We start from the raw sequence: 72,089 nt of genomic DNA, 5'->3' as shown, positions 1-72,089 counted from the left end.
GCTTTAGGCCCAAGAATAACAGCTTGAGGCCAGATAATAAACTCGTTCTTTGCATTACTCAAGAAGATTGCCCAATAAAAGTAAATTCTTTTCTACGTAAACTCAACGAAGCTTCACTAATACATCTGTCTTCTTTCTTCTGTATCAGAATGCCTCTAAAATTTCGCGCGCCATCTTATCCCGGCTCTTCCCTAAAATATTAAGCCTGTTAAACATTGGCTCACACTTGCTCTTCTGACAGTGCAGGGGTAAATTTGACCCCTTCCCATTTTCTATGGACTTCTCGTGTTCCCTCATTCTATCATTGATACATCTTCCAGATCGCCCTATATATACTTTACCGCACGTCAGTGGAATCTCATAAACCACTCCTACCCGACATTCAATAAAACTCTTTACATGCTTCTTATCGCATTGTGCTTCCTTTCTTCTCCCTATTAATGCACAGAACCCACCCACTTTTTTGGGGGCAGTAAACACAACTGGCACCTCAAACCTACCTGCTACCTTTTTCAGGCAGTGCGCAACTTCATGTATATAACCCAAGTAGCACACATTACATGGCCCATCGGGGGCCCGTATGGGCAAGTTGGGCTTGGGCAACCACAATAACACCCACGAGGGCCCGCTTTAGGGATCAAGCGGGCAAGCCCAAATTGGGCTTGCCCCTGCTTTTTCCATTTGGGCATTATATAGGCGTGGAAAGGGCTAACTGAGTACATATTCCCTCATCTGGCCCTCAAGGGTCCCGCTTGGGAAATTTTAGGTCCGATGCAAACGAAATTTGGGCTTTGTGCAGGAAACGCATGGGCAGATCTAATTGGGGTTGCCCACTCAAATGCCGAATAGGTCCCGCATAGGCCGCGGCGGGGCTAAATACGAGTATGCCCGCACATTGCCTACATGGGACCCTTGAGGGGTACTTGAGGGAAGGTCAGACGAAAATCTGGAATTCATGCAGAAAATTCCTGGGCTGCCCCAAATAGGGTTGCCCACCAAAAACCTAGATAATTTCAGCGTGGGCGGTAGCGGGGCAGGCAATTGCTCCTTCCCACTTCTGCCCGCATCGGTCTCTTGCGGGGCAATTTAGGGCAGATGCGATGCAAATGTGGGCCTAAAGCAATCAGAAGTTTGGCTAGTCCGATTGGGGCTGCCCACGCAAAAACCGAATAGGTCCCGCATGGTTTGCGGCCGCGCTAAAAAGCGACCACACCGCCGCGCTGCCCACACGGGTATTTCTTGGGGTACTTGCGGGAAAATGCAACATATATTCGTAGTCCATGCGGTAAAATCAAGATCAGCCCAATTGGGGCGGCCCATGAAATGCCGCAGTGGGCCCCAAATTGGCCGTAGGCGGGCTTACCGCTCTGAAACGTCTCCACCCTATCTTTAAGGCACCATTTTATTTATGTAAATCATGTTATACCGGCTACTAATTGCCTCGGCTAGAGTTTTCACATAACTGTCCTAAGCACATCTCTGCTATGAATAAAGACTATTTATTTTTACTCTAACAACTACGTTAAATATACAGTGTCGACAGAAAATATGCAACAGTAACTCTTCCGCTTTACGAGTATGCACTGAACGACCTCCAAATGTTTCCTGCGGCATTACTATTCTATACGCACCACCGAAATAAATATTCAGACGAAAATGTTGGGGTTGACGTGGGCCAGCCCACATTGTTGTAGTATTGGGAATAAATTTCTCTCATGTTACTGAGTGTCGCATACACGCAAAACAATAGAGCTTAATATTTCGCAATTGATGATTATTGGAATTTGTGCAGCCCTGAAAATGCCAGATTTAACCCATCAGGGCAGCACGTGGGTCAGCCCGAAACGGACTGGCTTTTGCAAATCCCGCGCCTGTATAATTCAGGTATTGGAGGGATTAATCAACTTAAAAATAAAACCTTGATCAATGGGATGGCATTGCCTGCACAAATGTGGGACCCATTAATGATTCTGGTGTGCTGCCCACATTCGTCTACCTGGGCTGAATGCGGGCAGCCCTATTTGGGCTGCCCACACGGATACAGATTGGGACCGATAGCGACAGAATTGGGCAGCCCACGTGGGGCCCCTCTGGGTACGTGTTGCAAATCCCGCATGGGGCCCGTATGGGCTGCCCTCACGGGCCCAACGCGGGCCCCCACGTCATAGCCCACTTTGTGCTACTTGGGTAAGGGATCACTTGTGGGCGTTTATTTCTCAATTTATCTGCCGCTCTTTTTTTCTTTTCATTTTCTGAAGCAGAGACTCTGCTAGCCCACCAATAATCATAACCGGGAACCCAGCCACCTCAAGCCTTTGTAATTGGTTATTGAAGCTTTCCTCTGCCATATGTACACATGATTTTAAAGAGGCCGACTCCAAACAAAGGGAAGTTATCCCTCTTTTAACATCCAAACAAAGGGAAGTTATCCCTCTTTTAACAGTGTTTGAATAGGCTGAACCATATCGAAGTAGCTGTTTTTTAGCCCTGTGAAAATACTTCTAACACACTTCCTTATCACAAATTTTCATATTTAAATCAAGAATCTGCAATTTTTTGTCCACAGGTAGCTCATGAGTAAAAGTAAGTCCTTTTCCTTGTCTCTTAAAAATAGAAAGAACGCTTTCCACACTTTGAATCACTGCAGAACCCTTATCCAAAATGACTAAGAAATCATCACCATATCTAAATATTTTAAAGTCTGAACCATTAAAGGATGTACAAATTGCTCTGTTAACAGAAGATAAAAAGTTGTTACATAAAACTGGGGCAACGCATGACCCTATACAAATGGCCCTTCTCTGCGCATACATATCTGTCCCAAACGACACAACAGTGGACTTAAGGCAAAACTCGATTAGGGCTAGAAAATTGTCAACATTGACACCAGCAGAGTTCTGAAAGTCAATAGTGTCATTACGTTCAATGCATTCCCGCACCGATTATGCAGCACCAACTAGCCCCTCAAGCCGTTATTTTGACATTCTCTCTATGGGATTGAAAAATGGGCTATATGGTGGCAGCTTTCTCACAGAGTGGCATTCTGAGGCCAGCACTTCACTTTCGGCGCGGCTATGTGATGGCGCGTTGTCAAAAAGGAAAACTGCTTGCAAATCAGGGTCTTGTTCCAATATTTTCTGTGAGGCTTCAGTAAGGAATGAATGAAATACGGGCCAGTGAACCTTTTTAACTACCCTGTAGTGAAGCAGTCCATCTAGGGTGATGCAAGCTAAGATGTTCACATTGCGCCTTTCGTGCTAGGCAAGAGTCGCAACAGCTGGCACACCGCGCTTAGATCTGGCGAACCTTCGCGAACACCACACATTTTAGTTTGTTTCGTCCATGTAGTAGCGGGCTACAGTCGTTCCGTGGTCCTCCAGCCATTGGACGTATCCTCGGCGGTCGCGCTTCACATCACAACGGTTCCTTTCCATCAGCCTTGGTGTGGCAAAATTCAGAGTGTAGCCATGTCCGTCGAGAAGGCGGTCGATATTGGATGGACTGATTTAAGTTCTATGAGGCAACTCCGGATCTCAACCAGAGTTGACGACGGATTACTTCAACAATATCGCACAATGCGCCGTTGATGTTTGCGCCAAACTTCTGGACAGAGCCACCGCGCGTCTTGCATCTTCCCTATCAGTGGCTGCAATATACCGAACAGTCTATGTTTATGCCAAGTGCAGCAGCAAGCTGATTCAGGTCTCCATCGCGCATAGCCACGTCGATGATTAGTTCGCGGTTGGCCGGGGATACACGCCGGAAAGTTTTTTTGCTCTCACCAGGTAAGTTTCTTGGTCGTCCTCGTTCCTTGGAGTTCTCCATTTTTGTCAGCTGTTCAATATGTTCCATTATTCACTCTCAAAAAAGCATAAACGCCGATAAAATTCACAAAAGAACACGGAAGGACCGAACAGACGTTATGCGCCGCGCGCAATACTTTCGGACGTCTGCTCTCTCGGCTGGGAAACGCTTGTGCTGCCGTCTGAATCTACTGCAAAAAAAAGACTCTTCGAAATATATTGTTACGAGTGGAAATCAGGCACCGGTGGGCAAAACCACTTTGAATATGCTAGGCACTGCTTAGCCGCACAACGCAACACTGAGCGTCGTCTTCGTCCACACAGCCAGACACTTCTTTCTTCACTTGCTGAATGCCAGCATAGTGCACCACATAACATTACTCCCGCCGCAGAAGCACAGTCCCGGTGCGTTCTAAGTAAACGGAGCATGGCGTGAATAATACAGCTTGAGTCGTGTCACATGTACAGTGTCGGAAGCTTGTGATGTAGAAGACTTCGGGTTCAAAGGTTCGATTTCGTATGTATCAAAGGAGAGTAATGGGTGTCGGCCAAAGACCAGATAAAAGGGAGAGTAGCCAGCGGTATCATGACGAGACGAGTTATAGGCAAATGTTACAAAGGGTATATAGATTATACATTGATAACATATCTGTGAGCGTATGGTTGAGGCGTTCTGCCAGGCCGTTGGTCTGAGGGTGATAGGCGGTGGTAAATTTGTGGCGGACGGTGCACACACGAAGTAGCTCGTCAACCATTCTGGAGAGGAAGCAGCGACCACGATCCGTAAGTAGTTCACAAGAGGCACCGTGTTGTAGTATCACGTCGTGAAGGCGGAAATCAGCGACGTCTGTAGCGCAGCTGGTTGGGACCGCGCGGGTAATGGCGTAACGCGTAGACTAGTTGGTAGCTACGGCGATCCGTTGATTACCCGACGCAGAGACCGCGAAGGGTCCAAGCCAATCAAGCCAAACACGGAAAAACGGGTCAGTCGGCGTGGATATTGGCTGTAGGTGTCCTGACGGCAATGCAGATGGTTTTTTCCGACGCCGGCACAGCTCAGATGCGACCACACAATGCTAAACGGAGCGATAGAGGCCCGGCCAGTAAAAACGTCGGCGCACGCTGTCATACGTTCGGGACACGCCAAGATGTCCAGCTGTAGGAGCATCATGAAATTGTTCCAGGATGGTGGACCGCAGATGTTTTAGAATGACGAGCAAGAGCTCAGCCCCATCAGGCCGCATATTGCGGCGGTATAATGTGTTCCCTTGGAGTACGAACACGGCGAGGGCAGGATGAGACTGGCCGGTAGTCAGACGGTCGATGATAGACCGGAGCGCGGAGCCCAAGCACTGCTCGCCGGCTATGTGGGGAAAGGCCGATAAAGACAGGACGCATGCGTCAATGTCACACGCCGTAGAGCTGGGAGGGTCGACAGGGTGGCGGGACAAGCAGTCTGCATCTTGGTGAACCCGACCAGACTTACAGACCACGGAAAAGATGTATTCTTGCAATCTTGACGCCCAGCGTCAAAAACGTTCAGTGAAGATAGCCAGCACAAGGCATGGGGGTCTGTGATAACAGTAAAGGGTCGTCCAAACAAATAAGGGCGGAATTTTGCAATAGCCCAAACAAGAGCTAGGCACTCCCTTTCTGTGATAGACTAATTTTGTTTCGCCCTAGATAGTAGGCGGCTGGCATACGCAATCACTCTGGTGCGGCCGTGGTGTCGCTGAGCGAGGATAGCTCCAATGCCGTGACCTCTGGCGTCAGTGCGGAGTTCGGTAAGGGCCGAAGGGTTGAAATGGGCCAAGACGGGTGGATTAGTAAGAGCAGCGATAAGTTCGGAGAAAGCTGCAGTTTGGTCAGGGCCCCAAGCGAAAGGTGCATCTTTTTTCAGTACGGCGGTTAGAGGGTGAGCAAGGGCTGCGAAGTTCTGGGCGAAACGACAGAAATAAGAACACAAGCCACGAAAACTTCGAATATCACTAGATAAACATGGTGTGGGAAAAGTACGAACGGCACGAATCTCATCAGGGTCAGGCTGGACACCAGCAGCATTCACTAAGTGGCCCTGAACTTTAATCATTTCCCGATGGCCGAAACTGCATTTCTTAGAGTTGAGTTGAAGGCCGCCGCGGTGGAATAGCTCGAGAATGGTAGAAAGGCGAGAGAGGTGGCTGTCAAAAGTGGACGAGTAAACAATGACATCGTCTAAGTAGCAAAGACCAGTGGTCCACTTGAAGCCGCGCAGCAACGAGTTCATCATCGGTTCGAAACTTGCAAGGGCGTTACATAGGCCAAAAGGCACGACTTTAAATTGGTAGGGGCCGTCAGAAGTGATAAATGCAGTTTTTTTTTTGCGGTCTCGTTCATTGACGGAGATTTTCCAGTAGCCGGAGCGAAGGCCGATGGAGGAAAAGTAGCTGGCTCCATATAAGCAATCAAGTGCATCGTCGATGCGCGGAAGAGGATAGACGTCTTTTCTGGAAAACTTGTTAAGGTGACGATAGTCGACGCAGAATCTCCAGCTCCCATCTTTTTTCTGGACTAGCACTACAGGCGACGCCCAGAGAATGTTTGAAGGCTCAATGATGTCGTCGGCCAGCATCTTGTCAACTTCACGTTGAATCACCTGGCGCTCGGAAAGAGAGACATGGTACGGTCGCTTGTGAACAGGAGCAGCATCGCCGGTGTCGATGCGGTGGGCTACAACAGACGTTTGGCTAAGAGGTCGGGCCCCAAAATAAAAAATGTCGCTATATGAAAGCAACAGCTTGTAGAGAGTGTCAACAGAATCAGGTTGCAGGTCGGCCGCAATCATGCTGCAAACAGGATCACGGTGTAAAGGAGACGACGTTGGAGCGGCAGGGGCTGTGCAAGGTGCAGAGGGAGAGTGGGTAGCTAGGGCTGAAACTTCACAGTCGGTTAGCGGGGAGAGTTCAGCTAATGATATTTATTCGGGGAGGACATGGGTTGACAAACTGAAGTTTAGGACTGGGAGAGTGGTGAGATTCTAAAATATGTGTGCGGTGAGGTGTGGGAGCATTACGTGACGCTTCAGGACGACGTCTGTATTTGGGCACGCCAGGTAGTCTCCGTCGGGAACGGGCGGGAAAGGGCACATAGGAGTATAAACAACAGCTTCCCGAGGGAGGCGGGAATATTTTGCTGAGCGGAGGCGAAGTGGCGTGGAGAGGTCTTCAGAGCAGAGAGGAAGGTCCAGGCGTAGAATACCGGCTGAGCAGTCAATAAGGGCTCCGTGATTGGTCAAGAAGGCAAGGCCAAGGGTCAGGTCATGGGGGCATTCCTGGAGCACGGTGAATAAGACTGGTGTGTGACGATTAGCAAAACCACACGGGCGGTACACATACTAAGCACGACAGCAGGGCTGCAATTGGCGACACAAACGGCGGGCGAAACTGCTGGCGTCAGGACTTTCTTCAGGCGACGACGAAACGAGGAACTTAGGACAGAGAGTTAGTCACCACTGTCAATAAGGGCAGAGACAGGAACGCCATAAAGAAGGACTTCGATGAGGTTAGATTGTGGAGCAAAGATCAACCGAGGTTTTTCAGTCCGGGTAGCGAATTAAGCATTACCTCCGGGAGCTGCATCGTCTAGTTTTCCCAGAAGCGACTTGCATAGGACGGTGAAGAATTACAACTAGGAAGAGGAGAGCGGGAACGTCGCGTTTGCGGGGAAGGCGACCGGCTGAAAGCACAGGTGGAACAGGATCTGCACGGACGGGTCTGGTTGGGGAGAGGAACGGCGCGGTGCAGACTCCACTGCGATTGACGTAGTAGAATGGGGGTAACGGCATGTACCGGAGGTTGCGGTAATGACGGGCGATATGACCAACACGGGAACAGTTGAAGCAAATGGGGCGATCGTCAGTGGTATAGCGGTATCGAGGCATAAAGCTCGGGTTAGAGGCAGCAGCGATCACAGGAGGGGCTGAGTTGGAATCGATGGTGTTCGGGACGTGGCCAGTAGAGACGCCCATGTTAGCGACCTCCTGGCGAAACAGCCTGGATGAAGGATACCGTAGGCAGGGTGTTGTCTGTCAGCAGAGATGAGGAAACAGCGGGAACCATGGCCTCGAGTTCGCGGCCGACGATACGGGTTAAGTTATTCTGGTTGGAAGGCTGACGGAGAGTAGGCCGGTCAGTACAGGACGAGCTAGCAGCCGCGTTCGGCAGGCGGTCAAACCGGTGGCATATGCGTTTTTGTTTCGCCTGCTGAAAGCGGCGGCACACTTGAAGAGCAGAGTGAACAGTTGAACAGTCCTTGCATAAGAGTACAGGTAAAAAGCGTTGTCGGCTATACCCTTTAGTTGCGGCCTACTTTATCTTCCTCACTCATGGCCGAGTCGACGTTTCGGCACAGGGATAGGACGTCTTGTATGTAAGAAATATATGACACGGACGATGTTTGGGCGCGAGATGCCAGACCTTTTCTGGCAGCGAGGCGGCGTCCAATGGGTTTGCCGAAGAGGTCGTGAAGCTTCTGTTTGCATACGTCAAAAGATGTCAGTTCGTCTTCGTGCGCTTGAAACCAAACGCGCGCGGAGCCGGTCAAATAAAATATATTTGCCAGCATGAGCGTTGCGTCCCAGCAGTTGTTTGCTTACTCGTTCGTAGAGGGCCAACCAGTCATCCACATCAACGTCGTCGGTCCCGTAGAAGGTGCCCGGGTCCCTGGGTAGTGCCATCAAGACAGTTGAGGAGGGCGGCCTAAGAGGGGGTGGGGTCTGTGGACATGGTGATGGTACCGACGTGGCGTCCACTGCGGAAATCTAGTATGTTGTACGGGGATCGATGATTACACATCCACCAAAAATGTTACGAGTGGAAATCACGCACCGATGGGGAACACCACACTGAAGTCGCTGGGCACCGCTTAGCCGTACAACATAACACTGAGCGTACGTTGTCTTCGTCCACACACCCAGACACTTCTTTCTTCACTTGCTGAATGCCAGCATGGTACACCACATAACAATATAACAAGTAATAACATTTATTTTTCGGCATCCAGATGATCTCTAGCTACGGTCATTTTACTTTTGCTTTCTCATTCACGCTGTGACTTGGCGTCAACCACTCTGCTCTCGAGTACGTCGTCTGTAAGCGAGAAAGCAAGAGAATTTAGCGGACCCCCTTAGCACACGGCAATATTGTTGTGTATAGGCAGTATATTTTCACGTAGGGGTGAAGAGTTGAGGACACAAATGAAGGGTCGATGATTGCACTGAAGAAACTATTGGGCTGACGCGCCAGCAAAAGAACTAAGCAACTCGGCGGCGGCGATAGCAACATACGTGCTCGTCGGTAGTTGGACAAAGAATGCTCGTCACACTCGTCAACGCTCAATTTAAAGGCTGCACAGAACAATCTAGATAACGTCGGAAACAGCTACCAGCACGGACTGAAACATTGTGGAAAGGCACCCGAGTGGCCGGAACCTTCGAGACAGATCTCGGTGCATCTTGCGCTACAACAAAACTGATAAAAGTGTGACTCGCGACATCGAGCATTAACAAACAAAGATTACGGAACTGATACGCAGTCCAGAATCTGAGTGATAAGCCTGTATGCCGGCGGCTGTTAAAAAACAACAAATACTGTTTTGAAGGTTTCGCGGCATTACTCCCCCTGAAAAAAACACCGCCTCGATGTTCCAAAACAAAGGAACTTAAAAAACACTCCAAAGTTTAAACACCACATATTCTTTAACGCGCGTAATATGGCTTCAGTCGTACATGTACAAGTTCTGGGCGTTCGCGCCGCCGTTGTGATGCTGACGTTCTGTCGGGAATGACTTCATAGTCTAGTGGTCCGACGCGGCGAATGATTTTGTATGGCCCAAAGTATCGACGCAACAACTTTTCACTTAATCCGCGACGGCGAATTGGTGTCCAAACCCACACTGTCTCCTTTATTGTACTCTGCGTGGCGTCGTCTTAAATTATATCGTCGGCTGTCGGTGCGCTGTTGGTCTTTAATACGCAGCCGTGCGAGTCGTCGGGCTTCCTCTGCACGCTGCAGGCAGGCGGCGACGTCAAGGCTGTCCTCGCTGGTTACGTGCGGCAGCATTGCGTCGAGCGTCGTCGTGGGCTCCCTACCTTACACAAGCTTAAACGGGGTCGCTCTGGTCGTCTCCTGGACTGCCGTGTTATACGCGAAGATCACGTACGAGAAGATGGCGTCCCAGGTCTTGTGTTCAGCGTCGACGTACATGGCGATCACGTCCGCGATAGTTTTATTCAGCCGCTCCTTAAGGCCTGGTCTGGGGATTGTACGCAGTTGTTCGTCGATGGCTTGTATGACTGTATTGCAGGATGGTTTGCGTCAACTATGCCGTAAACGCCGTTCCTCTGTCCGTGATGAGCACTTCTGGGGCGCCATGTCGCAAGAGAACTTGTTCGACAAAAGATTTGACGACTTGTGCCGCGGTACCATTTGGTAGTGCTCTTGCTTCGGCGTAACGGGTAAGGTAGTCAGTGGCCACGATGACCACTTGTTACCCATAGACGAAGATGGAAAGGGGCCGAGGAGATCCATCCCAATTTGTTGAAAGGGCAGGATTGGGGGCGGAATCGGGTTTAGTAGTCCTGCTGGTCTGATCGGCGGTGTCTTGCGTCGTTGGCACTCACGGCACGTCTTCACGTAGTGGGCAACTTCGGCAGGCAGTCGCGGCCAGTAATACGTCTCATGGATTCGACGCAACGTGCGCTGTGGGCTCATCGTGCAACGCCTGCAGAATTTCCTGCCGGAGGTTTTTAGGCACTACAAGAAGCTGCGCGGTTTTGTTACAACTGAACACACCAGGAGGGGAAGTGGTCTTTCCTTCTAAGTAATCGGCTAGCGCTTTCAGCTCAGGGTCTGATCGCTGTTGTTCTGCGAAACTGCTGGCGCTTACCGGTCCCAAAAAGGTGTCGTCGTCATCGTCCTTCGTGGGAGCATCGACGGGAGCGCGCCATAAGCAGTCTGCGTCTGATGCTTCCGGCCGGACTTATAGACTACAGTCATGTCAAATTCTTGAAGTCGTAGGCTCCATCTGGCAAGGCGGCCGGAAGGATCTTCAAATTAGCCAGCCAGCAGAGCGCGTGATGTTCGCTTACCACCTTGAATGGTCGGCCGTATAGGTATGAACGAAACTTAGAAGTGGTCCAGATGATAGCAAGGCACTCCTTCTCGGTCGTCGAGTAATTGACTTCGGCTTTTGTGAGAGACCTGCTAGCGTAGGCGATTCCTTTCTACTTTCCGGCACGCTTCTGGACTAGAACGGCTCCTAGGCCCACACTGCTCGCGTCGGTGTAAATTTCGGTCTTGGCGTTTTCATCAAAGTGTCCAAGTACAGGAGGACATTGCAGGCGGCGCTTAAGTTCGTCGAAGGCTTCTACTTGCGGCGCTTCCCATTTAAAAGGTACGTCAGCTTTTGTAAGCTGCGTCAACGGTTCGGCGATCCGCGAAAAGTTTCTGACAAATCTTCGATAATAAGCGCACAGCCCAAGGAATCGGCGGACAGCTTTCTTGTCGGCAGGCGGTGGGAATTTTGCGATTGCAGCTATTTTCTCCGGCACTGGGCGAATACCGTCCTTGCTAACGATGTGACCTAGGAACCGGAGTTATTCGTAGGCGAAGTGACACTTCTCTGCTTTTAACGTTAGTCCTGATGACTTGATGGCTTCCAGCACTGTCTGTAGTCGTTTCAGGTGGTCTTCAAGGTTTGACGAGAAGACAACAACGTCGTCCAAATATACCAAAGAAATTTGCCACTTCAAGCCTGCCAGGACTGTGTCCATTACTCGTTGAAACGTGGCTGATGCGGAGCAGAGGCCAAATGGCATCACCTTGAACTCATAAAGGCCGTCCGGTGTGATGAATGTGGTTTTCTCGCGATCTCTTTCGTCGACCTCTATTTGCCATTATCCGCTCTTCAGGTCCATCGATGAGAAGTACCTTGCATTGCAGAGCCGGTCGAGAGTGCCGCCGATTCGGGGAAGCGGGTAGCCATCCTTCTTCGTTATGCTATTCAAGCGGCGGTAATCAACGGAGAAGCGAAGTGTGCTGTCTTTCTTCTTGACAGAACGACTGGCGCCGCCCAGGGGCTTTTCGATGGCTGGATTACGTCATCACGCAGCATTTCCTCAACTTGATCGCGAATGGCCTGCCGTTCTCGCGGCGATACACGATAAGGGCTTTGGCGCGGAGGCCGGTCGTGTTCGTCCGTTATAATGCGGTGCTTGGCTAGTGGTGTTTGTCATACCTTCGATGATGATGAGAAGCACTCCCTGTAGTTTCGAAGAAGCCTGCGAATCTGGTTTTTCCTGCTGTGGGTCAATACTGGGTTGATGTCAAATGTGGGCTGACGGAATTGGTCCGGTGCGTCTTCCAGTGGTTGGTCGTGTTTTTGAGGTCCGCTAATTCGTCGAGAAAAGCGATGGTCGTGCCCTTGTAGAGATGCCGGTATTCTTCAGTGAAGTTTGTTACCAGGACCTGAGCTTGTCCTCTCCAGAATTTTGCGATGCCGATACCTCGTTCCAAGAGCAATTGGATATTTCCTTCGACGATGCCTTAAGCGGTTTCGATGTTTGCGTTACCTACGCAGACTGCGATGCTTGATCGGGGCGGGACGGTCAATTCTACATCAAGGACGTTTAGAGGGATGTGTTTCATCGACGTCGTCGTAGCAGGAATGGCTTTGTCTGCAGAGAGCTTTATGAGCTTGGATCGCAGGTCGATGATAGCCCTATGTTCATTTAGGAAGTCCATGCCTAAAATCACGTCGCGGGAGCACTGCTGCAAGACCGCAAAGCTGGTGGGGTAAGTACGCCCATTTACGGTTATTCTTCCAGTGCATCGTCCCGATGGAGTAATCAGGTTGCCAACTGCGGTGCGACTCAGCGGGCCATCCCAAGCGGTGGTAACTTTTCTGAACTGAGAGACTAACGGTCCACTTATGACTGAATAGTCAGCTCCGGTGTCTACTAGGGCAGTGACTCTGCGACCATCGATATCAACTTGAAGGTCACTTGTTCGCGTCCTCGCATTGCACGTGGGCCTTGGTGTCCGATCTCGGCTCCGTCATTTCTTCAGGTCATGGCCGGGGCATACCGTTGTTACTTCGCTGGGCGACGGTGTCGGCTTGCACTCTCGTCGTGTTGTCGTCGATGTCGTCGGGTGGAGCGGCGATGAAATGGTTGCGTCGTCATTGGTGGTCGTCGGCGGCGGAGAATCTTCGTCTTTTCGCCGTTGAGCAACCTCACCTCCAAAGGTTGCTGCCTTTAGTTTCCCCTACGGGGGCTAGGAGACCGTCCTTGCACGTAACCGCGGCCCGGCGACAAAAATCGGGCATTGTACGGTGATGGGGAGCGTGACAGACGCCTTGGCGACGAGTGCTCTCCGCAGCGTGGTCGCTCGCCAGGATGGGGTCGTGGGGCGTCGACAGGGAAACCAAGGAGGCCAATCCGTCTGTACGGGCAGTGACGGAGGATGTGTCCTGCCTCATCACAATGGAAGCAGAGCGGTCGGTTGTTTGCTGTCTTCCAGGTGTGGCACTTTCTGGGGCTTGGGGGTCGTTGGTAGGCTAGGCGGGCGGGGACCAAGGGGCGGCTTTTGGAAGCAGGATGGTAGCGACGAGGGCTTGAGAGGTCGCTTCGGCTTGGGAGGTCGCGTCGGGGAGCAGGACGACATAATGCAGCTGCATAGTCCATCCCTGCTGATTCATGCTCTCGAGCCGTCGGAGTTATCGCTTTAGGAACGCCCAGCGCCTGCTGAACGTCTTCGCGGACGACGTCCGCGAGCGTCGCCACGTTGGATTGTTGCGATGATGGTAGCATTCGGCGGAGCTCCTCTCGCACGATCTCCCGGATGAGGTCCCGAAGGTTCTCTCAGCTTGCAGATGCGTTGGGGTAGTGGGTTGAGCAGTCCGGCTGAAGTGGTCGCTCGTAATGGCGCATCCGGGTGGCGAACGTCTTATCGATAGTAGACGCCTCCGTTTCAAATTCCGCCATGTTTTTGGTGGATTTCGGACAAGACTTGCAGAAAGCGATTCTTTGACGCCTCGCATTAAAAATTTGACTCTCTCACCTTCGGTCATGTTAGGGTCGGCGCGGCGAAAGAGGCTCTTCATCTCCTCAACGTATGCCAAGACAGGTTCGTCAGTAAGTTGAAGTCTTGACTGAAGGAGGGCCTGGGCTCTTTCCTTTCGTACGATGCTTGAAAAAGCAGTCAAAAACGCTTCCTTGAAAACCTCCCAATTCTTCATAGCTGCCTCATGATTTTCGAACCAAACTCGGGCATGTCCTTGAAGAGCAAAGTAGACCTGCCTGAGTTTCGCAGCGTCGTTCCAGCCGTTGAATTCTGTCACACGGTCGAAAAGGTCCATCCAGTCTCCAGCATCTTCTTCCGGTCGACCAACCGTGCTGTAGTAGGCTGGGCCATTGTCAGCGTCGATGCCTTCCGACATCGAATGGGGTCAAGCAGCAGACAGTGTTCGGGTTGTAGGCCTTGAAGTCAGCGGCTGGCTCGGTGACCTGTAGGCTGGTCTTCCAGGGCGACAGGAGCCCGGCTTGGGTCTTCGCTTGAAAGATCAAAGGCAGCACCTCCATCAGATGTCACGTAGGGGTGACAAGTGGACGACACAAATGAAGGGTCGATGATTGCACCGAAGAATTGGGCTGACTTCCGCCCGCAAAAGAACTAAGCAACTCGGCGGCGGCGATAGCAACAGACGTGCTCGTCGGTCGTCGGACAAACAATGGTCGTCACACTCGTCAATGCTCAATTTAAAGGCTGCACAGAAGAATCTAGATAACGTCGCAAACAGCTACCAGCACGGGCTGGAACATTGTGGAAAGACAACCGAGTTGCCGGAACCTTCGAGACAGATCTCGGCGCATGTAGCGCTACAACAAAACTGATAAAGGTGTGACTCGCGACTTCGAGCATTAACAAACAAAGATTACGGAACTGATACGCAGTCCAGAATCAGAGTGATAAGACTGTATGCCGGCGGCTGTTAAAAAACAACAAATACTGTTTTGAAGGTTTCGCGGCAATATCATACACTTCTCTTCTTTTTAACTCAGTCACTTCAGAAAGTTCTGGCATTTGTCTAAGAAATAATATATGAATATATTATGTCTTCAGCATGATGGCAAGCAGACTACAGTATCGGGTCGTCTGCACACCGTGGTCGTCTGCTAACTTCATATTCTTGCCCAGCAGCGGCTGGCTGATAGGTTGGCTCATGCTGGTGCCTAATGCTTTTTTTTTTTTTTAGGCTGAATATTGTTTTCTAGCATGCTGCAGCAGTAGCCACATGTAAAACACAACTTTAGAAGCCTGTATGCGTCGTCCGCAGGAGTAGAATATGGGCGTTCGAGTTAGCGGATGGGGGCGCGTGGTTTGGAACAATTTCCACCTTCAGACGCCCGTTTGTGCACACGCAAAAGCTTTGCTGCCGCTTACTGTCCTACTATCTCGTTGGACAGTACTTGACAAAAACAGCGCGTAGCAAAGAGACAAGACACGCTGAACGTGCCGCCTGCCGGAGCAGCCTGGGCGCCCCACTAGGTTCTTCGAGCGTATTCCGTGCCAGAAAACGCGTTACAGGACGACGTGCCGATGAAAAGCTCTTCACGTTATGGTCCGCATATTAGTAGCTTTGGGTGCGACTTTAAACCCAAATATTTTACCTCGGTCAACGTTTAATTCTTATCCACCCTAGGGTGAGCTTTAAAGAAAAATTCTAGGGGACATAGGACCCCTAAAGTGCGATGAGGCCAAAGCCATTAAGCGCGGTGGATGGAAGCCCTCCACTACGGCGCCGTTATTTTTCGGTCTTCTTTCCCTCCTACCTTCCTCCCTTCCCTTACGGCGTATAATTGCAACATATACTGCGCATTTTCTATCCTGTAAATTAATTTCAAACGCCGCTGATGCCTGCTGTACTAATAACTCCTAGACATCTGGGTCTGCTTCTGTTTGTTGTGTGGTGTGCCACTCGAGCAAGCGGCAAATGAAAGTCGCCGCACCGCCTTCAGTAAAATTTTTACTAGAATTGTCTAAAAACCTCCGGAGTTGCCCTTTAACCTCACCCACAAGCAAGTATATTGTTGCAGCCACGGCACTCCTTGCCTCGCTCATTCGTAAGGGATCAAAACGGCACTAGGTTCACCACCCAATACATCGACAAACAAGATTATGAGACTAGGGGTTTCCAATACCCTCGAAGAGCTCATTGAAGCTGCAAGGACTTCACAATACCAGGGACTGTTGCGCAGTCGTACTGGTTGGAGCATTTTGGAAAAACTGAAGTATGAGCCGCAAACATGCTCCAGACGTACAGAAAAAGTACTTAGACAGGTTAGGGACAAATTAAAAATACCTCCGCTCCCCAAAAACATGCACCCCGTTTACCATGAGAGCCGGAGGAGTGATAGAGCAACAGCCCTGCAAGCCCGTTTTGAGGGAAGACAGGACGGCTTATATACAGATGCCGCACAATGCGCGAACGGTAGGGGACGTGTTTCAGTAGCAACTAGAGAAGACGGGGGCTCGGTAGTTTCTTGCAGCACCCGAAATTCGACCACAACGGAGGCGGAAGAGGTGGCCATCGCGCTAGCTCTAACACAACAACAGGTCAAAATTACAGTTACAGACTCGAAATGAGCGATTAGAAACTTTGACGCGGGCCGCATTTCGGCCATAGCAGCAAGAGTGTTGGCCAGTGGTCCACCACCGGCAGAGCAGGTCGCGCTCATTTGGACACCGGCGCACCAGGGGTTGAGGGGGAACGAGAAACCGCACGTACTGGCCCGAGGATTAGCTACATTCCGGGATCCCAGTGACGACTTATGCGCGAGCCCTTGCGCGATGAGGAGCCCCTAAAGTTCGACGATGACCTTAACACCTACCAAGATATCCTAAAACATTACAAATTAGGCAGATCAGTACTACCAAAAGCGTGTAAGCAACTCACCAAAAGCGAGGAGGTTATGTGGCGTAAGCTACAGGCTGGAGTATTCCCTAACCCCCAGATTTACAGCAAGTGGCACCCGGAAATTTTTAGCCCCAGGTGCAAACGTTGAGATGGCATAGCGGACATGATCCATATGATGTGGACGTGTCCTGGATTTGGAGAACCTGACAGAACAGATGAGTCCTGGGAGGCACTACTCGTCAAGCAGGACGAAAAAGGGCAACGAGAAGTCATCCGTCTTGCTCTGGCCGCTTTTAAGATCCAAGGGATCCAAGGGTCGACGGCTGAGGGGGAGGACATGGTTGGGACAGAGCTTCGCCTCGGATCCTCACCAACCTTTCGACGGGTGCAATAAATGTTATTTCTCTCTCTCTCCTTCCCTCGCTACTAGTTATACATAGAATAACCAGGTAGCACCGCGCAATAAACAATAGTTGAACCATATGCCGTGGCCAGAGTGAATCACTGCATAACAATAAGCATAACCACAAGCACCACAACCAGCTACACCACCAGCTGAACCTAGGCGTAGCCATAACTATTGCTTTCGCAATTACCAGGCTTAGCCAAGCTAAGCCACTGCCAATATTTTTATGTCTCCGTGCTTTGAAATTTCGACGATGTGTGCCACGCAGACGAGCGCGGAGATGGCGAAAAGGTCTGTGACGCAAACTGCGTCCAGCGGAATTTCGACCGCCAAGAGCTGGGTTCCGCCCAGGCTGCTCCGGTGAAAGCTGCGCCGCTGCGCGCCGTCGGCGCTCGCCGTTGCTAAGCGCGTTGCTATGAGTGACATCAGAACGCGCCGCATGACTCCAACTGCGGGCGCGGTGAGTGGCAAGGCTCGCCAGACGAGTCCTTAAGAGCGCAAGTTCGGTTTTGTCGTAGCAGCGGCTAGCAGCAGCGGCGTCGCAACCGTTTTTTTACTGGCTTTTGAAGAAGGAGATGTATGTTCAGGGTCGGGTGGAGACTGAAGTGACTGAAGTAGGCAAAACGGAAATTATATGTTCTGGCTTGTACCGGGCGCCAACAAACCTTACGTGAAGCGGCTGCGCGGCAGTAACATTGCCGAGCCATCAAAAACCATGTAGTCATCGTTCAAGAAGCGTTGTTTGCAGTTCGAGAGGTTACTTCACGGAATGGCCCTGTATTTAGGGAAGATGCCGCCGTCGCTTTCGAAGTTTGTTCAACCTTCAGTATTGTGTGCCCTATTTTGATACGCGTCAGTATTACTTCATTTTGACTTGTGGTTAGTGCGCTGTATGCGTGAGAAAGTTTTCCTGGATTGATTGATCGGATCCGTTTTGTCAAAAGGTGAGCAGCTGGACGTCTGCGCGTCTTTTGCTTATACACTGGCCATTCGCATTCATGGTGTCCGCGTTAAACTCGTCCATCGTAAGGTGAGTTGCATTTTTTTCCCTAAGAACATCACAGTTTTCCTGCATTCCGCGGGCATTAGTTTGAGTTTGATGCACTTGGAGTCACACGTCTTGTAATAATTTTACGTCGAGCGGACCGATAGTTTGTGTGCAAAACGGTCTGGATTAGAAATGCCAGGGCGACATACAGCACTTTTAAACGCTTGGGTGTGTTGTCGTGACTCGGTCTCACTGAACCAAAATAGGCGTTCTTCTGCACGGTCATTTGTTACGCTGTGTCATGATCCCATATTGGCGCAGTGCACTTGGCCAAGCATGGGCTCCGTGTATATTTTTTATATGAGGGGTTGCGTTGTCTGTGTCGGTATTATGTACTTACTGTGTGAAACCTTTCTATTTGACTTGAACAGTGCATTTCTCTTTACACATTTTTGATGCGTGAGGACGCATTTGCGTTTCTTCCAGTAGACCGTAGTCTTTAGGTGTGATGCGGAAGTTAGTTTTTATAGTTTATTTTTTTAATGTGAAGGCGTCAGTTTATTTCTAGAAGTTGCGACTTGCTGAATAACATCGGCTTTTTGACGTCGGTGGTAAGGGTCTGTGCCTTCAGTTGCGTTCGCCCTGGTCACGTGCAGCGGGGGCAAGAACGCAGGCAGCGTAGCGCTGCAGAGAATGAAATCATATCAATAAGTTAACGGTGAACTTTACCGGATGCGAAAGTCACCGGTACAGGAAACTTTAACCTCGTCCGTTTTCGCTCCCGAGCCGGAACCCGCAAGCGCGCGTTCTTCGTGGGCTCATGCTAGTTTCCCGGCGCAGTGGACTTCGTTCTCGCTACCACTGGAACAAACCTGGTACTCCTTGCACTGCGATAGTATTTGTCTTCAAAGAAAATAAAAAAATCACAACAGTTGTGGCCGGGTTTTGAGACTTGCACATTTACGCTTACATAAAAACTCCAAAGAATACCTATCTGCTGTAATTGTGGGCTTTAATGACCAATGTGAATAGCACAATGACCTCTTCGTTATTCCCTGTGGGAAAAAAGAGACAGGGACTGCATGGCTGCACGTATATATGCGTTAACACCACCAAGAGTCTGGCAGGAGAAATTTATTATGCGGATTATCGCATATGCGGGATTCTCAAAATATTCACAAATGTTGTGTTACTACTTATTGTCCCGATATCAGTGTAGACCATATCGGCTGCTTACGGGAAAAAGTGACAATTTTGGCCGACAGATAATTTTTTTAATTGGTGCCTTAGGTCACCGAAACAACAATCAGCGCATGATTAAAACTGAACGTTTCGGAATTTGAGCTACAATCAAGTTGTTTTGTCCTTGCTTTGTATCATTCTTTTTTTAGACGCGTGCTCTTATAATTCATACTCTTCTTTCAGTCACACGAAAGCTGTGAATGGTTTGTGAATGTTCGATGCATAATATGTCCGTGGTGATAGTGGCTGTACCCTTTGCAACGGGTAGATAGTGCCTCGCGACGCGGCGGAGCCAAAACGTTCTATGGCGAAGAAAACAAAAACACAAATAACCAGAACCTGAACGTTCACAGCTACCGGTTCACTCGTCAATCGCGGTCATTGAAGCTTTCCTCACGTCCAGGCGCCGAATCGTACAATCTGGTCTGATCTGATCGCATTATCTGAAAGTGCGTTCGCAATTAAAGTACTTTTATTCACTGTGATTAGTTATTGCCTTTTTGCTTTTTTTAATACTGTTGCTTCGTGCTGAATACACGTTTGGGTGCATACACTAAGATTATAGTCGAGCATTTTGTCTATATAATTTTGTTTGGAGCGTTTTCTGCCTCGGTGTTGTTTAGCATCACTCTCAGTGTTTACAGTTCCTCGAATAATGAAGAGCTACTGGTAAACATTCCAGATAAGTAAAAAGCGCCCGTATGCGCGCTGCTTATGCGAACATGGTATAAAATAACACACTAGAGAACACTGTGCGTCTGATTTATGGCGGTAGTTCTTTTTCGATACGAATGCACGTCACGTACTTGAGCATGTACAGGGTCAATAAAAATAAATGCGAACAGCGCAGCGCATGAATACGGCGCTGTGTGCGCATTGAACCATCCACGATTGTGTTTGTGGTGATTCTATCGTCCTTTATCACTACTCGGCTTACAAGCGCTATGAGAAAACATTGGCAATGGCTTAGCTCACCTATGCCAGGTTATACATAGCGATAGGTACGTTTCCTTGACAGCTTGTTGCGGTAATGTATGTTTAGCAATCAGTGAGATCTTCTTCTGTTGGTTCTCGTTGACTGAACTCTTCCACAAGCACCATCTCGGCGGCTATGCTCTATTACGCTCGGCAGTCTGGCATTTTGGCAAGCCGTTCTGTGTTCTAGCGTCTCCGCTGCTCTCTTCGCCTTCTTACTCTCATTCTCTCTGCTGCTGCTATGCACCGCTTTATATGCTCTTCCGGCGACTGCGTTTTGACGGAGGCAAAACGGAGAGACGTCCGTGTACTGTGTGATGTCATTGCACGTTCAGGATCCTCAAGTGGTCGCACTTACTCCGTAGCACTCCACTGCTGCTCCTCTACCTCTTTCCATTTTATCTCCCACCTTCCTCCTTTCCATCACAGCGCGTTTCAGGTGTTCACAAGGTGTGTGAAATATACTGGGCCTTTCCTTTCCTGTAAACCAATATAAGATTATTATTACACCAGATTACTTTCATTATCATTGCATTGTGCGCACTGTGAACAACTCAACCTAACTGATCAGCGTCAGCTCCTTGGAATGTGACATAAAGAAAAGAACGCAACAATTCGACACAATAAATGAAGACAAAAATGCCCTCTCCAACTTGCAGGTGTTGCAAAAAAACGTTTCATGAAAATTTAAACAAAAAAAAATTACTATGCTGTGGGGGGCGGCGGCTCTGATTGGCTGCGCAGGATGACTAATACCAACCCCATGATCTGCACGAGCAACTCATGGATGTGGGAACAATCCCGTAAAAGCTCAGTAGCTGCGTTTCGATGGAGGCGAATGAAGTGGCGTCCGTGTGCTGTGCGATGTCAGGGCACGTTAAAGATCCCCAGGTGGTCGAAATTACTCCGTAGCCCTCCACTACGGCTCCCCTTTCTCTCTTTCCACTTTCACTCCCACCTTCCTCCCTTCCCTTACGGCGCGGTTCAGGTGTCCACAGAGCAAGTGTGACAGATACTGCGCCTTTCCCTTCCTGTGAACCAACCAACCAACCAACCAACCAGCCGCCATCTCTCCCGTTGCAGCCGACATGTGCTCAACAGCTGATAGGAGACGGTCCTGTGGTTGAGCTGCTGCGGCGCGCTCCTGAAAATAAAAGCTTGAATGAAAAAAAAAAAAAAAACATACCTGCAAATGGATTAGAGGTATAATTTTATCTCCACGTTAGGTGTGCGGCACTGAAATATAAAATGTCATGTCTCAGAATAGATGGTAATTAATTGATGGAAACATGTAGAACAGTTAATCCAGCTACATGGCGTTGCGTTGCACATCTTCAATTGTGCCAATGTGATGGATGCTGTGTACACATACCAGCCCTCAACGAAGCTGTTGAAGGCATTGAGCAGGTGGGCGTAGAAGTCGGCGTCCTGGTCATTTCGACACCGCGTTTCCTGCAGCAGCTTACGTATCTCTCCAGCCCGCCGCCTGCGCCTGTGTGGTGGTGGCAGCTTGCATCGCTTGGAGGTAAAGCCCCTCAATAAACTCAATAAAAAGCCCCTCAGTTTATTGAAGGGCTTTACTTGGAGGGCTGAGAGTTACTGCCGGGCCTGGCAGGCGCAGAGGGGCTATAAGAGAGGAAACAGCACATTTCAAACAAGGCAGCGCGCTGTTGAATAAGGAAAGTGTTTGGTGATTTGTCTACAACTACTGACGTGAGTGCAAGGAAACAGTAACACATACATGCAGTGGCAGAAGAAACCCTATACTCGTGAAGTACTTAAAGTAAGAAAAAAAAAGTTTAATACATGACGTTTCTGGGCCCCGTGCTGGTCTCTTGTTCATAATGAAGGATGTGCGTAATGGGCCGCCTCTGGTAATCGTGCTTGACAGTGTGGTGAGTGTGCATAGATATCGGGGACAATTCCCTTCGTCCGGTTTATATGACATTCGTCCTGGTCTGTGTGTAAAAGTATTCTAGCCGTAATCGTGAAGATAAAGTTTTCTTCGTGTCCAAGATCTTGGCGTGGTCCCAATCGAATGGTGTGGTTGGTCGTTTGAGCATGCTCAGCGAGGGAGTTGGAGGACGCGCGACCTTTTTTGACGTCGTTTTTAAAATCTTGTAAAATCGTTGGACTCGCCAATGTACGAAGCGTTGCAGTCATTTCAAGGTGTCTTAGAAATGACTCCGGGGTTGTGCTGGTGCTCCATGCGATCTATCACGTTACAAAGCTTTTGTTTTTAGCTTGCCTGACGGCACGTGCGCGATGCGCACACCGTGTTTCACAAATATACATGCAAGAGGTTCACTTGTACCCCGGGAGTAAGGTACGCTAGAACGCTTTTGTTCAGCGACGAACCGGAGTTCTGGAGATTGCAGGGTGCGGCGTTCTTCGTTTCGAAGGAGTTGTCGTGGGTAACCGATACTTTTGAGGTCTACGTGAAACGTCCGGGCTGGGAAGAGCGCAAAGTGGGATTGGAAAATAGACGAACTGCTCTGCTGAAGAGGACGGAAGCGATGGACTGTTTGTGGCCATTAGGTTGGGCAGATTCAAAATCCAGACATTTGCAGGTGTGTGTAGGTTTCTGGAAAACGGTAGCGTCAAGTCCTTCCGGAGTTCGTAGAACGTCAAGGAAAGCGATCCTATCAGCAACTTCTTCTTCCATAGTAAATTGAATAATGGTTTGGAAAGAGTTGAGGTGGGGAGGGGGGGGGGGGGGTACAGAAATGGTTTGGCGTCCTCGCGGGCAATTATACAAAAACAGTCATCCACGTGCCGCAAAATGAGTTTTGGACGAGTACGGAATGACTGCACGGCTAAACTTTCTATGGTCTCAAGCGCGAGGTTAACATGGCTTACCGATATTGAGGCAACCACAGCGAGGTCAAACACTTGCTTGTAAAACTGGTTGTTAAAGACGAAGTATATGTTTTTAAGACAGAAGCTGCATAGAAGATTGGGTTGACCCGGTTGACCCCTGCCTGGAGCGCCAGCATTGGCTCGTTCGCCGTGCTGTAACTGCAGCGTCGGTCAAGGGGACGGTCCCCCACTGACTGAATAAAATAGTTTTTGACCTCCTCCTCCAAGACAGGCTCTGTTGATAATGTTTCTGTCAAGTAGGAGGTCACACTTCGAATCGGTGTTTTTTGGGGTGCTAACCTAACCCCCGTGTCTATCGGATCCATAAAAACACGCTTACCTGTAACACGATGTTCACGTCCACAGGTTCACTACAGACGGTTTGTTAACGCTTTCGCGCTTCCATGCTTTCGAACTTTCTAGAAAGTGCTAGAAGGCTTTGTAGTTGCAAGAGCGGGGCGCGTTTCGCTGGGAGTTGCTGAGGCAATAAAAGCGGTTAGCCGCGTGGCGCTTCCGTCGAATACTGGAGGAGAAACGTTGGCCGTCTGCTTCACTGCGCGGTGTAGGAGAGAGGCGCATCGCAGCGAGTTCGAACGCTGCCGCTGGAAAATAGTGACTAACCCCCGTGTCTATCGGATCCACCTTGCAAAAACATCTCTCTGGCCATAGCAAATGGGTCTCAGTCAATTTCGCCCACCCCTCCAACACTTGAGATAATTGTCAGCAAATTCCTGTGCAATAGACTCATCTTGCTGCATTCCCATTTGCCGACGCAACTTGCTGAGCTAAGCCGCTGTTATGTCCAACATTGTGGCCTGCTCTGTTTTGTCATTCAGTCCTGGAACTAGTGAGCCCATGGACTGGCGGGCAATCCAGATGAGAGTCAGTGAAAGGCATTATTTCATTGTAGTCATTATGCACATTTCCCAAACCTCCCCAATGGCAAAGTTCCCACTGCATTCACAAAAAAACTTGTACAATTGCAGACATATATGACAGTTTTGTAGGCACTGTAAAACGATTATGACTGCATGACTGCTTCTGTAAACACTTTTACATTAAAGCGGCTTGCAAAACGGACTGTGTGCAGTATATTGCCAAGCCAAGTCGCAAGCTGCATCACCTGTCTCATGCTGCAACTGCAGCTCCTCAGCCTCCACCGGGTAACCCTCGCTGCTGCTGTCTGTGTGAAATGATTCCACAAGACATAGCTAGTCAGTGGACAGTTCCAGAAGAGCATGCATTCAGTCAATGTAATGTCCACAGTTATTCGGTACAGAGGTACGAAGAACAGCACTGAGAAGGAAAAAGAAGGTACAGAAAGTCAGGCTGGATTTTCCCTACACTTGTCCAAAATAGCAAAAGCACAATTTACGTCAACAATATAAACAAGTTGTAAGGCTTACACAACAAAGGGTAAATGGCCCACTGACGATCAGATGAGGGCGCCTCGGTCTGCATGCCGTTGGTGCCAGGAGCGCTGCCTATATTGAGACCCGCACAGCAGGGCTCGTCTGCATCTGCGAGAGGGCATAGCGCAGCACATTCATACATGAGTGTCTCGAATTGGATCACACAGGTAACTTGCAATGACACATGGACCTGAGATTCAGTCAGAAACCTTCATTATCAGCGAGAAGCAAACTTGTAACGTCACCGTGCCTTACTGACGACATTGCACACACCTGCTGCTGCTGCGGACGGAAGAGGGGCGGAACCACGATTTTTTCCGCTCGCCCTTCCCATCAAGCTCAGCATCGGGCCTCCCTAGCCGGACAGTTGGCCGCATCCGGAGCCTTGCGAGAGAATGCGGATATTCATGTTCAAGGAACGTTCGACGGGTCGAAGTTCGCACGCCCACCCTTGCTCCGCCCGAAGTTTCGCAGCTTCCCCGTGTTGCGGCATGCCATGTCTGGAGCCAGAGGGAAGCTGACTAGGGCGAGCCTTTCGGCATTCAGTACGGACGCCAGCTCTCCCCAGAGTTGGCGCCTGCGACCTGCTGTGTCCTCTGGAGACGGGGGAAGCCGTGTTTGAAAAAGATCTGTGCTGCTCTAAAAAATAATGCATAATCAGTAGTGGGCCGGTGGACATTCTGTCCGGCCCCCTTTGCTGACTCCTTGATGTTCCAAGCCATTTCGAATCATTAACGGCTTACCACGACAGTTGTCTAAAGACAGTTTGGTAGGTAAATAATTCTGCCCGAAGGAAATTGCAAGGGATATACAACGTGACTTCCCTGTAACCTGGGCTCCAATGCGGTCTTGCGCGCAAACTTATTTAAGAAGGAGCAAGAGCGACCGAGACTACTGTAGCAGCTCGCTTAATATTTCTGCTCGCCCTTGCTCGTGTTAGTTCTTGACTTACTCATATCTGTGCCGTAGACATAAACAAGCCATTATGCGGCCGCTCAACTTTCCTTACTCCCGACACTTAGTACTTCGTCATCGTCCAGTATTTTGTGCAGAAAACACTGTACAACCACAATTCACATACCTGTCACATGCCGCTCTTAAGACAGTTTTACAATCGACAGACAACAACCACCGACTGACAACACCGACTTAGCTCAAATGTTCTTCGCAGATTTTCGTGCCCAGTGCTTGGATCGCTTAGAGGGCTGAGTTGCTGCCGGGCCTCACTGGCTTAGAGAGGAAACAGCACTTTTCAGACAATGCGCAGCACGCTGTTGAATAAGGAAAGTGTCTGGTGATTTTTCTTCAACTACTGACGTGAGCACAAGGAAACAGTAACACATACATGCAGTGGCAGAAGAAACCGCACACTTGTGAAGTACGTAAAGAAAGTAAAAAAAGATGTTTAACACATAACGTTTCGGGACCCTTATGGGCCTCTTTTTCACAATGAAGGATTTGCGGAATCAGCCGCCTCTTGTAAACGTGCTTGACAGTGTGGTGAGTGCATAGATACCGGGGACAATTCTCTTCGTCCGGTTATTGACATTCGTCGTGGTTTGCATGGAAAAGGATTCTAGAAGTAATCGTGAAGATAAAGTTTTCTTCGTGTCCAACATTATGGCGAGGTCCCAATCAATTTTGTGGTTGGTCATCTGAGCATGCTCAGCAAGGGTGTTGGAGGACTGCAAGGAACGCTACCGAACCCCCTACCGAACCCCCTACATAACCACGAAACGACGGTGGGAGGCGAAACTACGAGCCAAGAAAGAAGAATCAAAGAAGGCATCAGTCAGTTTGGCGAGCCGACAAAGCAGATCGAGAACCCGGGGACGCAGCAGCATCCCTTCCGACTGGAGCTCTCTCCCGAGACTGCGAAGGAGTGGATCGCTATCAAGATCCACTTTCGGGGACCGGAGGAACCAATCCAGGGCCGGTCGAGTTCCAGGAACCGATCCGGAGGTCGCAGAAGATCTAGGAGCCAATCCAGGGGCCGGAAAACATTCGAAACTCCAATGAAAAAAGAGGTGAGCTGGGCAGATAGAGTCTCTCAAAAGAATAAGCAGCATACCGAAGAGCTTAGACAACTTAGGCAGTTGATAGACAGACTATACTTAGAGAAAATGAAACTCTTAAAAAGAAGGAGAACGCAGTTGGAACGGGGGTTCGCTCGAACGCTACAGCAAAGCAGGATAGAAGAGAGGATGCCCCACCTCCAGCGAAGAGGAAGGCGGAGGAATCGAAGGATCAAAACACAACATTAGAAGAGGTCAGTAAAATTATCGACCGAAAGCTAGTACAGAAACTCGATGTCTTATTTAAAGAGATAGCTGCAGAAGTACTATCTACAGAACCTAATCAAGAAGTGGAACGTTTACCAGCTTCTTGTTGTGTCCATTCCTTTAGTGTGCTACCCAAGCAACTAAGAAATAGCTGCTTGAAAGCAATGTTATTCTGGATAAACGAATATGTACGTGGCTGTGCGGTTTCGATGCGCAAAGGGGCGTTGGTTGTCACATGTATGAAATTCACGCAAATAACTCCTAATTCTTTCGCAAGTACCTAGTCTGCAGACAGCACAGGGAAGGCCAACTCCAAGCGATGGTGTTTTACCATCAGCTGTCTGCATCTGGTTTTGCTTATAGTCATTGATAGCAGCCATATATGGGCAGTAGCGTCCGGCTCAGCTGAGCAACCTTAAATCAGTTGTCCCGTCGGATTAGGAAAAGTCCCCGTTTGGTCCTCATATGACTGCATTGCGCCTATTCGCAAGACTACCTTGGTAACTTTGCGGACGAAGAAAGACCGGTGCGGTGACGAGGGCGCTAATCCTGCTAAGAATTAGGCCGCGGCAATTGCTTTAAAATGCTCCTGATTTCGTGCGCGGGAACCACGAGCTGCTATGGATTCAGAAGTAGCGGCATACTGAGCTTCGTTGCCAGCACTAGCCATGGGGAACGTTTTCTGTAACACGCGACACAACTATTCTGGTCTCTATGCAAGAGTGAACGTAGCACTGTAATGCCGCACACAATATGGTTAGCAGCATGCGTGCCGTAAACAACTCAGCTTTCCTCTTTTTACGTGGTCATCAGGCCTGCATGCAGACAAAATACATTCAAAAGCATTTCATTTCCTGTCTCCTATCCATTAACGGCTAGGTGTTCGATCGCCTAGGAGGTAGTCCGGCTGAAAAACTTTAGCCGCTTCCACATCTTGTCCGTTGCAGCTCACATGTCAAACTCCATTCTCGTTCACATTTCACTTATACAATAGAGGCTTTACAAAAGTTAGCGCCATCTAGTGAAAGAAACTAAAACTGTGCGCGGCGGCCATATTTTGCTCAGTCCGCCCGCGCCTCCCATCGAGTACGCTGTCAACGTGCGCCTTTGTAGAACCCGTGCATGCACCGAAAGGTGCATTGGAATGCTCACAAGCGATTGTTTTATTTTTTAACATCACAGCAGTCACTGGTAGCTACAGGCTCTATTCGGAATGATGCCAGCATGTTGTTGCGGGCCCTTCTGCAGGCAGCGCACCGTCGTAGACGCGCACGGAATCAAGGTACACGCGTGTATGCGACCGTTCGTTTGCAGTCCTAATCGGCTTTACAAGGGTCATGTAAAGCATTACTACACGTCCCTCAGACTGGGAGTTAGCTCACAGAATGTGCTATCACCTAAAACAGCAAGCTTGTTTTGCGCGCTATGGAGCCTTGTGAACTTGAAGGATAAGCTTATGCTGCGATGGAAGACACGGGAGAAGGAGCAATCCATGTATAACGAACGCTATTGTGCAAATACGTTCTTTGAAACATTTTCTACGTAGGTTGCATTTACCATTGTGTATTGGATTTAAGACACGGGCATGATTACCGAAACTGCTTTTCACAGTCGTACGAATTGGCAGTGCTTGGTGCAGAGAGTAATACGGTTGTCTAGTGTGCCCGAGGTGCGTGTTTCACGCTGCAAAAGCAAGCGGCTACCAAACCCGCGGCGTCTAGAAAAGCAGGAAATGATGACATCCCACTAGTGTGCTGTAATATGCTCACGTGAAGCCCGTTTCGACTGGTCCACGTCCAGAGCGCGCAGCTGAGGTTTCATACCTGCCAGCGCGGCCGATAAAATAACGAAGCGTGCGCTTCACTTTTTTGTATTTTTTCGAGTCACCCGATGGTTCGCTAATTCACAGCTACCTGAAATTCACTGTAATTTTTAAATATGTCGATTTCTTGTTTATTCCTTCTGTCAGAAAGCAAACATTTGAAGCCGTAATCTCATATGAAAGCGCTGACATTGGAAGCTTCGAGGAACTCGGAGGAGGAGGAACTCGGCTGAAAGGAAAAGAAATTTGAAAAGTCAACTCACATTTGTGCCTTCTGCAACTGGCTGTGTTCATAAAATCAGATTTATATTATATGATATCGTTATAGAAAAATTAGGGGGTCACTTAAGCTCCGCCGTTAAAGGTATAACGCGATAGTGTCTCTCATACACACACACGCACAATGTTTTCTTTGTTCACGTGTTATATTTTAGCTCTCTTATTTATTTATTTATTTTATTTACCAAATACTGCAGGTCCTAACTGGGCCCTAGCAGGAGGGGCGAAAAGAATACAATGGAGTGAAATATGAATTCATCAAAAGTAACATACTACACACAAGTTTAGTATACTATATGTTGTTATGTATGCTGTTTCTATGTTATGTATGTTATGTTATATTTCTATCATTTCTTTCTTTATTTTTATTTTATTTGACGTTTTATATTTTTATACACCAATACGCATGTGTCAGCAACAATCGGCTTTCCATTCTGAGCAATTTGACACTTTGAACACATTGTTCAATTAATAAATTATACATTCTAAATTTTTTTCCTTAGCATCACCAAGCACTGATTTTTCATTCTGTCACCTTTAAAGCCTTACTTTCCAATTTTTCCTTTTTTAGTTTCTTTATTTCATCAATTAATCAATTTACAAAGATTTTAACTCGTCATCGCCTATCGCACACCAATCAATATTCAATCACTGGAAGCACAAATTACCATGGCACTTTTTTTTTTACGCAGACCCCGATTATTTCCGAGACTAATGCCAACTACTGCGTCGACGGCACGGGAAGGAAAGTGCTAAGCGTCAGTCCAACTTACGTCAAATTACGCACGATCCTTCTATCATAAAATAAAATGCCTCCTCGCTCATTTCACCCACCAAGTATCTTCCAGTGGGATGAGCGACGGTGATTGCGCAAACCAAGCAAACATACTCGCGATGATCTCTCATAGGCGTTTAAGTAAACAGCAAAGGCGCACCGATAAAAAAAATCTACATTACAGAACTCTGGATACTGTACCTGGATAGGGATGACGCTGCGGATTGCCGAGGAGCTCATACACGACTCATAGAGCAATTTGTAACTGCGCTCGGCAGCGCGGCCGGTGGGCCCCGCCACGTCTCAGCAATCCAAATACGCTTCTATGCGTCGTTAACAGAAACCGCCAGGGACCGAAGAGACGTCCACACTAGGTTAAATTAACGTGAAAAGCGCGAACAGAACGGCAAGCGCTGACGGACGGACACGAAGCAAACGAATGAAGCGAACAAAATATGGCGGCCAGAGCGGGATCAGCGTGCCGCCCATGGTTGCCAGACGTACTTTTGTAAACCCTCTATTCCGCCTCCAGAGCATCACAACACTTGGACCATTAGCGGTAATCATTATCTGTCTATCGGTAATGTATGTTCCCTTCCAATTCTACATTATATACCGCCTGCACGCTTGCTTACATAAATACATGCACAAATCCTTATTTTTAGATGTGTTCGATAATGACACATGCTCATCTGAGGTGCTGAGGGTGTAGAAATGCACTGCTGAAAACGGCGTCGAAGAGCTCGCACACGGGAACGCTCAAGGCGCAAATCAGCGGTCCATCAAAAAGACCCCTCAGGAAATGTAGGTTTCAGAAAACGCAATTGTTATAGAGATTCATAAAGAACAGATTAAATTTTGACAGAACGCTATCAAGGGGAGGCGTTGAATAAATGTAATTGTTATGAAATGCTGAAAACACATCAGAGAAGCTAATTGGCATATTAGGCGACATGAACTGGCTCTAGTAAGCCTCTTCAACTGAGACGAAGGTTGAGAAAAAGAATAAGAACTAAATCTGCGCAGAGAGAAAGATGCATCTGGCATGACATCCTAAAATAATCCCTGGTAATCAGGTGTGATGAAACCAATGTGAAGTCAATCCAACTTGACGCTTACGGAGTTTCATATGTCAGAAAGGAATTTGGATGATTAATAACGACCAGGTTAATGGATGCGGCAAATGCTTGAACCTGAGTTCCTCTCTGGTCCTCAGCACTTCCAGCACATAGGTTTTTTTACTGTTAGTCACCAGAAATGAAAATATGTAGGTGATGTTTGAACACATGATGCCAGCAAAGGAAGAAAACTTTCGATAACTGCTCCCTGTGGAATATATAAAACGAAATACCCGCAGCGGAGATTTTCAGCGCAGTAAATTTTATGAAAAGAAGGGGGGATTCCAACATTCTTTTGGGGGGGAATTAATGTATGGATCGCAGACAGCAGTTACCGATGCCAGTGTCTTGGATACATTAAACCATCGAGGCAGTTGCACAACGGGTGTGGTCAAAGTTTACATGTAAAAACTTAACAATTATGTTGAAACGAGAGCTTGCCGTGTGACTAAAACCCATCGTTCTTGCTCGAATTCGAGCCTCTCAATCCTGCGAGATATTGTAAGAAGAGGCTTCCCCAGCAGGGTGGGCACACGGGCAGCCTGCCGTCTAGCATCGGGCGCATTTTTCGTTGTGGTCCTTGATCTGTATGCGACACTGTGCTAGAGGGTGCGCACCGGCGCAACGGGTAAAACACGCCTTATCCGGCGATATGTTTTGTGTGCTCGCTCGAAGGGCATGGCCATACTGTGCTCAAAAGGTAGACAACGGCACATGAAGATCCTCTTAGATTTCAACGTCCAACCGATCATGACAATACGTGCGGCGTAAAGTCGGCAGAATGCTGGTGGGTCAGCCTCAATTACGTGCACCGGCTGTCCAGAGCGCTGAGTGAAAGAAAATCTGACCTTGCAAGTTCGAGAGTCCAGGCCCAACCCATTGATATATGGCTGATCCTCAGTGAGGACATGAGAGTCAACACCAGACAGTCGAACGTGTGGAGTACGCCTCGAGGGAACGCTGACCTTAATTGAGGCGTTAGTGGCTTCAATGCTGCTCGCAAACGATCAAGATCACCTGGGTCGTTGGAAGTAACTACCAAGGCAAGACGCGTGGACCGGAAGTTGTGAGTGCCAATGCCCACAAATTCGGGGTCAATGCTTTAATGACAGTTGCGACCTCCTGACCCACGTGATTCGCAGTGGCAGGAGACGTTAGGAACATCTGGTGATGCTTTTGGCTCCAATGTTCGCGAGTGCGTGGAAAGTCCTGAATATTCACCATCTAGGGATCTGGAAATTGCAGCACGAGGTCTAACGGAACCTGGACTCTCTCGCAAAGTAGAAAGCTCCGCACAAGAAGATATTCAGTCATGTAAGGAACGTATACGCTCCCTGTCAAAGAACAGCACAACAAAAAAAAGCATTGCCTGTGCATTGAGAGACTAGGACGGCGTGGACTCCTAGGCCAATGCGTTGATGGTAGATACCAGTCTCTGGTGTGCCCTCAAAACGGCAGCGTCTAAACCCAGCCGAATTTAATCAAAATCCGCGGACGGCTCAATTGTCGCATGACGTGGAGAGAGGCCCCCGGTATGGCAGTCAGTCCAGTGAAATTCGTACCATATGCGACTGCGAACCGGAATCAGCATTCACTGCTGGGACATGATCCTCCAATAAAGGAGTAACGTCCGAGAGATCAGCCTTACTCTCCGATGAGACAGCTGAAGGGCGTGCGCTAGAGTTAGCAAGGAGGTGAGAGTTGCCAGCAAAAGCAGCCGTGTCAGCCATGGACGATCGAGCAAGTCAGGCCTGGCCAGGCTGCCAGCTGAGCAATGAAAGCTGGAAAACGCTGCCACAGAGCAAAAGGATGCCAGTAGAAGTAGCCCGGGGGGGGGGGTGAAAAATGACAGGGTCCTCTGAGTAAACATACTTCAAGCTGCTTCCTTCTTCGTTTATCTTCTTCCTCTCTCCTTCACCTTCTTCAGTCGGGTATCCATCGCTAGGAGCCCAATGACGCGGTCCACATAGAACGCCCGGAACGGAAGGAGGCTGCCAGAGACTGCCACGCTGCGGGCGAGTGTCGCCAGCACCTTGGAAGCGTGATCGATAACCGTCTCAGGGCCGTGCGGTCCATGGCTTCCCCTGGACGACCAGGGGTGATGTGCGACAGCGGTAACCGTGCGCATTGTCAGAAGTCTCGATCCTCAGGAACTGACATCTTCCCTTTTGGAGACTGAACTTTGACTTTTTGGCAATGGCCCCCAAAGCGTCGTAACAGAGCTTGATGCCAAACACGTCGTGGTAGTTGGCGGCCAGGACCTGTGTGTCATCACCTCGTACGTGGAGGCTGTCCGTGACTGGGGTTGCTGCGCCCTTTAAGACATTCATTTATTTTACATACCCTCATTTGCCAAAGCTTTGAAGGTGGGAGTGAAATACAGTGATAAAAAAACTTAATGAATACGCAGTGACACAACTGCTAGAACAGTGACCACCTGACACAGATCACGTTAGACAAATCAGTAATATTGACCAAATTACAACAATCTTTACCAATGTCATAAAAGCAATACAAAGGCGTGCCTGTAGCAACAAACAACTGAGCATCAAAGAAAAACTAAATAATATATAATAGGTACATTCGAAAAATCTATTTAACACGCACAAAACACAAAATGGTACACAGTCACAAATAGTAAAAACAAAACCAACTACATAAGCGGATCATATTATGGCATAGGAGAAGAAGTAAGCAATATCTAAACCTCGCTTCTTCAAACCAAATGTATAAACACACAAAGAACAAGGCGCTTCACCGCTTTGTCGGCGGCATTGAAAAACATAAAAGCTGATAACGCCTTCTTGTAAGGGACGTAATCGTTGATGCATGCGATATCACTGGAAAGGTGTTTCCAGTGTTGCATGTATGTGGCAAAAATAAAAGAATCTGTACGAGTTACAAAGAATATATCCTACTTTGTGTCTGTGCCTACTCGTGATGAGCGGTATCAGGGTTCTGGAATGAGCTGCGTTCTTTCAACCTCATCCAACGCAGGAGGTGGAGCGAAGACCGAACATCAGCCCACCCTTGACGTTGAAGAACTGCCCATTTCAAAGTCCAGGCGGAGAACAGAGAGAGTGGCATGCTTACAGGCATACCGCTGGACCAGGCCTATCCTGTCAACTTTAGCCTTTTCGGGGGCTCGCAAGGACATCTTCAGTTCTGGGCTGATGGTCGAACCTGCACAAGTCATAGGGTAGGGCAAACTCGTCGCGCCGGAGCCGGTCATATATGTGAACTCTGTCCGAATGGCCTCGTGCCGTTTCTTCGTGTGTGTTCCCTGGTCAATTGTAGAACGAGCCCGCCAAATCATACATCCTTGCCTGACCAAAATAGACTGGCAGGGGGATGAAACTACCATACTGATCTTAGCGAACTCGGGATTGATGAGATCGTAATTGTCTTGTCTCATCGCGTTCAGCGATTCCGTCTAAAGTTAATGCGCGGGAATGATGTCCAGGGCTAGTCTTTTCCGGGCCTTGAATCGCCCCTTCTCTAGTTGGCCGTCCTGTGCCATCTCGTACTCGACGTGGCCCAGAGACGATGAGACAGATCCTTCCAAACTCCACTCTGTATCTAGCCTCTGAAGATTACCACAGGTTTGGGGGCTGGAGCGGGACCCAGCTCATAAATTTCTCGGATTATTGCTTTCTAGCCATATATTTCATTGCACAGGAGCCCGTGAACTAGCTGGCCGGACTCCGCCAGTTCTTTGGTCTCAAGGACCGGGTCCAGCCAGGGACGGGCAGGGGCGGGGTAGTCATGGCACCGTATAGGAATTACACCTCATTACAGACTGGTGCGGAGGCTGGGCGTCATATCGACCCGTTACTTCTTCACGAGGTCTGACAGTTCTTTCCCGGCCACACGGAAGTGCTCTACCCAGCATCAAGAAGTACCGCCTCCACAAGAATGTCCCACCACACACTGCGGCCCAACAAAATATTGCACACAGATATATCATCAAATAACTTCAACTTGGTTAATAAACACTGTATTTCTCCGCCTCGAGGTTTGCCTGGTAAAACAAAACAATGTCTGCCATGCGGACATTTCGGACATGCATGTCCTGGCGCTTACGAAGACGGAAGCGCTCGCGACACATCCTATCATCGCCTGGCGTTTCCAGCAACACGAGCAGCAGTTCGTCCCATTCCGTGCAGCGCTGAGGAATAGCACTGGGATCAGGCACAACACATTCACCACGTTCACACCACCCCGCACACTCCACTAATCCATCCATTCATCTAAGCACAACGAAGTGTACAAACAATTTGTTCTGGTCTAAGATTCGAACCCGAGCCCACTGCTTCACCGAAGCAGTGCCTCTGCCAACTGAGCTAATCGGGAAAAGTGTGCCATAAAGTTCCTGTGAACGTTGTATAGCTTTACTTTGTAGCTACATGGCTGCACTTGGGTGGATGGTAATGCGTAATTGCTCCCTTACTTGATTACCCCTGCACGTAACTGCATCTTTTGTTCATTGGTGAACGCTATAGCCGCTGTTCTGAGAAGGCTCCACAGCTAAATGCTTCACACGTATTGCAAGCAAACATTACCGTAACATGACCATAGAATGCTCATATATGTACAGAAAAGCATAACAATCTCACACACATCAAGGAGATAGTTTGTTAGCAGAGGTTATCACAACTAAGACATAGCTATATAGCGCATGGGAAGCCTAGTTAGTGTTTAGCCACATAGCTAGAGGACCCAAGGCATATTTCAAAGGCACTCGTGTATTGGCACTGTTGTCACATGATAAAAAGCCCAATCGAGAAAATAACCCGGCCCTGTCTACTATAGCATCCCTCATAGTGCATGTTCCTCTTGGGGGCGTCAACCTCTTCATTTTGCAATCTTGTAAAGGAAGGTAGGAAAGAGATATGAATGTGCGGTTATCATGGTGGCTCAGTAGTTAAGTTACAAGGCTGCTGACCGGAAAGATGCGGGTATGATGCCGGCTGAAGCGGTGTGATTTCACTGAAGGCAAGAGGGTACAGGCTGGTGTACTGTGCGATGTTAGTGCCTGTTAAAGTACCACAGATGCTCAAAATATTCACAGCCCTCCATTACAGCATCCCTGATAGCCGGAATTGCTTTGAGACGGAAAATCAGAATGGAACAAACGCGCACTACATATCACACCTCCTACGCCTTGCAGTAAGTGTCAGATAAGCAGACAGCTCGTGGCATCCTGACCAAGAATGACCTTTTTATTGTTTCGCCATAAAATATATACACAACCAGAACGGTCACATGATTTCTGTGAGAACTGGGTGAGGGAAAGTAAAGTACAGCGCTTATCTAGCGCGTATCGGCTGAAGGGGCGCGCACAGTGCGTATCAGGATGACGCCACAGAAGGTGCAAAACAGACCCTCAGTGATTAGTACGCTAGACTACTGTGCCCAAGGATGTGGGATCGAAATCCAGCCAATGAAACCCATTGAACCAAACCAAAAGAAAGCAATGTCTATCCCCCAGGCCTCGAAAACCTCATACTTCGTGTAAAGAAAGCACTTCCTTGGGTAACCACCCACTATAATCGTCCATGGCACCTTATTTTCCTTGAAAAGGACAAAGGCTGTCGTCGACTGCTTTCCGAGTCTTCTAGCTGCGATAACCTCAGGTTTCATCTTTTGGTTCAGTATATCCATAAGATCCGCATCCAAAAAGGATCCGTCCATATCATGAATGACGCCCTTGCCGCAATCCTCCGGCGCGGCCACGTATGCGAAAATCGGGACATCCTCTTCGCACTTCAAAGTCTAGCATACTTTGTTTTTCTCTCCAAGCTGGTCGTAGGGACCATAATGGTATGTTGCTTAGTATTCGGGATCACCATGTCCTCTTTTCCTTCATTTATCTGGACTCCTGACGAAGTAAAGATCACGCCATATAAATAGGCCCCACCTCTTTTCAGAAGCTTCTCAAGTCCACCACGTGGTGTGATGACGATCTTCCCGCTCCTTCCAGCAACCTTATATATTGTTTCTCGGCCGTCATAGCCGTCATCACCTTTCTCGCCTTTTTGAGCTGGCGCTGCTCGTTCTCGAGCAAGAGCTTCACTTGTACCCCGGGAGTAAGGTACGCTTGAACGCTTTTGTTCAGCGACGGACCGGTGTTCTAGAGGTTGCAGGGAGCGGCGTTCTTCATTTCGAAAGCGTTATCGTGGATAACCATTATTTTTAAGGTCGTCGTGCACCTTTCTTGCTCGGAAGAGCGCAAAGGGGGATTAAAGCATAGACGAGCTGCTCTGCTGAAGAGGGCGGAAGTGAAGGAACGTTTTTGGCCAATAGGGTGGGCAGACTCAAAATCCAGATATTTGCCGGTGTGTGTAGGTTTCCGAAAAACGATAGTTGCAAGTCCTTCCGGAGTGCGGAGAACGAGAACGTCAAGGAATGCGATCCTGCCAGCCACTTCTTCTTCCATAGTGTATTGAATAATGTTTTGGAAAGAGTTGAGGTGGTCCAGAAATGGTTTGGCGTCCTCGCGGGGAATTATACAAAAACAATCAACCACTTACCAAAAAGACTTTTGGACGGGGACTGCACAGCGGAACTTTCTACGGACTCAAGCGCGAGGTTGATACAGGTTACCGATACTGATGCACCCATAGCGGTGCCAAAAACGTGCTTGTTAAACTCATTGTTGAAGACGAAGTTTGTGTTTTTGAGACAGAAGCTGCGTAGAAAATTGGGCGGCCGCCCAGCATAACCCTGCCTGGAGCGCCACTAATGCTTGTTCGTTAATGCAGCCTCGACCCATTGGACCCTGGACTGAGGGTCCCCCACTGACTCAACAGAGTTTTTGTCCTCCTCCTCAAAGGCTGACTCTGTTAACAATATTTCTTACAACTGCAAGGTCCGAGTTCAAATAGGTTTTTTTTTGGTGCCACCCTGACCCCCTTGTCTATTCGATCCCCCTTGCAAAACCTTCTCCCTGACCATACATTAGTGGGTCTGAGTAAATTTGGCCCACCCCTCCTACACTTAAGGTACTTGTCAACAAATTCGTGTGCAATACTGCATTCCCATTTGCCGATGCAACTTGCTGAGGTAAGCCGTTGTTATTTCCAACACTGTGGCCTGGTCTGTTCTGTCATACCGGCCGGGAAAAAGTAAACGCGGATGAACTGGCAGGCAATCCTGATGAGAGTGCGTGAAAGGCATTATTTCATCGTAGTCATTATGCATATTTCCCAAACGTCCCTAAGATGGCAAAGTTCCCACCGCATTTAGAAAACTCCTTGTAGAATGGCAGACATATATGAGAGTTTTGAAGGCACTGTAAAGCGAAAATGACTGCATGACTGCTTCTGTAAACACTTTTACATTAAAGCGGTTTGCAAAACGGACTCTGTGCAGTATATTGCCAAGCCATGTTACAGGCTGTGTAACCAGTCTCAGGCTGCAACTGCAGCTCCTCCACCTCCACCGGGTACCCCTCGCTGCTGTTGTCTGCGTGAAATGATTCCACAAGGCATAAATGGTCAGGGGACAGTTTCAGCAGATCATGCAATCAGTAAATGTAATATCCACAGTTATTCGGTACAGAGGTACTATGAAGAACAGCACTCAGAAGAAAAACGAAGGTACAGAGAGTGAGGCTGCATTTGCAAACTCCAGCTTATGCATTCCTACACTTGTCCAAACTAAAAAAAAACGCTGAGGTCAACAAAAATTTGGAGGACGCTTAAGCTTCGCCTTCAAGAGTGCAACGCGATAGCGTTATTGCACCTCGTTCGCACCGCCCACTCATTCGCTCGGTATGCTCGAGTCACACAAAGACATAGTTTTCATACTCAACACTTTTAAGTGCACTGTACAATTTTTCTAATTATTTGTTCAAACAAGTGCTTCTCACAATCTACATTATCGCACTGTGTTGTACACACTACAACGTTTCTTGCTCCCGTGTTCCTTTAGCGTTCACACGCACTGAGTATGTCGGTCAGCACACACATACACACACACACACACACACATACATGAGCACACACATACACACACACCAAACTGGCATTTTCACTCATCGTAGTGTAAGTCATTTTGGACTCCTTCAAATCGCTCTTCTGGCATGACACACCTGGATGAATGTCGGTCGTTGTCTTCAAGAGCACTGTCATCACGCTATGATTGCGGTAGTGTGAACAGCACCCGTATCAGCATCATCCGCATTGGCATCCCCTCTGAATTCGTCAATTGGTGCCTCCTGTGGTCTGCGTTCTATTCCTTGTTCTTGCTTCCCTTCGACTTGTTGCTCTTCTGTTGGCTTCTTCTGCCCGACCGCAAGAAGCATCGCCTTATGGTCTGTGACATGGCAACTGCAGTGCTTGACCTCTTTAACCGTGCCCTGGTTATGGAACGCGAGATCTATACACGAATTGCAGTTGGTCGGTTCCGGGCGCGATGTATATACACGCAATTACCACACTGCCAAGTCGCACAGCACAAACTTCACCGTACTCGTAGACCCGTTGGACCAGGAAAACGTCCTCCGCCTGCACCTCTCGTTTGACATAAATAGCCGCACCGGCAGCGCGGTTGTCGGAGCGCTTCGCCGCACTGATGCAGCGATACCCATCGATGTCGTAGGGAGGCTTCCGGTCCATCCAGGTCGCGGTGAAACACAGTACGGTAGTGTTTGCGAGAACAAAATCCTTGTCGACGTCCAGAGAGTGTGCACCCAGGGAGCGCACGTTGACACAGCCCACGGTCACAAAGTATTATGCCAGCATCTTCTTGCACTCGGCAGTGATGGTCTGGAGACTATGGTTGCCGAGTCTCCTGAACTCGTCGGCAAGAGCGCGATCCGCGTTTTCCTTGAAATGGTGGAAGCGGTGGTCGTTGGCCTTGTTCGTAAGGTACAACCCGTCGATGGTGGTAACCCTGCTGAGAGCGACGTACACGAGCTTCTGATTGTGCGACTTTGAATAATCGACCACAACCTCATCGTAGGTGCCACCCTGAGATTTCTGAATGGTTATTGCGCTCGCCTGGACCACGGGGAATTCCTTGCGCCTGACGGTTATGTGGCCCAGATTATGTCCTTTCAAGTGGCAACCGATGGTGATGAGCTCGATGAGAACCCAATTACTGCAATTGTCAGGATCGTTGGTTCGGTAGCGTCGTCCCTTAAGCAGGGCCGCTGCACCCACACCAGTGGGAAACTCTATCCATAAGCGCAGGGGGTTGTCGTCTGTATCCCTTTGCACAAGCCTGAGGATCCCCACACTACCATTGACAAGGCTGTCCGATACGTCGATGTTCCGTATGACCATGTAGGGCTTCTCAAGGCATAGCAAGATGTTAGGGGCTAAGTTGGCCATCTGAACTTTGGACATGGTGGCGACTCTGACCTTGGCGTGCGTGTACTCCTCGTCGAACCTGTGCCCACAAATGGTGTCTGTAGCCGGGCAGTGTATCGCGTGTTCGGTACAGGCCTCGGCGGTCGCGATGTTAAAGGCGTCATCATCTTTGTTTGTGTAGAAGAGGCGCACTCCGGATGGGCACTTGTTGGCGGCTTCTTCGGTGGTCACAAAGCGGCTTTCCAAGAGAGACACCTCGTCCACAGTTAGCCCTATCCCGTCCCCGATCTTGGTCAGTATGGCGGCAAACCTCTCGTCGCTCTGGCGCACATCTTTGAGTTGGAAGTAGTAGAGGTTATGCCACGGCATACTTCCCGTATCAAAGACACTCGTGCAATTTAGACCTCCTATACATCTCACCTGCTCTGACCGGCGGAAGCTGCCTCCAGTCGTCGCATAGAATGACATCGAATCCGCCAAAGGGTTCCGTGTACTTAAGGCAGATTATGCGAAGTCTCCGATCAATCAGCACAAGCGTGTCCGCCGACATCATACTGATTTCGTTCATTATGACACACTTGATGTCTTTGAAGATGCAACGGAAGGAATTAGCGTCACTCGAGCTGAGACCCCTGTCTGGATTCTTGCCAGATACGACGAGTTTGAAGGTGGCATGCACTGTAACCCCACCGATTGCCACGGCTGCTTTGCCGGTGGTCGCACAACAAACGAAAGAGTTGATGCTCACATCCTGGTTTCCACTTCTGATATAGCGGTTGTAAACGTCCTATATGGTGCGTAGCACTAACGTCTTGCCACAACCGGCTGCTCCGGTAAAGACTTGCAAGGGCTCCGAGTCGGGCGTGGTCAGGCGATGAATGAATTCGCGCACGATCTCAAATTGGCCCGCATTCATCATCCTCATTCGATGTAAGTAGACGTCGGTGGGCATGATGTCCGTGCGCATCTGGACGGCTGGACATCTCGCGGCAGCCGCTTGAGCACTCTCGCGCTGAGTCTGTTGCACGGCCGTTTCTTGGCCAACTCGCCGAGGATGTCAAAGTCGTCATTTACGTCCACGAGTAGATCGGTCATCCTACGCCCCACCTGTGTGTGTGTGTCGAAAGCCTCTCGCTGAGAAACTTCTTCGTTGATTATGTTCTTACAAAGCTCTTCCATTTCTGCAAAATCAATGTGAGGACTGCTGAAGCGAGCGTTGACAGCCAGGATTTCCGACACGCAGTTGTCGTAAATTTCGACGAACTTGTTATTGTCTAGGATATCCACCTCGCGCCGAAACGGGTGAAAGAGAAGCACGTGCTCGCGCTTAAAGTTGAGCACGTCGGATACTGAATAGACGTGGTAGCGAAGAACCGCAGGGTGTGCTCTCGGTTGGCCGTTGTCGTTGAACGACGTCATCTGTTCGGCGTACGTGAGCGCAGCTTGATCCTCCGGGCGGTCCTCATACTTCGGTATGGTCGTCTTGCACCACACGTCCGTGCTGCTGTCATCCAACCCATCGCGATCCATCAGCTCCCGACTCTTGCGGATGCGAACTCGTTCCTCCGGCCACGAGGTGTTGGCTGTGACCACGACGCGACTCGCGTGCAACCTGCCGAGGCCGAGCGCACCAGGCCGCCTCCTGCGCGGACATCTCGACTGCTTTCAGCATCTTCACGCTGAGTTGTCGGAGGGCTTGAGTGTAGGGTACACTCGAGTGTGGAGATTCGTCCACGACGGCACGGAGGTCCTTGTGCAGGTTCGACATGCCTCGGTTTTCCTTATTCGACCACGTATGCCGCACACGCGTACACATTTAGGACGATCTGTACGTCCATATTAGAGTTCAGTACAGACGCTATCCACGGGTTGAAGAAATTGAAGTGAACTTGATCACAATTCCTTTTCAACATCAGAGTCGGGCGGGAAATGCTGGCACGTAGAATTGTAATGTACTCTTCGGCATCTGCGACGTTATTGTGGCGGCGCATATCCCCGATCGATTCGTAGACTGTTGTTTCAAGAGCGGTGTGAATGTTGTTGTATCTCTGCTTCAACTTCTTTTCTTCTTCAGTATGGGCAGGCGGAAATGGGATGATCACTCGAGTTTCTTCCATCGGCCAGAAAGGCGCGTTAAACCGACATTTTGTTCTGCCGTTCTTGTAACACGTCTGTGTGTGCTGGCGCGTCTGACAGCGAGGTCTATGAAGGCTTTCGGCGTCCAGAAAGATTAAATGTTCGGCCATACGAACTGTTTCGGGCATTTGTGGGCCAAGCTCCTCGTGGGGCGAGCCAGAGAAACAGATGAGCGTGAGCACTGCCCCGATGTTGGAATTCAATGCCTTTGAAGTACACAGTAAAACTTCAAAGGTTCTTCTTTTCTCTTCTTCAAATCTTCCACACCTCTCTAAGGTGCTGCTAGATTCGGCAGGCGACGTGTAGTTCACACGCAAGCACACTGAGACGAAGGACGACGAACTTGCCGTAGCAAAACGAACATTAACTTTATATAACAAGAACACGAAGCACAGGGTACAGAAAACTTATTCACACCAGACAGAGAGGCGACACATTTTACAAAAAGAGACTGAGCGAATAACTAGAGGCAAAACGAGAGCATAGCTCTTTTTACGACTTCTCAGTCGGGGCCTGCCTGCTACGCTGTCTTCGTCGATGACTAGCCTCAGCTCAAGAACCAGAACCGTCGATGGCTGCGCGGGGCGCTCTTAAATAGCCAGCGCAGAACCTTCTAGACGGGGAGGAGGAACGGAAAACAGCTTAGCGCTGCCAAAGCTATGCCTTCCCACCTTGGCCTTCTGGAGAGGCCTCGAATTTTCTCCAACATGGTCAGCACGCGCGGCCCTCCCGCGCGAAGCAAGGAGGAGGGCCGGGACCGTGCGGGGGAATGCACGCTTGACTCCGCGCATGGTGACGTGGGCGAGGAGGCGCAGCGCGGTGGCCGAGATGACGTAATCGGTCGCGTCGCTTTCTCGTAGCTTGGAGAACGTTCCATCGCCGTTTTCTGCGGCGCGCGCGCCGAAACATTAAAGAAAGGGCCACCGCGGCCTTACATACACCTTGACCACATAGGGGGCGAACGGAGAGAGTGTCTTGTGTTGCAGAATCTGCATTGTCACCCGCACTACGTGATCGAAGTACACTGAGCACACCACCGGGTCATCGCTCACGAGCATGGACTTTTCACAGAGGCGGAGCTGTTCGAATGGCACTTGCGGATGGTTTGCATCTATGTGAAGACGTTGTAGGAGCCTCATCAATCCGTCCCAGTGTATTTCAGAGGCAGACAGAGTAAGGAACGCAGCTGGCTTACCGAGCTGGCGGATCATGGCAAACACGTCCTGCTTGCGTCGGTGCCAGTACTGGACCGTGTTTGGCACACCGTTCATGAACGCCATATCATCATCCACCGCGTTCTTGACTCGGTCGTTCAGCTGCGCCTTGGTTACATTGGCCATGTCAGATGTGTTCCTGAAGAAGACGTTTACCGACGATGCAGCTCGGTTACGCATAACTTTGGCTGCCATATAGAGCACGTGGTAAGCTGTCACACCCCTGCGGTCAGTTCTCCGACATTCACTCGATGCCATGATGTAGACACTAGGCTTGCGGTCTGGGCTGATATTTCGAGGCTCACCGAGGCAGATTTGTGGAAATGACAGCTCCTCCGCGAGTTGATCATAGACAATGCGGACGGGTGTTGTTCCTTCCCCTAGCGCCACAAGCAGAACGTTGCTGTCGTCGATGATGAGTGTCTGTAGACCGAGCAACATGGCCAATGCTGTCTCAATCGGATTATGGTGGTCTACAAGATCGTCTACACGTTCGGCATTCTCGTCGCTTGGCTCTACCAGCTTGTCGCACAATTTGTCTGCCTTCTCTTGACTGATTCGGATGCCATAGTAGCGATATGACGTAGACTTCTCCAGGAACACAAGCCAGGGAAGCAACTCAGTCTTCTTGACCATGCCACGAATATACACACTCTTGAATATCATCCGGCGCTTAATGTGAACACACAACGCTTGATCTTCTTCGACATCTCGAGGCACCATTTGGACCGTTGTGTCGACGTTGATGGGCACGTTCACAATCGGACCTCTGATGGTGAACTGGCCGCTGTTGCTGTACAGCAACCTCCGAATCTGCGTAAAGGGGATTCGCAGTGACACACGTCGCTCACTCACGAGATCAATGTTTGGTAAATGCGCCGGCTTAGGTGGGTACGCATAGCCATTCGTAGTGGAGTAGTTAGGAATGCGATTTAGCCGGATGGTCTGCATGCAGGTGCGACACACCTCGAACCCACAAACATCCGTCCGAAATGCGTCGGCAACCACTGTGGCATGCGCTTCTGGAAGAGGCTTTAGGTCGTTCTTGTGCGAAAGCCGATCGCACACCGAGCAAGAGTAGCCAAATGGATTCTGCGTGAAGCATTTGTGAAACATGTTTGTTGCACTCGCGTGCTGGCTTTCACCTTTCCCGCGCTCGTTGTTCTGCCTCGGCTTCCCTGGCTCGAATTTCTGGACAGTCTTGCCGCTGTTGTCGTCTGGCTTGGGCCTCATTCCTCCACAACTCCGAGTTTTCCTACCGCTGTTGGCGCCGGGCCTCGGCCTCACGTGCTCTGAACTCGGGGTCTTCCTGCCGCTGCTTACGCTTGACTTCAGCTTCACGCGCCCTCAAATCAGGATTTTATTGCTGCTTTTGTCGCCTGACCTCAGCTTCCCGCGCTCGTATTTGGGGATTCATGTCACAGCGCTGGCGTTTGATCACAGCCTCCCTGGCTCTCAGCGCGGCGTTTGATTGTCGTTGCTGCTGTTTGGCTGCGGCTTCCCTTGCCGTTCGGCATGCATCTTCGGCACGTTTAAGACGCATTGCCTCGGCCTCCCTTACCCTGAATTCCGGGCTCACGGTCCGCCGTTGCCGTTTCGCCTGAACCTCTCGTTCCCGCAGCTCGGCGTTCCCACGCCGCTTTCGTCACATGGCCTCAGCATGGCGAGTTTTGGTCTCCGTCTTCTGTGCCTCCGTCTTGCGTGGCCTTCCTCGTGGTCGAACACCAGTTGACGGAGATGGTCCATCAGTGCTCGCCGGCGAGGAAGACACTGATGAGCAAGACACTATAGCGCTACCGGCACTGGTAGAGGCGCCGCTTCCATCACACGCGTCTCAAGAGCGAGCGCGCAAGGCCATGCAATACAACACCCGTCGACCTGCCAAGGAGTGTAAGACAATGCGCTACGGCGCAGCAATCACTGATGAGGCGCCCCGCGTCGGACTTTGTACTCACGAATCACGCGGTGAGCGCCGAGCAACGCAGCGTTCGGCGCGGAAACTAAACGTGCGCCTTCGCAAGCGAAACGAACCAAAGAACTCGGTGTCTCGGAGGGAGAAAGCCGGGCAGCGACGCGCCATGAAGGCGGACGCGATCATGGGGCTGACGCCTTGATGAGATCGTCCTCTATCTCGCTTGGGAGCACGACGCAGAAGCATGATTCCTCGGAAGCAGCTCGGCACACATCGCAGGGAACGCTTTCCCAGCAGAAGCGCTACGGCGCAGCGATCACGTCAGAGGCGTCCGGCATCAGACGCTGCACCTAGCAATCTCGCTGTGAGCGGAAAGAGGAGCCGCGTCGCCTAAACACCACTGTTTGAGTGACGCACGCTGGATGTTGGAAGGGGAGAGAGCGAGAAAACTTATTAAACGCGAGGGTATTGGGGCATCCTCGCACCGGTACCCGCGCGGCCCGAAGTGGAGAAGCGGGTGAGCGAAGATAGTGATCTAAAGAAAGGAAATACTCTTGATTCTACAACCCGTGAGGGTGCACGGCGAAACGTCAGGGGTGTTTGCCGCAAGATGGCTCTGCATGTGCGCAGAGCGCAGAAGAAATGCAGCGGAAACGTACTTCGCTACTTGTGTAACTGCGACTTCTGTAACAAGCTCATAATTACCGATATACACCGCAGTATAACGTTCTACGGCACGTTTCTAAGGCAACACCGCATTCACTAGAAGCGCTTTTGTACCGCTTTCAAGCATAGTGGTGCGGTTTACTTTAGACTATTTGTGGAGTGTAAACCGGAAAAAAACTGTATAAAGACTTGTGCGATGTGGTGCTTCCAGAACCGTTGTACAGAGCTGTGTACTTGTCCACAGGGGGCAAAAATGTTCTTCAAAGAGTGAAGAGGATGATGGTGCCGGCAGGGGTGAAAACGTTCTTTTTTAAGCTGCACACTGGAACATTGGAGGTAAAGAAATGGAAGGAACAGAAAGGGCTTTTTGTACCCTGGGGTGTCCACCGCATAATATGCAGGAAAGAGGAGACGATTGAACACGTGTTTCTCGAATGCTGGGATGCCGTATTTTTATGGGACGTGCTGCAGAGGACGCTTAAAAAAGAACTACCCATAAGCCCACATGGTATCCGATTCTTGCCAGTAGAAGCGAACAATGATACACCGTTGGATCTTTTGATGCTACTGGCTCTCCACAGCATATGGAAAAGCAGAATGGCTGTAGAGCACGGTGACGTCGATGCACGTTCAGCGAGACAGCTCTTTAGAGAGAGCATACGGGCATATGTGGACGAACAGAAAGCTTTAAAACTAGAGCCAGAATGGTTAGTTAGTTTTGAAGGGTTGTCACATATGAGGGATTTTTAATCGGACAACTTCAGCTAAGGAAGGCTGAAGCTTTAAGTCAATGCTTGATCTTTTATTTTGTCATGTTACTGATGTCACATGTGTCTTTTTTCTGTACGTCCTCGGTCAGGAAATAACGAAAAAAAAAACGTGGCTGAGTGGTAGCGTCTCCGTCTCACACTCCGGAGACCCTGGTTCCATTCCCACCCAGCCCATCTTGAAAGTTGCTTTTCATTTATGAAGTGCATGTCGGGATTTATCGCTCACTGCCAACGCCGCCGACGACACCGGCTTTTCTGCGACACGAGTTCCTTAACGCTACCGCGTTAAAAATTGGCAATGGCTTGGCTCAGCTAGGCAAGGTTATACATATCGATAGGTACAGTCTTTTTCAGAAGTATACGGCCCAAAGGTTTTGCTTCTAAGTCCCATAAGGTGGCTTGGTACACATCTGCACCGTCCGAAATCTCGTAGACGCTAAATATAGTCCCCATTCTTCTCTATGCTTACCCATATATTCTAGTATTGCTTCCAGGGGCTTAGCTAGAGTGCTTAGAAGCGAACCCCTTGGGCCGTATACTTTTAACAAAGACTGTACGTTTCCCTGACAGCTTGTTGCGGTAATGTATGTTTAGCAATCAGTGGGATCCTCTTCTGTTGGTTCTCGTTGACTGAACTCTTCCACAGGCACCTCTCGGCGGCTATGCTCTATTACGCTCGGAAGTCTGGCATCACCGTTTGGCAAGCCGTTCCACTCTCTGTTCTAGCGTCTCCGCTGCTCTCTTTGCCTTCTTACTCTCATTCTCTCTGCTGCTGCTATGCACCGCTTTATATGCTCTTCTGGCGACTGCGTTTTGACGGAGGCAAAACGGAGAGACGTCCGTGTACTGTGTGATGTCATTGCACGTTCAGGATCCTCAAGTGGTCGCACTTACTCCGTAGCACTCCACTGCTGCTCCTCTTCACCTCTTTCCACTTTATATCACACCTTCCTTCTTTCCATCACAGCGCGGTTCAGGTGTTCACAAGGTGCGTGAAATATACTGCGCCTTTCCTTTCCTGTAAACCAATATAAGATTATTATTACACCAGATTACTTTTATTATTATTGCGTTGTGCGCACTGTAACAACTCAACCCAGCTGATCAGCATCAGCTCCATGGAATGTGACAAAGTTTGTTCTCACGCGCGGTCATGTGCTCTTTCCTCTTCTCTGTGTGGCACCGTTGTGAAACAGATTTGTTCATTAAGCGTTCTGGTGTTATATAGGTGGTAGTGGTAGAAATATTTTATTGCCATTGGAACAAATAATGGGGGCGAAGCCCCCAGCATGGCACTTGGATGCTAGTGCCGTTTTTGTCGCATGGTTTTGGTCGCTTAATTGCAGGGTATACAAAGTGAAAATTAAGAGGCTGCCCTGAACAAATCTGCAGCCCGAATTCAGTTTGAGTTTTAACATTCACTCTCATGTGAACGAAATACGAAAACGCAATTTGTGACGTCTCTGAATGGAAATAGACACATTTAGTGATGTTTCTACTGTTTTTCGGCATAAGGCAGTGCCCGAGATGGAGTGCGACACCCGAGGTCTCGAGAAAGCCAGCGCATTCCAGCAGCTTGTGACAGCTACGTATAGGCAATAAATTGCGAGCGAGTGAAGCGGCGACCGCAGATCTGTTAGGTCACGTGATGTCCCCTCGGCACATTACCGTAGCCATCGCGGAGATTCATTTCCTGTACCTTAATCGCTCATCCGGTAATGGTGACATTCGCTGCTGGGAGAGGCCATGTACAGGCCTTGATGTAATCTTGGTGAGGACGGTTGGACGTCCTCTGGCCTGAGAAATGTTGACGCGACCACCTGAGTTTGCGTCGAATGGACAACTCTGCACGTCACATGTCGGTGGATTCAACAAACATATTCCCAGTTGTTCTAGGGGGAAGACTTACGCCACACTGTACGGCGATTTGGATTGCGCACTGGTCGGTACCTATGAGGAACAGAAAGAAGGAACTCCGGTTTTAAAACAAGCCCTGCCTGTGACGAGAACGTTTGTCTTAGAGAATGTTTTCTTGAGAAGAATTAGCACGTGAGAACAAAACCCAGACCTTTTCTATACTATTATGACTATAATGTGACAAGCTACAAAAAGGTTAGGAAATTTTTTCGTTAAGAGCTGATTAAAGAAATGCAGCGGCTTTTCATTGAAAACTTTTTTCAGTACTCATATGTATCGAACATTTAATTGTTAATTCGGTTAAGGACATCAACCTCTACATACCTGCATTTACGAGACCGCCAAACACGTTGCCTGTCTCCCCATCGTGTATACAATGTTGATTATTCCGTAAAAAAGACTTGGCCCCAGTCATCAACAGTTCCTGTGCTTATATGCCCGAGCAAATTCCAACATCTACTGGTAGTGCGTCTCGGTTAGATAAGACTTGCGTCGCGGCGGAATTTTGCAAGCCTGCTTCCTTCAGGCGTGTGGAAATTGTGTCAAAGAACACGTTATGGTCAAGTTCGTTGTTAAAGTCCTGCCACTCAAGAAAGGATCAACCACGTCCGCGAGAATTGTGTGATCATCGCTGTCATACGTTACCCTCCCACTCCGTGGTGTGTCATGTTATATTCGTTCATTTCGGAAAATGAACGGAAACTCGAGTTACCGCCGATTTAGACCTGCCTGTGAGGCGGCATATTTTCCTCTGCGCTGCACCTTCCACTTGGAGGGAGCAATGAATCTTCGTTGTTCCTCTGGAACGCGAGGTGGCTATGTGGTAGGACACGTAACATGAATCCAGGGGACGAATGAGGGACGGCTCACAATCACACTCACAATCTTCTTATTGGCCAACGGCGACACGGCGGGAGTGGCCTTTTTGTTTACGTCATGAACACACTTGAAGTGATGGTGTTGGCTACGGTCCAATCTTGAGCGGGGGCTGTGGGCGACGCGATCCGCTCACAAAGTAAAAATGCACGTCATCCTGTATGCGGCGGCCGGCGTGGTTGTCGCAGCAGCGCCGGCGCGAGCAACGATGAAGGAGGATGTACGAAGACCCCTTTGACTTGCATGACGAGCTGTTTGAACGGATGTACCGTCACGAGAAGGAGAGAGTGCAGTGGCTGTGCGAAGAAGTCGCTGATGAACCTTCAAGTGTGTGGCTGTGTGCGCTGTCATTACGGTGGCAGGTACTGTTTGCGCTGCGTCTTTTCTCCACTGTAGGCTACCGTTGGCAATGGGGCAAACATCGGCCTCGCGCTCCCGACGGTGAGCAACTGTGTGCGACGGGTGGGGGAGTCTATTTGCAAGGTTGGCGGACGGAAGAATTGGGTGCGTTTTCCCGTATGCAACAAGGAGAAGGCAGCGAAGGAAGCCTTCATTCACCACAGGAGCATCCCAGACGTTGTCGGCTGTGTCGACCGCACGCTCACTGTCATCAGAGCGGCCTGGGGCAATTCTGCACACAAAGGAGCTTTCTGGAGCCGCAAGGGGTGCTACGGCCATGATAGTGAGTAGACTTTTCTTCACCGCACTCCTCAGGCACAAGTCTGCACCCCAATAGTAGAGGGTGCCGAGAGTACGCTTCTGTTCGTGCCTGTTTCAGATCTGTGACGCCAACATAAAGATCATTGCTGTAGACCCCCGCTGCCCCGGATCGTACCACGATGCTTTCTCGTGGCGCTATTCCTTGCTACATGAAGATGTTGAGGCAGGCCTGCTGCGTGACGGCAAGTTTCTTTCGGGTAAGCAATAAAAAAACCTGTCGGTCTTCGGGCGATGCATGGTGTAATGTGCAAAGGTGCAATGTACAATGCATGGTGTAATGTACTCACTTTCTATGAAGCTGCATTAAGCAAATACACATTAAATCAACGTCTTTGTATTGCTTCTATTGCAGTTGAAGCATAGGACACACTACATTGTTGAAATGCACGGTATGCCTAGTTTAGTAAAAATGGTAGCAAATGTTTATGTGGTACTTGTTTTGAGTAGGAAAGTGCCTCATCGGGTAAAGCAAATTGAAGTTGCAAGGCTGGCCTTGCAGCGTTGTTTTACTTAAATATGACATTTGTGCGTTGTCCGCATATCCGTAGATGTCATGTTTGGCAAATCCTCGCAGTGGGGTACTTTGTGTGAATCTTGCGTTGTGCAGGGGAGCATGGTACGAGACTATTGTGGGCAAAAGGTGCAGGAGACTGCGACTACCCATTGGAGCCGTGGCTGCTCACTCAAGTTCCAGGGCGTACCAGTCCGAGCTCTCCCGAGGGGTTATACAACGCGGCACACGGCTCCATGCAGTCGGTGGTGGAGCGTTGCATAGGCGTGATTAAAAGCCGTTTCCGCTGCCTGCAAAGGTACCGGGCGCTCCACTATCGGCCGGACTATGCAACATACATCATTGCAGCGTGTGCTGCGCTGCATAACCTTTGCTCGGATTGCCCCATGCCCTTGAATGAGGAGGAGGCAGCTGGATATGACGACAATGGGTCGCCTCTACGTACCGGCTACTTGGTAGGGTAATGGTCGCGCCATACATACCTTCAAGGGAAAGCCGTACGCAGTTGTGTTGTGGGCCTTTTCGCGATAACGCCTCGTCAAAGGCTTGCACACCTGCGCATGGTTCGTCAACAACTGCGGCACCAAGCGCAGTGTAGCAGCCGGCCGTGATCTACCTTATGCAGCTGGCCACCTCGTCGTAGGCAGCCATGTGCCAACTTTGCCTCAACCTTGTGTGTATGCAAGGAAGCCTGCGGCGGCGAAGAAGCACGTACCCACACCAGCTGATGCTTCACTGGCAGTGCACGCGCCTAAACACCTTCATTTGATCGGCGAGTTGTACAGTCGGTGGACTTTCTCATTATCGAGACGTAACATCGGTCGAAACACCTTGCAAGTCAAAGGGGTCTTCGTACATTCTGCTTCGGAGTTGCCGTGCAGATGCAAACCATATATGTGTGAACCGTCACAAGGAGGCAGCAAATGCTTGTAATGCATGGTTGACATGCAATCAATGTGTATCCTTATTTAGTCGCATTTCGTACGTCTGAATATGTGGCAGTAAAACAAACTGTTTACAGTAGCATTGGTAGCTAATCCTCTAAGCTATATTAAATTGTACTCAATATGAACTGCACAGACACAGATAAGACATGAAATATAGTTCTCATTATTAGGACCTGTAACGGTAGTCAAGTTTCCACATATGTTAGAAGGAGATGAAGAAATGATACAAGGTGACCGGTAAATGACTACAGGGCGACACCACTTTCATGTTCGTTACACTTCAAAAGCAGGACAACACTTTTGCGCATGGAAGTGTGTAACGCAGAGCATAGGGTTCGCATATGAATGATTATTATTCCAAAAGCATTTTCCGCGCGTGGCATCAGAGCATTATGTGGACAAAGTTATCAGAGCACGGCTGCATAAGTGACACTTAGCAAAACAAAATGGTGCCAGAAAGCATTTCCCACCAAACAATACCACGGGACCGGATTACGCACCGCTCTCAAGCGGATCGCTCCTAAAATCACTCTTAAAGGCCACTGTCCTATCGGTCAGTTCTAACCGGCGGCCATACTGGTTTTCTGCGTCACCGGTGGACGTCATCTGACGTCATGAACACGAGAAAGAAACGATGACGTTGAACCAATTGAGAGCGTTTTTTGAGAGCGACAAAACCATGCAGTCTCAAACGTTTGAGAGCACAAATGGCGGACGTTTATGTGGCCATGCGCTTTTTACGTTGGCGGTGCGAACGGCGTAGGAGATTGCACGAAGACGGTTTTGACTTGCTGGATGAGCTGTTTCGGCGTCAGATTCGACTCGAGGAGACTGCGCGGTGGTTGTGTGAAGAACATGCCCATGAACTCGGAGGTTTGCTGGAGACGGTGCTCGTGGGGTACTGTGTGCGCTGCGCTTTTTTGCCTCCGGCGGATTTCAAGCAGCTGTTGGAAACTAGGTGAACGTCGGCATCGCGCAGCCGACCGTGAGCAAATGTGTGCGTCGTATGGCGGAGGCAATAGTCAAGGAATTGTCTCGCAGAAGGGGTGGGTTGGCTTTTCGGTAAACTGCGAAGAGAAGGCGGCGGCGAAGGAAGGCTTCCTTCGCCATGGCAGCATCCCCGGTGTCGTCGGTTGCATCGACGGCACCCTCATCGCCATCAAAGAGTGAAGGGGTGATGATGCATACAAGGCCGCCTTCTGGTGCCGAAAGGAACACCATGATTGTGAGTAGACTTCATCCTGTTTTTGATTGCGTCGTTTTCGGGCCTCGACAGCGGAAGTTAACAAGCTTGTACTCGTTTTGTCGCAGGTCTGCGACACCAACTTAAAGATCCTAGCTGTTGACCCCCGCTGTCCTGGAAGCGACCACGACGCTTTCTCATGGCGCTATTCTTGGCTGCGCGAAGACGTAAAACGAGGCCTGCTGGACAATGGGAAGTTCCTCCTGGGTAAGCAGAGAGAGCCTGGCTACCTCGGTTACATATATCAAGCTACAGCGTCACGTAGTGGGCACATCTGCGGAAGGTGCAATTTACTGTACGATACATACGTGTGGCGTGTAATGTCGTCCGTAATATTTTAATTAATAATAGCCGAAACACAAGACGCACACAACGCTCTTGAAAATCGCTTTTCCCACCCAAGAAACCAAGATAGAAGGCGTTTATGTTCTGCACGAATTAGGGCATCGCTTTTCTAAAGGGGTTGAGGTTACCCTTACTGCGATGCGCGGATAAACATGCCAAGCATGCATTTTCTGCATGCCCCTGAATGTCACGTTCAGGAAAGCCTGACTGTGGGCTTTTTGATAATGTTTCATTGTATATTAGAGCGAACTTGAATGTTGAGATCAACAACAAACGACTGGCTTAACTCTGCATAATTTTTGCGTATGCAGGAGACAGGGGCTACCCTCTCGAGCCTTGGTTGCTTACACCCATTCCAGGCCATCCAACTCCGTTATCACCTGAGGGGATGTATAACACGGCACACACCTCCATGCGCGCAGTGGTGAAACGCTGCATTGGCGTGCTTAAGAGCCGCCTCCGGTGCCTGCAAAGGTACCGGGCGCCCCAAAACGAACCAGAGCGTGCAGGTTACATCGCTGCAGCGTGTGCCGCGTTGCACAACGTGCATGCACACCCCCTTACCGGACGAGGATACAACTGACCCAGACGACAACGGGCCCCCTCTGGCAGCAGGCTACCAAGGCGGCGCTGGAAGCCGCACTGACTACCTGCGGGGACAAGCCGTGCGCAGGGATGTTGTTGACTGATTTCGGAGGACCCGTCTCCAGAGGCTAACATACCTGCGCACGGTGCGTCGTCAGCTGCGGCGACAAGTACATCGTCGCCAGCACTGACCACTTTTCTGTGTCCCCGTGTCAATGCGCAAGTGCCGGCTTTTTTTAACCTTGTTTCCTGTGTGTACTTGAAAGCCTCCGGTGGCAAACAGCTAGCGCTCACACCAGCTGCCGCTGCACTGACAGTGCACTCACCTGTATACCTACCGGTTCTTCGGCGAGTTCCTCGCATAGCCACTGCGCGCTGTTCTTGAGTCCAAACTGACACCGAAACAACTAGTCCAACAAGTCAAAAGCCTCTACGTGCACCCTCCTACGGCGTTGCTCGTGCCGTGTGTGTGTGTTTGTGTGTGTGTGTTGTAAACATGAATAAAGTATTCTTTAGCAAGCTTGCAAATGTTTTTGATGCTTGTGGGAAACAAAATTTGCATACTGAGGTCATTTTCGTAATCACGTGCATGCAATTTCCGGTTCATTATTTTGCTGCAACATTGCACTCAAATATTTCTATCGCGGTGGCTGTGAAACATACTGTATGTTATACACTTACTGGGCTAGTTTGTGCATGTTACTGTCGTAACGAGTTGGACAAACAGAAAAGAGATGCACAGCACACAGAATGCACTAAAAGACTAGTTTCCCGTATTTGTGTGCAACGCATCCCTACAATGCCCCGCGGGGGAGCCGCAGCGGTTAAGGCGCTCGACTACTGTGCCCAAGGACGCTGGATCGAATTCCGGCCTCGGCGGCTGAGTTTCGATGGAGGCGAAACGGCGTGGTTTTCGTGTGCTGTGCGATGTCAGTGCACTTAAATAACCCCAAGTGGTCGAAATTTCCGGAGTCCTCCACTACGGCGTCTCTCATAGCCTTAGTCTCTTTGGGACGTTAAACCCCACAAACCAACCATCCCTACACTAACATACTGCATGCAAGAGCAATCATAGTAAACTGCATGCCTTGACAGGTGCAGAAATTGTGCCATGCAGGAATAAGAAATTAGGCATTGCAAGGTTACAAGCTTTTATATTTATCATGGCTCGTAGCCAAGTTACACACATGTGCAGTATCACTAATTCTGTACATCACAGCTAAACGTTCAGCAAATACAAATTGCGTGGCTCTCAGCCAAGGAAGAGTACATTTTAGAATAAGGGAATGATTATTCTGTAACCATGTGAGCACACCCATATGGCTACAAAGAAAGGTAAACAGCTGGCACACAAACTTCCTGTGTAAAAATTTGTCCTGGTACTGGGTTCAAACTCTTCCTGCTTCACTGAAGCAGTAGCTCTGCCAACTGAGCTAACCAGGAAAAGTATCCCATAAAGTTCCTGTGAAAGGTGTACAGCTGTACTTTGTGGCCACATGGCTGCGCTTGGTTGGATGGTAATGCGTAATAACTCCCTTCTTTCAAAAATGTGTACGTGCCTTCAACTTCTGTTCATTGGTAAACACTATAGCAGTTGCGAGGAGAATTATGCACAGCTAAATAAATCATACATATTGCAAGTTACAAGGATCGTAACATGACCATAAATTTATTTATTCAGATACCTTAAAAGCCCGCTGGGGGCATTACATGGGGGGGGGGGGGGACATAAGCCAGTATACAATTATTTGTTAAACAATCAATCAATCAAACAAACTAACAACAAAAAACAAGCAATGGTGATGGTGAAGTAGCACTCATAAACAGAACACCCAGAGATAACAGCATTATATCCTAGAAATTGAGTATAATGTAATTGCGGTCAAAAATTCATGCAAAAAAAAGAAAACAGCGGTAGGAAAATGCTGACTGAAATAAAGATGATTCTGTTATCGTGGCGGTTCATTCCATTCTTTTATTGTTAAAAGTAATGGTGAATGTTTGTAATTCTGCGTCCGGGCAAAAACTGGGTTAATTTTATGGGCATGATCAACGCGATGTGTCGTATGGGAGGGGTGCAAAAATGTGCGACCGGGTGAACGGAGCGCTACTATAACATGCATGAAAATACAATAAACGGATGACCACACATACATGTAGATAGTGTGTGAGCAGACGTTTTCACAAGTACGAAACACCTATACAGCACATAACAATGCACGCGACGGACATAATAACATGGGAAGCCCAGTCGGGGTGTTTACCTACACAACTGAAGGATCCAGGCCTACACTCAATCACAGTGGGCACACTTCAATGGAGTTGAAACAAGGCACTCGTGTAGTGCGCACTGTTAGCACGTGTTAAAAAACCCAGTGGAGGAAATTAATCCAGAGCCATCTACCACTGCATCTCTCATAGCGCATGTTGCTCTTAACGTTAACCTCTGTATTTTGCAATCTTGCAAGGGAACGTAGAAAAAAGAGAAATGAACGCGCAGTCATCATGGTGGCTCAGTGGTTATGGTACCGGGCTGCTGAGCGGAAAGATACAGGTATGGTGCCGGCTGCAGCGGTGTCGTTTCGATTCAGGCAAGAGGAAAAAAGCTCGTCTACTGTGCGTTGTCAGTGCACATTAAAGAACCGAGTGTGGTCGAAATTTCCAGAGTCCTCCACAACGGCGTCTCTCGTAGCCCGAGTCGCTTTTGGACGAAACCCCATAAACCAAACCAAAAGAACACAATGGGAAATTGTAAGAAAAACACACACAATTAAACCTCTGCGTCTTGCAGAGGCTGTCACAAAAAAACGTGATAAGAGGTAAATATATATACAATAACTAGCCCTCTGCAACTTGCAGAGGACGAAAAAAAAACTATGTACATTAAAAACACAAAACCGACTGCATCTTGCAGATGGCGACATAAAAAAACAATTGTATGCAAATAAAGTAAAAAAAAAATAAAACCTCTGCATTTTGCAGATCTGTCAAAAAATACCATGCTTCAACAACAAAAAATTACGGTGTTGCGTGGGGCGGTGGCTCTACTTGGCTGCGAAAGATGATTAATACCACCCCCATGAGCTACATGAGCAACTCATGGAAGCGAGAATAATCAACTCGTAAACGCTCAGTAGCAGCCGAGATGCTGTCCACAGCTGTGACGAGGCGGTCCCGCGACAGCTGCTGCGGCGCGCTCCTGCAAATAAAGGAAGTTTGATTTAAAATAAAAACGTACCTGCAAATGGATATAGAGGTATATTTTTACCTCCACGTTATGTGTGAGGTCCTGAGGTATAATGTGTAGCATGTCTCATAACAGATGGTAATAATAAGTTCATGGAAACTAGTTGAACAGTTAATGCAGCTACATGACGTGCATTGCTCAGCTTCAGCTGTGCCAATGCGATGGGCGCTGTGTACACGTACCAGCCTGCTCTCTTCAATGGAGCTGTTTAACGCGTTCAGGATCTGGGTGTAGAACGCGGCGTCTTGGTCCGCCGCCACGTCTCCTGCAGCAGCTCCTCGACCTCCTCTCCAGTCCGTCGCCTGCGCCTGGGTGGTGGTGGTGGACTACGTGGTTCAGGCGGGCTCGTTGGTCCAGGCCGCCTCGGTGATGTAGGCTGCCCGGTGGTGAAGGCGGCCCCAGTGGTCCAGGCCGCCTCGATGGTCCAGGCCGATCGGTGGTCCAGGCTGGCTTTGCGGTGGTGGCAGGCTTAGAGGACTGAGCACAGATTGTGAGCCTAGCTGGCTCAGAGGGGCTGTAGAGAGAAAACAGCACTTATACAATGCAGCATGCTGTTGAATAAGGAAACTGTTTGGTGGTTTGTCTACAAATACTGACATGTGCACAAGGGAGCAGTAAAACTTTAATGCAGTCGCAGTCATTGAAATTTTAGGAGCACTATTTCATCGCAGTCGTTATGCACATTTGACAGACCACACCAATACGGCAAACTTCCCACTGCAAGGACAAAAGTCTTGTACAATGGCAGATACAAATGAGTTTTTTAGGCACTGTAAAACGGTTGTGACTGCTTGGCCGCTTCTGTAAACACTGTTACTTTACAGCGGCTTGAAAAAGTGACTCTATGCAGTCTGAATATTGCCAGGCCAACTCACAGGTTGTGCGGCCAGTCTCATGCTGTAGCTGCAGCTCCTCCACCCCCACGTCGGGAGGGTAGTCCTCGCCGCTTCTGTCTGCGTGAAATGACTCCGCAAGGCATAACTGGTCAGTGAACAGTTCCAGCAGAGCATGCACTGTGTCAATGTAAAGTCCATTGTTATTCGGTAGAGATGCACTATGAGGCTGCTTTTGCAAACTCCAGCTTATGGATTCCTACACTCGTTCAAACTAAAAAAAACGCACACAGTAAGGTCAACAATATAAATAAGCTGCAAGGCTAGCACAACAAAAGTTGAAATGGTCCACCTACCATTAGAGGAGGGTGCCTCGGCCTGCATACCGCTGGTGCCAGGCGCGCTGCTCACCGCCCCCCTCGCCGCAGCGGTCGCCTGTCTCGGCGAGAGGGCAGAGCGCACAGCACATTCATACATGAGCATCTCTAAAATCATCCTACGGGTACGTCGCTAAAAGTTTACATGGCCCCGAGTTGGCCCTGAATACGTGGCCCTGATGCAGTCAAAAACCGTCATTATCAGCAAGAAGCAAACTTTACAATTTTAACGTTACCGTGCCTTACTAACGACAATGCACACATCTGCTGCTACTGCGGATGGAAGAGAGGCGGAACCACACTTGCTCCGCTCGCCCTTCCCATTTGGTTGATGATACGACCGCCCGACCCAGAAAGCTTGACGCCTCCCGTACCTCTGCGACAGAATATGGATTGGCAAGTTTAAGGGACGTTCGACGGGCCGAAGTTGACATGCTCACCCCTGCTCCCCCCGAAGTATGGCAGCTCCCCCCTTGGCGCGGCTGCACAACACGTCCCATCAGAGGGAAGCAGTCTTTTGAACCGGGCCCACGGCATTCAATACAGACACAAACTCTTCACAGAGGTGGCTCCTGCGACCTGCTGTGTATTCGGGTGATAGCGGAGAAGCGGAGCATGCCAGGGGTGACTCTTGCTCCAGGAAGTCTAGCATGATCTGGATCTGGCCGGTAGACATCCGAGGCCCTTTCGCACTCTCTTTGCCGTTCGCCATTTCGAATGATTAACGATTTACCACATTTGCGTGGAGGCAGTTTGGTAGGGAAATCACAGGGAATTGCAGGAAATCTACAACTTGGCTTCCCTGTACGCTGGGTTGCCATGCGAATATACACGCGAACTCAGTGCAGTTAGGAAGGAGAACAGCGACCGAGACTACTGCAGCTGCTTTCCTAATCTTTCTGCTCGTCCTTGTTCGTAGCCCCGGGTCGTGTTCTTTCTTTACTTATTCACTTCTGTGCCACAGACGGACGTAAACACGTCATCATTCGGCCGCACAACTTTCCTTTTCTTACTCCCGACACCTGGTACTTCATCACCGTCACGTATTTTGTACAGAAAACATTTCACAACCACACTTCATATACCTATCTTCAAAACAGGCTATGGCCTCTCACAGGGCACCCTTAAACCACTTTTACAATGGACAGCAAGCACCGACTGACAACGCTGACTTTCCTCAACAAGTTCTTCGTAGATTTTCGTGCCTAGTGATCCTTGAGAGTATAGCACTGCAGACCTCCAGCCTCTACCACTTTTCTGTGCACTCTTAGCGCCTCGAAGACATGCAAAAATACAGGCATATCGGCTGTTTTATTTGCAGGCCGCCATGTTCACGCCTCGCTGTCGACATCAGACCCTCGCGGTGCAAATAGTTACCTAAGAGCACATTTAATTGTAATACTGAAAATGCTATTTTTACTTGCCATTTTTTAGCTTCAAACAATGTTGCTTAGGTAAATAAAACATTTATAATTTTATTCGCGTCGTTTTCAAGAAACGCTTTGCACAAGGCCTTCTTATGGTGCAAATAAGTTTCCGGGGTGGGCTCTGCTATTAATCACCCTACCTTGCTTGTAATTGGGCAAAGCCGCGATGTCGTCACACTTCACATATCTGGGCCTCATCGTTTTGAACCCACGCTCTCAAACGTGAGAGCGAATTTGAGAGCGGTGCGTAATCCGGCCCCAGATAATTTCTTGCCCTAGCCGAGCGCGGCAAGTACTAGTTGTTGTGCATTGTGGTACTGGCGTTCCAACTGTGTATGACTACCGCCACTTCCTGTATTTATATTTGGTTTGAGCATCACAGTTTGCCCTACATTCACGTTGCTCAACGTCGTCATGTAAGAAGCTACGCGAGGAAAAAGAGCTCTCTTTGCTCTATCACGTGACTGACTGCCTGTCCTGCTCATATGCTTTTGTTACCACCAAACAGTTTTTCTCCACACTTCTACCGGGGAAAAAAATTAAAAAGTGAAAAAATAAAATAAAAAATGATCACATAACAATGAAAGCGAATGCTTTCACGTTACTGTACTTCGCGGCACTTCAGTGGTCATTGGAATATGTGCATTGTAAGCTCGCATGATATACATCACCGGTTATGCATACTTGAGGAGTGGCGCACAATAAAGAAAAGAGAAAACAAATGACGAGGTCACAAGGGCAGTAATCGCAGCTGGAGCACATTCCAGCACCAGGTAAGCTGAGGTGAACAATGCAATAAGATGACCTGGCACTGTGTACAATTGCTGCGCTAACCAGTGGCCACAATTCTGCACAACTGCAAAATCTGTATCATGCACAGAATGCAAGCCTTGCTTGATACCAAACATTTTAAAAAATCGAGGATAAGGGTTCAAAGGTGCATAGATAGTATGCAGTGCGAGGTTTACTACTTAGTGACTAACATGATTACTACCCACAGCGACTAACGTGATTTTAAAATTGTCACCGTTCTACAAATCGTTGACAATATCACCCACGCAGCGAGGTTACATGTGCATAGGTGTTGTTAATCAAAAGAAAAACAGACCCAAGTAGATTAGTTGCAGACATGAGACGCGCATTGCAATGCACGGAATAAACACTACTCATAAAGTCTCACCGCAGTGATTCAGAAATAGGGGTCACTCGACTACACAGAAAGACGCAAGAATTCCAGGCTGTGGTGGCTGCTTTCCGATGTAGGTGAAAGCAAGACTCCCATTCAGTGTGCGATGTCAGTGCACACATATAGAATCTAGCCGGTGTAAATTTACCGATCCCTACACTACAGTGACCTGCACTGTGTGAGTTGCTTTGAGAGACGTTAAAGAGCACAAACCAAACCATAGAATTATAAAGAAAGGTTTGAGCGACTGGCAAAAATAAGAAAACATACAAAAAAGTTGATGTAAATGTTTGCACCTGGCAGAGTGCAACAAATGTAAAAGTTACTGATGAAAAGCTATTCTGCGACTGGCAGGTGACGTGCATAAGAAGTAAATGTAAATGCTTCAAAACATTACGTGAAATAAAGAAAATTTACGACGATGTGGAAGGTGGTTGCAGCTGATTACAGAGAAGCAATGTGACTGCCCCCAAGAGCTGCACAAGCAGATCGTGGAAACGGGCGGAGTCAGCCCTGTCTTCACGTATAGCTTCTCCCACCTCTCGCATCACGGCTTCAATTCTGCGCAGGGCTTCACACGTTTCGGCCCTGGCTTCCGACGCAGCTTGGTGTCCCTGCATAGAAAAAAATGTTGAAGTGAAAACCAGGCCTGCCAAGTCTCCACAATGATTTCTTTGCTTTTATTCTTAAGGACAGGTGCTGTGTCATCGTTAGCCTGAATGTATCCACCACATGAGAAAGGTTCCTTACATATCCCTCCAAATAACCCTGACCTTGGTTATGGTCTAGTAACATTACAGCTATATTGTTCTTTTCCATTGCTTGCCGTGTTGTCCTTTTTTAAACACATCCTTGTTTAATAGTATCTATGCTGCTCTCCCTAAGTTTTAATCAGATATCACTTTTGAGCTATGCTAGCAGCAACCATTTATGACATCATAGTGCAGGCTAAACGCGGTCCGTTGCAATATATAATTCTATGCAATTCCATTTCGTGATAGAGATTTGTGGTCACTGCCTGTATCAAGGACATTTATTTTTTTTATCATGTCCACAACTTCGCAACTCATCATTAAGCTCAGTTCCTTAGTGATGCTATTAGCCATTCCTAAGTCTTCTGCATAATAAAAATTACTAACATTCTGCTTTCCTTGCCTAGTTCAACATTCACACATTGTAATGCGTCCCCCGATATGCTTAGGAAGGCACTGTCATCTCAGAGTAACAGACTACAGAGCGCACCTCTATTTACTCATATTCCTAATAGTTCAAAAGCATCACAATAGTACAAGCAGTAAATGGTACTTCACAAGTCATGGCTGCTGTTCAAACATACTTATGCGGATATTTACAATTGCCTTTAGGGAGGACAATGCTTGCTTTGGGACAATGAGGTGTACTGGAGCACTTCTCACAAGAGATTATCGTACACAGATTACATACGCAAGACAACCAATAGAAGCACATGCACTGCACGTGCCTGCCTGTTCTCAGCGATGATCGTGTAAAGCGCGGCTAGCACCTGCCGCTGAAACTGTGCATCATGAATTGTCCTGGCTGTGCTGAGGGAAGTTGAATGCTCGGCTTCCCTTAACAGGTGGGTGAGGATCTCAGCGGCGTCAGCAGGGCTCTGGTGCGGAGTGGCGGCCGCCACAGTAGGCTGCTTCTCAGGTAATGGAATCGGAAAAGTGTTTGCTGCAATATCTCGGAGAATTAGCTAAGTGCGTAGGGACAGTAGCAGCGCACAGACACAATTAGTGTTGCAACATTAGTACAATTCTAGCACATTCATTGTGGTAATTGATTGAACCATTTGGACAAAACATTAACCCTACTGCCAGAAAAAAAAAACGGGAACATGGTGCAAATTCCAGGGATGAATAGTTTCATGGCTAGTGTAAAAATGCTCTTCGAAATATTTTTACTGCTCATTTTGCACTATGCAAAAAGGGTGAAGCGGAGCGTAACACTCACGGATCGCGGCGCTGGCACCCGCCTGCAGTGCTTCCTGCTCCGTCGGCTTCTCGCAGAAGGGGCTTCCTATGAAGGGGTCGTCAGGGTGTCTTCTGGTGAAATTATTTCATAGGACATGACTACTTAGTTAACAATTGCAATAAGTATGCATTACAGCAGGATTTTACGTGAGAGGCAATGTAAAGCTTGGCAAGAAAAGGGGCCGTAGGCAAGTACAGACTGCATTTTCAGGGAGCATTTATTCACCTTCCAAATAAAACCATAAACGCACATAACAAAGTATACACGTTTTAAGGCTCAAATCATCTAGTTAAATGGTCTACCTACCCGCAGCCAAGCTCGCCTCCGGTTGCAGACCGCTTGGCCTGGGATCAGCTGCTCCTTATGGTCCGGACTGCTGAGACGGGCCAGCTTGCTTTAGCGGACCAGGCTGGGACACAGTGACACAGCGCAGGGCGCTCATTATAGATATCTTCCTTATTTGCCTGAATGATCATTTTCAACCGCCTACAACGTGACCACAGTTAATAAATGGAAATGTGCACCCACCTCCTGGCGTGTTCTCGGAAAACATTCTCTGGGCCCCACGCCAGTTACGCTGGCCGGCCCAAGCAGAGCCACAACCCGGCCAGACAGCCCGGACAGCTCGCCACTACCGGTTCCCCTGCTATAGAATAAAAAGTAGCATAAATAATTTGCACTATACGGTCACATATTGAAAGACTCGCTTCGCCTGACCTCTTAGGCATGCCGCCTCGGCTCTTTTTCTACTACTCATCATGTGCCAAGTGTGGCGCCACTTTTCCTCAGTCTTTGCAGCTGGGCCCTCTATTGCGAGCTGCGGCAAGCTATGCCGCACCTATCGCTTCTTGGCCCGCTTCAAGAAGAGATGCTGTCCCATCTACTGGACCAGCATCTCCTCTTGGGCATGGGACATGCGGGGTGAATCGCCAGACATATGTTTTGACCGATTAATCTCCGATTATTTTCCTCATATTTATAGCAGATTTGAAACTGCATCAGGGAACTACGGAGAATGAAGTCTAATAACGGGGATTTATAGGGTTTGATTTCGCTAGGTTGGGTTCCGGCTGTTGGTACACCATAAGAAGGTGCATAGGCATTCGTTGCACTGAATTAGATTACAGTTAGGACCGAATAAAAACGATAAAGACTGTTGCCAATGTGTATTTTTTTCTGCTCGTCCTTGTTTCTTCAAGCGGTCGTGCTCGTTTCTAAGTACCTAGCTACATAGGTACTCGTACCTAAACAAGACTAGTATGCAGTCACACTTTTTTTTTACACACGCCATATGTTTTACGGTCGTCTTTTATTTCCTTAAGGTAAGCTAGCAGAACCAGTCACGCTCTAATATGAGTTCGCTTGTTTCGACAGTAAGCGGCGATGGAAAACGCTCACCTCCACAAGTTATCTTCGCCCATTTCTGTGTCAAGCGCTCCATGAAATGTTATCGCTGTATGCCCTGAGCTTCGACTATTTGCTATTAGATATTTAGAATCCTTAAGACACTCGCACAGTGCTTCGCTTTCAGACGACGCTATACAAACAGCACCGTGTCGGGGAATCAGCTGTTTGCTTGCAAGCTGCTATGTGCACACCTTCACGCCGGCGTACCCTCGCGGAAATCAAAGTCACCTAACAGCAAGTATAATTACAAAACTAAGCACGCTTCCACTTGAACTTCATATTAAAAATAGTACCTTGCTAAAACAAATTTGTTTCATTTATTTAGTATATGCGTCGTGTTACAAAAAGTTAGGAGACGGCCCCTGGTCGGTTTTGTGCCACGTTGTGGCAACAGGGTTTGCCGTGGATTCGGAGCTGCAGGGGTGGAGTCACGCTAAATGTCACTTGTAATTGGATGATTTCGTACTTCGTCACGATTTTGAAATCACGCTCACAAACTTGTGAGCAGAGTCTGTAATTCGGCCCCTGGTTTCTACAAAAATGAACGACGAGATCTGAGTGACAATAAATACGTAGCGGTGACTTCAAATAAGTCTGAAACTCATACCTCATACCCGAGCGGTAATACATCTTGGAAGATAAACGTTACTTCGGCCACGTCGCACGCTGCCCATTACGTTCCGGAGCTTTGTGTCCGTCGTTCGTCGCACCAACCAAAAAGGACAAGCGGAATGATGACGCGGCGCCTCCGCGGCTGCCGCGCCTATCAGCGAGGCGTCGTGGAAAAGCTAGCGACGAGACATGTATGATAGCGCCGAATGTAGTACCTACAGGCAGGCGTAAAGAGCTCCTCCCGCGTAATTTCTCTGAGCCCATCCCATGATCTGTGACGGCAGATGTTGCAATGCAGTTTCCATCGCACAGCCGCGCAATACAGGTGCCGCAAACTTTTAGGGTGACAACACGCTTTAGGCGACGTGTTGTAGACAGGGGTGAGGTTAAGTACAGCGCTAAATATCCGCGGTAAAATAGCTTCCGCGGGATAGTAACGCGGCAATGTCGGCCTGCACCTCTCGATGCGAGTTCATCGGTACATGGCGACGTTTTCGGCTGGTGCCTTACACGCGTCTCGTTTATACAACTTACGATATGGAAAAAGACTAAATGCCGAGTAGGAAAATAAGGGCCAATAATATTGAGTATGCTCGATGTTCTGATTTCCTATGCCTATCATATAGCGTTTTGTTTTCTGTGTATCTTTTGTTTTCTCTTTTTGTCCCACTCGGCTGCGTTTGTACGCCTTAAGGAGGCCGAGGACTTCTCAAGCCGTAGGCACACGGCTTTTCCCTCGGCCTCCTTCCACCAGTACATGGTAAAATATAGCATGTATGTATCTATGTATAAAAACGTCTAATGTTTTACCTTACTATATCGCAAAATGAAATTATGCAGAGCTGTGCCCACTGTTCGCACTCGCAAGTATCCTAAATGTGCGCCAACGTTTTTCGCATTGTTGTTTTCTCCTTTGGCGGCATTATTCCTCGTTTGGAGCAAAGAGCCTATTATTACTACTACAGAAGGAATAGCTCTAGTTAGAAATTTTTAAGTCCCCGCCTGGGTGGAGCAGTGGTTACGGCGCTCGTGTACTGTTCCCAAGGACGCGGGATCGAATCCCGGCCTCGGCGGCCGCTTTGCGATGGAGGGGACAAGCAAGGCGCCCGTGTGCTGTGCGATGTCAGTGCACGTTAAAGAACCCCAGGTGGTCCAAATTTCCGGAGTCCTCCACTACGGCGTCTCTCATAGCCTGAAGTTGCTTTGGGACGTTAAACACCACAAACCAACAAACCTATTTTTAAGCAGAGAGCTGTTCTTAAGGTGTTCAGATTCCATAATAGCAAAACAAAGAAGCATTTCAATGGCGTGCCTTATAATGAAAGGAGGTCTGAGACATAGCTATCGCGACAGAGCTCAGGTTGTTCTGTGGTGAGTAGTCGTTAGCGGTTTACATATTTATTCACTCACGCTGTTGTACTCATTTAGCATTACTACTTACTGAGTAATCTACAGAACATCACCAAGAAGTAAAACGTTCATCAGTTTCTTGTGTCCATTCTCAATGCAACTTTTTAGTGTGCTACCAAAAGAAGTGAGAAATGGCTGTTCGAAAATAACATTATTCGGGATAAACGATAAATGTGCGTGCCTGTGCGTGATGCGCACAAGGACGGTTTGTCACTTGCATGAAATAGGCGCGCAAATAATTTCAAATTATTTCACAAGTGCCTCTCCAAGGGATGGTCACTTCCCATCAGCTGTCTCCATCTGGTGCTGCTCACAGTCACCGACAGCAGCGATATATGGGTGTTAGCATGCGCCCCAATTGAGCATTATAAATCAGCCGTCCTATTAGGATTAGAAAAATGTCACATCTGGCCCTCCTGTACGAATGCATTCCGCCTATTCGCAAGACCACCTTGGTAACCTTGAGGTAGACAGAGAGACCTGTGCGATGACGAGTGCGCAAATCCTGCTAAGAACTAGGCCGCGGTAAACGTTTTAAGATGCAAATGTGAACGTAGGACTGTAATGCCGCACACAATATGGCTAGCAGCATACGTACTGTACCCAACTCAGATTACCTTTTAGATGTTAAACCTGGAAAGCGCATAAAAAACACACGGACAACAGCAAGAGATAGACACACAAGCGCTTACTTCCAAGTTGGAAGTAAGCGCTCGTGTGTCTGTCTCTTGCTGTTGTCTGTGTGTTTTTTATGCGCTTTCCAGGTTTAACATGTCTAACCAACTCGCCCAAACGCTGCCATTATTTAACTTTTACATTGTCATCAGGCCTGCAAGCACACAAAATATATTCAAAAGCATTCGATTTCCTGTTTTCTTTGTATCAACAGCTACACGTGTAAATGTTCGACCACCTCATAGCACGTTCGGCTGAAAAACGTAAGCCGCTTCCAAAGCTTGTCCGTTGCAGCTCACGATAAGGCTACAGTGCATGTCAAACACCATTCTCATGCACACCTTACTATACAACACTCACGCCTCCAAAGGGTCACAGCACTTCGACTGTTAGCGGTAATGAATGTCTGCGTGACGACCCTTACACCATATACAGGTCTCACTGTACTGATATCATTCCCTTCCCTTCCCCTTTTACATTATAGTCTATGGCCAAGAGGAAAGGTCACCTGTCATTGGCTCCAAATAGCCCATGCCATGACAGCTGCAACCACCCTGCTCCACCAATGTGCACAGTATGCGTCCTTGTTCCCACCTAGTCTGATACTGGCAGCAGTAAAACTAAATTTGAAATCTTTGTCAACAACCACACAATACTACACAGCCTGCACGCTTGCTTACACACACACATGCATAAAGCCTCGTTTTTATTTATGGTCGATAATGCCACATCCTCTTCTGAAATTCTGATGGTGTACAGCTGCACTTGTCCAGCAGGACATACATACCACAGAAAGCAAAACTGGTGTTGAAATAAAAGGTGCTCATGAATTCATGATATTATTTACTATGGACGGGGTTATCAGGCGAACTCCAGCCTCCCCCTCTCCAGAAACACTGCAACTGCAGTGTTTCACAGCCATGAAATTCAACTATTGACTCAACATATACACAGCGGTGCATGCAGCTGCCCATAATAGGAGACATTTCCATTGTAGCACTCTCGTGTCGTCTATGCAAAAATGTAATTGTTTTGCTTTCTCGTCTGTCTTCACACTGAGCTTGCACTAGAATGCTGCACAACTTTCAGACCTTGAAGTGCACTGTCGAGGCTCTCTAAATACCTTACACATTACTGTTTTCTATTTCACTTACTTTCAACTGTCCTTCAAACGTAACTGCGAAGTGTATATGACGTGCAGGTTTTTGAACCGTACTGCTGTATGTTTATTTTCATCTTTTCCTGATCACTTACAGCACTTTTCACCTTTGTGAAAAAGAACACGTGACAACTGCCTGATACTTGGAATATGAACCATTAACTGAGGCCCTCCCGCACTTGCAAGAAGTTCATCTCAATTCAGGGCAACCCCTCCATGAAGACGTTAGTGCTGCACTCCCTTAATGACTTCATTCAAGTAATAATGGTACGTGCTGAGCCCATCTCAACAATTTAAGCGTGATGCCATCTGCCTGTGTTTGATCATATCTACGAAAGTGCTATTTCATTTTGCGCAACATTTACTGCCATTGGCTAAAAGTATGATACGGCCTGTCCCAAAAGTTTTCGTGACTCTTGTTTTCTTGCAACATAGCGCTAAACAGACAGGGACACAGCGAGACACACAGGACGGGCGCTAACTTACAACTTAACTTTTATTGCATGATAGAAGGCATTATAAGCACTATCTAAACAATGAAGAGGAGACATAAAACGATTGAAAATACATGGAAGCAATCAAACAGTGTTATCGTCGAGCGACATTAACCGATTGGCAGAGAGAAATTGCATTTCCTTGTCAGATAAAAACACTGAGGCGGCACTGACGGAGGTATCTTCTTTTTGGGATAGTATATTGAACGCTTCTACGAATTCCCTGGGGAGCTGATCTTTGTGGCAATCAATGAGAGAAGAGCTTTTAAAATCAGGATGACAATGAAGACACTTTTTTGTTTTGCCATCTTTTTCTTTTTCATTGATGTGACCAGCCAGATGCCCTCTCACACCATTCCTGACATCATTGTTATGTTCCCGTAGCCTATCATTGAGGCATATGCCTGTCTGCCCTATGTATTTCCGGACACATTTTAGTGGTATAGAATAGATTACATTCTTTTTAGATGTGACATATCGGTCATTGTGTTTCTTTTTACACCTTGTGGCTTTATTACGACGAGGGCTAACGCGATTACATAGGTTTGATAACTTGACTGGAGCGGACGCTTCGTGACACTTTGGATTTCTTGTATAGGGCTTAATATCCCATAGCAACTAAAGCTAACTATACATTATGCACTACAACTCACGACTTTGTCTGGCTCCTGCAGTATGATCTAGGCGAGGCAACTCGAACCTGCGAGGTTCCTGTCTGTGGTAGCCCTCCATCTAAGCCATAGCCAGATATGGACAAGGAGCTGCCTTACAGATGTACAAAATAATGTTTTCAAAGGGACACCTATCAGCGTGTATTGTGTGATCCCTGCACACCGCATTATGTCACGTTTATATTAAACCTCCCGGAGTTTTTAACAAGGCTAAACTCATTCAGAGAAACAACCATCGCTCATATATGCTGACTGCCTGAATGCTGTGGAATTTGCCGGGCCCAGGATGCGGCCCTTCACTCACCGAGCAAATTCTGATCACAACAGAACCTTGTGTTGAGAACTCGTGCACGCAGGTGGTCAAACCGTCTTGTGCTTTCACACCACTGCCAGTTGAACTTCATTTGTCTGAGTCAATAAACACGAATGTCGATCCGAGCGATTGGGTTACAATTCCCCAAAGCCACTGCGAGGCTATTTAGTGAGGCTGCAGCCGTCACCAAACGTTCTCTGCCGGGTTTTTATCGGTTGCGCAGATAAATTTTGTTCTGAAGATAAATTCTGGCTCTGGAATAAATGAATGATTTCCTAAAATCTCGCCTGCAATTTAATGGACTTCCAACTCTCTTTTTGTATTTGTTTTACTGTGTCACCGTGTACAAAAATGTGAATGGTGCTTATATTTTTCGTGACTGCTGTGTGGCTGATCGGCAAAGTGGATGCTTCCAATGCCCTCGTTGCTTCTACAATTGGAACTCATTCACGTCAGATCCTCGTTTGCAGTGGCTACCGTGCTCAAATCCGATTATGGCGTTTTGGCCAAACAAATAACTTGAGCTTGGGGAGATAGCGACATTTTCGATTACGTTTCCTTTACTTTTTTTTTAATGTGCCTCCTAGATTTTTGCAATTGTTTTGCACACTGATCCTACGGAAGATAAAATTCGCCGTTAATATTCGCCTGCAGAACAAAAGGAATCGTCGTATTAAGATTTTCCCTGCTCCCACTCTTTCCAACCGCTCAGCGTAAGCGCCTGGCCAGTCTGCTGTGCGGCAACAATCGTTCGCTATTGCTCTGTCTTAGGTCGATCATAACACAAGAACGTTAGCTAGCGATAATCAGTACAAAGCATCGGGTGCCGCCGCAGGTCGTAAATAGAGGCAAAATAGGTTTAGGCTAACCGTAGTTGCGCAGCAAAATTATTGTAACACTGCGCTGCGTTGCCGACGTTGTAGCAGGTGCATGCACGAGCAAGTCATTTTAATGGCTCACTACCCGAGCTGTGAATGCATGGGACAGCTGGAAACTGCAGGGGCGTCTTTTAATTCGGGACATGTCGTCATACATGTCATGAACTCTTTCTGCGCCACAACCATGCTGTGATGTCATTTGTTATTTGGCCAACAACAAGAATCCGGCGGGAGAAATTTGTTCGCACGGATGATAATCTCGTCTGTGCGCTTCTTGAAACGTTCGCAAATATTGCTTCTGTAGTTTATTTTTCCCGATATATGTGTGATGAGTTTCACCTTACCACCGGAGAAAGTGTAAGCACAAACCTTGTGCCGGACAGCTGTGTTTGAAATTCAATTAACACACCATTACAACTCTACATTTCTGATTTCGAGCTGCAATCACTTTCTGTTGTCCTTGTTTTATATCATTATTTTTTTGACGCACATGCTGCTGTGATTCATACTTTTGTAAGGTAACATGAGCCGAGCTGTGAATAGTCTGCGCGTTGGCTTAAGGAACGGAATATTAGCGGACTGAACGTAATGTTGTTCCTTATCAGCGATAAATAATCGGGTGCTCGTTGTGACTGGCATGAAAGTGACGCAAATACATTTGAGTGATTTCGCAAGTGCCAATACGCAGACAGCACCGGGAAGGCTAACTTCAAGCGATGGCGACCCGTCATCAGCTGTCCTGCATATTCACTGAAAGCAGCTTATATGGTTGTCATTTTCAGCCTCCTCATAGGAGCAGAATTTATTCAGCAGTCGTAATCTAATCAGAAAAAAATGTCCGTTTGGCCCGTGTCTACTAATGCACTGCAAGCTTCCTGCTGGCTGCAGTTGGCGCCACTGGACGGCGGCTGGGGTTCTTCATCCAAACAAGAGACCCCGTAAAACAAAAATACCCTAGCATCAATGCAGGTATAACGCTACTTACTACACCTACCTCTGTATTGTACAGGGTACAATACAGAGGTACAGGGTACAGGGTATTGTACAGTATGAACACGGCTCCGCGTGGCCGCGCTCCGCGGAGCGCCAGCGCATCCGGCGCGGCCGCGCATCGAAGCAAAGCCGCGCACAGGGGCCCGGGGGAGGAGCTTCGTGTCGTCTGCTACAGCGCTGGCGCGCACCTCGATCGCATTGCTGGAAAGCTACCTCGCACGCTGCGTGTTTACAGTGCCCGAGCAAGTCGCGACGGCTTTGCGAAAAAGGGCACTTCACAAATTAGCGGCCGGTGTCCTCAGTGCTGCAATCTGAGTTATAACCATGCAATTTTTCAG

At 48.7% G+C, this 72,089-nt stretch overlaps 1 protein-coding gene and 1 pseudogene across 1 annotated transcript; one reads left to right on the top strand and one right to left on the bottom strand.

The window, feature by feature from the left end:
* Positions 1–39,650: 39,650 nt before the first annotated feature.
* Positions 39,651–40,601, bottom strand: LOC146200592 (uncharacterized). Its single transcript, XM_084592403.1, has one exon. The coding sequence runs from the start codon at positions 40,599–40,601 to the stop codon at positions 39,651–39,653; it is 951 nt and encodes a 316-aa protein (XP_084448529.1).
* Positions 40,602–50,399: 9,798 nt separating this feature from the next.
* LOC146200591 (uncharacterized) lies at positions 50,400–54,362 on the top strand (annotated as a pseudogene).
* Positions 54,363–72,089: the final 17,727 nt, after the last annotated feature.

This window comes from Amblyomma maculatum, chromosome 2 (genome assembly GCF_055883805.1).
Source record: "Amblyomma maculatum isolate TAMU_Amacu chromosome 2, ASM5588380v1, whole genome shotgun sequence".
NCBI classification, from domain to species: Eukaryota; Metazoa; Arthropoda; class Arachnida; order Ixodida; family Ixodidae; genus Amblyomma; species Amblyomma maculatum.
This window is presented reverse-complemented; position numbering and strand designations above follow the sequence as displayed.

Coding starts and splice junctions, on each gene's coding strand:
- LOC146200592 (XM_084592403.1), bottom strand. CDS start 40,601: ATGCCGTGGCATAACCTCTACTACTTCCAACTCAAAGATGTGCGCCAG.